Consider the following 72,089-nt stretch of genomic DNA (forward strand, 5'->3'; position numbering starts at 1 on the left):
CAATATGTGGAGGAAGAGAAACAAATCCCTCAGCTTGGAGCAAACCTAACTCTGAATCAGATAAGGATTCATGAAGAAGAGGTAGCAAAGGCTCCAAAAGCACTCTCCTACATCCATTATGCAGTAACAGACCAGGTCTTTTCTAGGATAATGGCATGTGATACTCCTAAAGAATCTTAGGATAAGCTCAAGGAGGAGTTTGGGGGAAGTAGCCAAACCTGAAACATGCAGGTCTTGAACTTGAGAAGAGAGTTTGAAATGCTCAAAATGCAAGAAACTGAAAATGTCAAGGAGTATGTGGATAAATAAATGAATGTAGTGAATAAGATTAAACTACTTGGTGAGGAGTTGACTAATCATAGGATTGTGGAGAAGGTTTTGGTCAGTCTACCCGAAAGATTTGAAGCAAAAATCTCCTCACTTGAAGACTCCAAAGACCTGTCCCATATCAGTCTAGCTAAACTTATGCATTCCCTTCAAGCACAAGAGCAGAGGAGGCTGCTAAGGCAGGAAGATTTGAGTGAGGGAGTTATGTTTGCAAGCCAAAAAAACAAGGGATTTCAAGGTGAAAACAGGAGGTATGCTGGAGAGAAGAAGGGAAAAGAAAATGTGAACAATTAAGGAGGAAAGAATGTAGGTGCAAGAACTTTTGGTCCTTGTCCTCACTATAAGAAAAAAAAAACCACTTTGAAAACAGATGCTGGTTTAGGCATGACATACAATGCAGGTCTTGTAAATAATTCAGATACATTGAAAGAGTGTGTAAGAACAAGGGGAATCAGTAGGACCAACAAGCTCAAGTAGTGGAAAGTTCCCAGTAGACACAAGAAAGTACAAAGCAGTTGTTTGTGGTCTCAGAATGCATGGTTACAAGTAGTCCTGATGTGTGGCTGATTGACAGTGGTTGCACAAACCACATGACACCAAATGCCAGCAATTTCATGAACCTTGATTAGGGCTATCAATCTAGAGTAAAGGTGGGAAATGGTGAGCTGCTGGAGGTGAAAGGAAAATGTGATATAGTTGTCCAAACCAAGACAGGTATTAAACATATAACAAATGTTTTGTTTATGCCTAAGATTAGTTTGAGCCTACTTAGTGTAGGACAAATGCTAGAGAAAAATTATTCCCTGTATTTCAAGGACTTTGCTTGTGTTATTTTAGAAAGTGATGGGACTGAATTGATGAAGGTTAGGATGCAGGGAAAAAGCTTCCCTGTAGAATGGGGAAAACTTATCTTTTAAAATCATTTAGCTAGGATAGATGATTCAGAGTTGTGGCATAGGAGATTTGGGCATTTCCATTATCATGCCCTCAAGGAACTTAAACACAAAAACCTTGTCCATAAACTACCCGAAATTGACCAAGGTGAACGATTGTGCAAAACCTGTCAAATTCGTAAGCTCAACAGGCCCCTATTTTCTGTCAATAAAGAATGGAGAGCAAGTGAGAGACTCCAACTTCTACACACTGATGTGTGTGGTCCAATGTAGCAAACTTCTCTAAGTGGAAGTAGATACTTCATCCTTTTCATAGATGATTTGTTTAGGATGACATGGGTGCATTTCTTGAACTAAAAATGTGAGGTAGCTGTGGTGTTTAAAAGGTTCAAATTGCTGGTAGAAAACTAAATAGGTTTGACACTCAAATCATTGAGAAGTGACAATGGTAGTAAGTACACTTCTAATGAGTTTGAAGAAGCATGCAAAGGGGCTAGAATATGGCATCAGTTTAGCAGTCCATACACTCCACAACAAAATGGAGTGAGTGAGAGGAAGAATAGAATAGTGATGGAGATGGCAAGGTGCATGATGATTGAGAAAAATCTGCCAAAAATTTTCTAGGCAGAAGCTGTTAACACTGGGATCTATTTCCTTAATCGGCTACTAACCAAAGCTCTAGACAACAAGACTCCTTTTGAAGCCTGGTATGGTGTTAAGCCAAATGTGGATCACCTAAAGGTATTTGGAAGTGCGTGCTACATCCTTGTTCCAGCAAACAAAAGGAGGAAATTGGATGAAAAAGTTGAAGTAGGCATTATGGTTGGGTATAGTAGCCAATCTAAGGCTTATAGAATTTACAATCCAAGCACCAAAAGGATTGTGATTAGTAGGGATGTCAAGGTAGATGAAGGAGCTAAATGGAATTGGGAAAAAAAAGCAAGTTGAGAGAAGGTCCAGCATTTAGCATGACAAGGATCCAGAGAACCAAAATCCAGAACTGAGTCTAGAAGAAGTGGATGAAATGCCAATCTGGGGTACCAAGTCTCTGCATGATATATATGAAAGGTGCAATATGGTTGAATTAGAGCCTACAAGTTATGCTGAAGCTGCAAAATTTGAGGCCTGGAAGGCTGCAATGTAGGAGGAGATGAATGTGATTGAGAAAAATCGCACTTCGGAGCTGGTTGATCGGCGATTGGACAGGAAAGTAATACAAGTCAAATGGATATTTAAAAGGAAACTGAATTCTGATGGTTCAGTGAACAAACTCAAAGCTAGGCTTGTTGTTAAAGGCTTTACACAGCAATTTAGGGTTGATTTTTCAGAAACCTTTGCACCTGTGGCAAGACATGACACCATTTGGCTTCTTCTAGCAGTGGCAGCTCAATTCAGTTGGAAAATCTTCCAACTTGATGTGAAGTCTGCATTCTTAAATGGATGGCTTGATGAGGAAATCTACATTGAGCAACCAGAGGGGTGTGAAGTTAAGGGAAAGGAGGAGAAAGTTTATCTGCTCAAGAAGGCCTTATATGGCCTCAAACAGGCCCCTAGAGCCTGGTACAGCAAAATCAATGACCATTTGTTTAAGCTAGGATATGTGAGAAGTCCAAATGAGCATACCCTTTATGTAAGGGAACAAAATGGTGAAGTGATAATAGTCTTCCTTTATGTTGATGACCTCCTGGTTACTGGAAGCAATCTTAATCAGTTGGGAGAATTTAAAAGGGCAATGGAGATGGAATTTGATAGACTAATTTGGGTTAAATGAGCTACTTTCTTGTGATGGAAATATACCAAGGCTTAAATGGTTTATTTGTGTGTTAAAAGAAGTATGCTAATGAAGTTCAATATGAACAATTGTAAATCAGTTGATAGTCCTCTTATTCCTAGCCAGAGGCTGAGCAAGGAAGATGATGCCAAGAAGGTGGATGAAGGTGTCTATAAAAGCTTAATAGGCTGCTTGCTGTACTTGACAGCAACCATGCCTGATTTAATGTTCACCACCAGCCTCCTATCTAGATTTATGAGCAAGCCAAGTGAGATACATTACAAGTCTGCAAAAAGGGTGCTACGGTACATCAAGGGCACTACTGAGTTAGGAATCTGGTTTAGAAGAGCTAAAAAATTTAGCTTAATTGGCTATTCAGACAGTGATTGGGCAAGCTCAGTTGATGACATGAGAAGCACTTCTAGATATGTTTTCTTTGTCAATCATGGTGTCTTCAGTTGGCTTTCCTAAAAACAAGACACAGTAGCTCAATCTACTGCTGAGGCATAATACATTTATGTCGTAGCTGCTACAAACCAGGTAGTCTGGTTGAGAAAGATTCTAGGAGACTTGAGGCTGAACCAAGGTGAGTCTACTACCATTTATTGTGATAACATGTCAGTTGTTGCAATAGCTAAGAATCCTATTCTCCATGGTCGAACTAAACACATTAAGATTAAATACCATGTTGTGAGTGAGGCTGAGCAAAACAGAGAAATCAGTTTGGTTCATTACTTGGGAGAGAGCCAAGTTGCTAATATTATGACCAAGGGATTGAATAAGTCCAAGTTTGAAGAATTCATACTCAAACTTGGAGTTTCTAGCATAAATATCAAGGAGGAGTGTTGATCAAGCTGATATTATGCTAGAAATTGCATGTAGGATGTCAACTTTTGGAATATGATGCTGCAAGGTTGGTGGCAAAGTTTAAATTTCTGCTGTAGTTTTTTTGGTTCTGTTGTAACTCTTTGGAGCTGAATTTTTTAATCAATGTAATGTTAGTTTAGGTGAATTCAGTTGTAAATCAGCTGGTTAGGTGTTTTTTAATGTAATGTGTTTGTAGTAGTTAGCAAAGTATGGCTGATTTATTTTGATTGTAAACCTACTGCAGAGTAGGTGTAACAGTAGTGCAAACCATGTATATTATTTGCATATTAGACAATTCCCGTATTCAGTTTTTTCATTGTGTGCCAACTTCTCTACAGTGCTTTTCCTTAGGATTGTCTAGCCTCAAAACCATCAATTTTCTAGTTTAACTTGATATCCATAAGATCAGCAACTAGCCCTGGTCGTGAAATCTGAACATCCTGAATGTCCATTTCATTGCACAACATCTTGAGAGCTTCTGACATTGTTGGCCGTGGCCTTACATTTTCCTTCACGCAAAGCAGTCCCACCTTGAAGAATCGAATGGCTTCTTCTTCAGGATAGTTCATCTGAAGTGTAGGATCCACTAATTTCACCAAATTGCCAGCATTGTAAACTTCCCACGCCTGCAACAAATAAATAATTCTTATTTCCACATTATCAATACAAATCAAACTAACAGAATAAGATGATTATGTAACCCATTTAACCTTCTGGACCAGGTCGAATGTTCCTTTTAGCTCTAAATCAAAACCATAACTTGCCAACCGCTGATAATTTCCAAAGTAGCATTCCAAAACTGTAACATCCGATTTTCTTTCAATGTCCACTAATGGTCATATTCTGGAGCAAGATAGCCTCTTTTGACATTGTGAGTAATTGCAAGAAACCTCATTAGCAATAATGTCTTTTTGTTCCATAAGATTTGTGTCTAAAAGGCAACAAATTAGAGAGTTGTAAGAAAGATTAGAAAACTAATTCACTTACATGTACGTACGCACCAGTACTAATGTAAGAGTTGTTATCCTTAATAACCTTGATAGGCCAAAATCATAAACTTTTGGTTTAAAATTCTGATCAATTAGTATGTTGCTGGCCTTATATACGATGCACAATGTGAGGTTCAATCCCCTCATGATATAGCGAGTCTCGAGCAACTCCTAACAGATATCCCGCCTGATATCCTAACTAAATTTCATCCTGTTTTGCTCCCCGCTTATCAATCAAAAACCAAAACTATTAATTGATTCTCATATAAACAGAGAATTAAACTAATTATTTTGTAAAATAGAATGAAATTACCATTAAGAAATGGGTGAGACTTATTCTCCATGTAATCATAGACAAGATATCTACTGGTTCCATCAATGCAACATCCCGATAAGTTTAACGAGGTTTTCATGCTTGATATCTGATAGAGCAAAGTTCAGATATAAATTCCCTCCACCTCTCATGTTGAGTCTCACATTGACTAAGCACGCTTAAGCCTATTGGGTTATAAGAGGGGTAATCCTCCCATTCAATAAGGCCTTATTGGGTGAGAGGTCAGGCCCATCTCAAATTCTATCATGGTATCAGAGCGCAGGTTCAGTTGAGCTGAGCGCTTGACCAGTGGGTAAGGAGTTAGAGCCAGCACTACCTTTATCAACAGACATGACCCAACATATGGGCTTGACCGTGACGGGGAGTGTTGAGTCCCACATCGACTAGGCACGCTCAAGCCTATTGGGTTATAAGAGGGGTAATCCTCCCATTCAACAAGGTTATTGGGGAGGAGTCAGGCCTACCTCAAATTCTATCATCCATCAATTTAAGTTCAATTGAAGAACTTTCACAAGCCCCAAAGTGCCATCTTGAAGCCGGCCCTTCATTGTCAATCAAACAATTATTCACAATCTTGCATTCACATTAGAAAGAAATTGAAATGAAAATGACACAGATGAGTTCAATTAATGTTCTATTCACATCACATATGCAAGTTAAAATACAAGAAAGTTCTGTTCACACTTGATATTCAGGCAAAGAGAGAAAAGTCAACCTTGTAGACAGAACCAAACCCGCCCACTCCGATCTTGTTCGAACTAGAGAAGCCATGAGTAGCAGTTTTAAGCTCATTAGAAGAGAATACATGAAAGTTTTAATGATTTTGTCCACCTGGTTTTGTGGGCAAATACAGAAAGCAATCAAGAGCGAAACTGAATCAAGAACTACACATCTAACCAGTAACAATATCTACATAAACTGTGCGAACATGATTGAATAAGAAGAGGTAAAGTCTAAATATTACCATCGATGGCAGTTTCAATTTGTGATACAGAGCTGATTGAGCAACAGAACAAGAATTTCATAATGCAACCCTACCTACTTTGTTTAGAAATATTGAATTATAGTTTAAAGGGAAAACATATATTTTATCGAGATTATCTAATTACAGGAGAGGAATAAGGAAAAGAAATATGAAGGTAAAACTGCATGCCATTTATTTTATCGAGATTATCTAATTACAGGAAAGGAATAAAGAAAAGAAATATGAAGGTAAAACTGCAGGTAATTTGTTTTATCTAGATTATCTAATTACAGGAGAGGAATAAAGAAAAGAAATATGAAGGAATAAAGAAAAGAAATATGAAGGTAAAACTGGAGGCCATTTGTTTTATCGAGATTATCTAATTACATGAGAGGAATAAAGAAAAGAAATATGAAAGTAAAACTACAGGCCAAATGTAGTTAGATTTTGACTTCTTAAAGGCGTTCATGCATTTGAATCGTTCTTCTTCTTAAACACAGCTTCTAATTATTCGTATTTCTTAATCACAAATTGTAGCGCTTTCCGCCTTTTCCCAATCACCTTGGGTTTCTTTGGCCACAAACTGTGCATATCCTGGAGGCAATCCAGGATATTTTGCCTGCAAACTAGCTGCAAACTGATCCAAGACATCCTGACCACCCATGGTCAATCTGAATCAGGTCTCAACTCAGTTGCAAAGTCTGAATCTTTATATGGTGTAGGATTTGGATCCGACTGGGATTCGCCGTACCAGTAAGGAATTACCGCCTTAGCTTTTTCCAACCACTTATTCCGAAGCTCTAGCTCAGAGACTTCAATGGTGGAAATCCGGCAAATAAAACACAAAATCTTTGTGCACCCTTGACTAAAAGCCTTTTGAATAACATCCAAAAGTCGCTTTACACCTAGCCAAGTCAAATATTCTTCTCGAATATCTGGGTTGCCGTTACAGAGGTCCAACACCCGTTTAACCCCTTGTTCAGTATATCCTTCAATAGGCCACACTTGTTCTGAGCCTTTGAAACTTCTTCTTCACGCATCCGGACTTGGTTGAGAGTGGGGTTTAGTCCCAACTGAGGGGGTTGTTTCTCTCCTTCTACATACTGCCAGAGTCCTTAGCCCTTCAGGTATGCTTTCATTTTGACAGACCATATAGGTAGTGTTCACCATTAAACACAGGAGGTAGAAAAGAAGCTGTCAGAGTGGCCATTTGTTCAAGAAAAACAGGTCTGATACAGGGTTGTTTTCGGAGAGACAGATGAGTTGATAAGGAGAAGAAAAAAAGGTTCAGTGTTTTTTAGCTAAAGTAACTCAACTCTGATACCATGTTGTTACTCCATCGGAGAATTCAAAGAAAAGAAAGAGAGCAACTTTTTGAGAATAAAGAGAGTTGTATTTTATGCATATTCAACTAAGATTACAGCACAAATAATAAAGCAAATATCTTACTGTTTACACCGACTTTGCAAACATATTATATCCTAAATTAATCTAAAGTCATACATTAATACCAACTTACAACAACCATTACAAACACATCCCTTATAATCTGGCAGTACATATCTAAACATTACAAAATGAATTAGACTTTGCTGCTTCACAAAGTGGACAAACGGCAGGTTGCATTTCCGTTTTGGCACCAAAACATGTTCAAAAACAAACTAGTAAGCTGCTACATTTCCAACCAATTATTCAAGATGAAAAAAACTATTTAATTTCTTTCTTTCCTTTTCTTATCTTCTTGTCTCAGTCCATAAATTCATGCAGGGCTTTTCTATGGAGAGCACTTGCTGATGGCAAGTCAATCACCTGGAACCAGTGCTAAAACCTGCGCAAATCGTAGTATGCATTGTGTTATTGAGGCATGAGCAATGAATTAGTAATTCAACTAGTAACATATGTATATACGAATCTGACATTTTAAATGCAATTTCCCAAATATAATTTTTGTATTTTGGTCTTCTCATTCATGGAGTGTTACACTTTAGCCATTATATATGTAATTTCCTGGTTTCGGCATTGTACATGTATATATAAAAAATGACTCTCTTTAAATTCATTTTAACTTATTTATTGAAGTTCGGGGATGAGGTGAATCATAAAATTTGAGGCAGAGCAAGGCAACCTTTGCCATATATTGAATCATCTTGTTATCACCATTAGCACCCATCAATCTGGGATCCTTCACTTGCTCTAGATTTCCATCTTTTGTAAGTGGTATTGCCTGTGTTTCAAAGGAAGGAGATATCGTCAATCAACTTCACTATATCTATTTAAGAGAAATAATATCTCTACACAATTAATTTATTCTCCTTTTTTCCAAGATCATTAATTTAATCAACATGATAAACTTATATAAGCCCCATGACGATGCCAATTAATAAAATCTAGTGTATTTTTGTAACGTCGAATGATTTCTGATTTCATATATAAACTAGGTTATCTATATATAAATATACAAACTATGAATATATACAAAGTTAGTTATTTAGCATCGGTTTTTATTACTACATCATTTACTCTTACCCGTACTTGTTCTTTGTGTGATAGCTATAAATATACTAAAAACAATTCTATGCGGAATCACATAGGATATACTTGTAAATTATTGAGTTAATTTTTGTCACATCAATTTGTATCAAAGTTTGTATTATCATTTATACTATTACGTTAACTAGTAAAAAAGAATACTGAGAAGAAATTGGATTATACTTCTATAAAAAAACATATATAGAAAATATAAGAAAATTTTATAAATCTCTATAGGAAATGAGAAAGTAATTTTGGTTGTTTTCATTATCTTAAGTTATTTCTTTAAAAAAAAAAAACAAGGAGTTATTTTTTATTTTATTTATTATTATTATTTTTTTTTTTTGGTTCATTTTTTTCCAATTATTTTAATTTGATCTTATAATATAAACAGAATGTACAAAAGTACTTTCATTTTTCTAATATCTGAATTCTTTTTCTAAAAACATTTGAAAAACAATACCAATTACCCCTTTATAATTCAATTATAGTTAAATAAACTTGTTTAAATCTCTACCTAATTATTTTTCCAATTTTGAACATTCCTCACCATCAATTTACTTGGTAATTCACTTAATTAATCTGAATATACCTAACTGATTTTTCTAAATTGCGTAAACATGTATCATCTTACCCAATCAACCAAAGATTGCCCCTCGTTCTCTTGAGCAAACCACTTAGCATTCTGTCCGGTGATGAGCTCAACCAGGAACATCCATAGTCTCGTACATCTATATAAAGCTTCTCATCTTTCTCCGATTTTTTCGTTTCTTCAACAATCTATTTCATCAAATTAACAACTATATAAGCCATAAGTCATGTATATCTATATTTTCTGATGTAAATACCTTGATTCTTGTAAAAATTTAGACGTTCCTTTTTACAACATGAATATATTAAAAAGACAAATTTTGTATGTTCTTGATGTGATACCCAACTGAATTTTTTGTATTCGGTGTTCTCACCATCAGAAATGGAATCTGAATTTTAAGAAAAATTAGAATGTCTACATTTGAGAATTTTTCACATACACGCACACACTAGAAGATTGAAATCCTTCTAGTTAACAAAAAAATGCTTTTTATAACATTGAACATCACACTTGTAATTCATAAGTCGAACATTAATTATAACAAAATATCATTATAAGTTAAATAAGATACATTTGAGATGTCACATGTGTTTTGTTGTCAAATTTCTCTAACTAATGTTCAATTAGCTTTTGTTAGTGTTTAAGCTTATGCCGGATGTGCAAAGAAAAGAGAACTAATCCCTTTCATTGACACACAAGAACTGAATATAACATGCTTTTGCTTACTATTCAACCACTGTCAGTAAGACTTTTACACAATCTAGCTAATCCACACAAATCCAACACTCACATTACATATTAGAGACACAAAGCCTCAAAATAAGCTAGTTTACCTAGTCAAATTTACACACCAAGTTGACAAATTTATCCTAAACTATTGCACTTAAAACAGCACCATGCACGTCACATTATTTGCATCAAAAAAGCTTCAAGCTTTTGGTTCAGCACAGCATCAACCTTCAACACTCCTCCTTGATGCTTTTGTGAAACACCAAGTTTTAGTTTAAGGCTTCAAACTTGGATTTGGACAAAGCCTTTGTCATAATGTCAGCAACTTTGTTCTTCTCCTTTACATGCATTAAGCACTTCACCACATTGTTCACTTCCCTTACTGCATGATACTTGATCTTGATATGCTTAGTTCTACCATGAGTACAGGGTTCTTTGCCATGGCCACAGTCGAGTTGGTATCACACAAGATTAATGTAGACCACCCTGCACTTGTTGCAAATCATCCAGCATCTTTCTAAGCCATAACCTATTTTCACTGCTGCTAAAAAGACATATTCAGCTTCAGCAGTAGACTATGCCACAGTCTCCTCTTCCTTGACAACCAGCAAATTGCACCCTGATTCAAGTAAAATACATAACCAATGTGCTTTTTGCATCATTCAGGGATCCACCCCAGTCACTGTCAATATACCCTAATAATTTCAGACTTTCGAATTCCCTAAAACAGATGCCTAACATGATGGCTCCTTTCATACCTCAGCACACGTTTAGCAGCCTAAAGTGCAGTTCACTTGGGTTGCTTATAAACCTGAAAAGTAACTTGAGTAACATAGTCAGGTCTGGTGGCTGGTGTAATACGTAGACATCCCACCAAACTCCTTATTTACCTTCATCCACCCTCTCACACCATCAGTTTGCTCATTCAGGTTGGAACCAATGGGGTATCCAGGTTTACAATTCTCCATTCCAAACTTCATGAGAATCTCGTTGCATACCTCTTTGGCACACAAAAATCTCACTGAGTCTGACTTATCTCCATGCTAGGAAGTATTCATCAATCCTAAATCTGTCATTTCAAACTCATTTGCATGGCTACTTAAACTGGTCCAAGTCTTCAGGATTGCTCCCTATTACCAAATCATCAACATAGAGTGAGACCACAGCCAGACCTTTTTCAGTTTTTCGAAAGTAAAAAGTGTGTCATTTGGACTTCTAGTGTAACCAAGGCTACACAAATGGTCATTTATTCGGCTGTACCAGGCTCTAGGGCCTACTTTAGTCCATATAGAGCTTTCCTCAGAAGGTACACATTACCTCTTTGCCCTCAACCTTATAGCCTTCAGGTTGCTCAACATAAATCTCTTCTGAAATCACCCATTTAGGAATGCCAATTTGACATCTAGTTGGAAATTTTCCAATTAAATGGCTGCAAGTGCTAACAGCAACCTGATTGTGTCATGCCTGGCTACTAGGGCAAATGTGTCTAAAAAATCAATGCCTGGTTGCTGTGCAAAACCCTTGACCACCAGCCTTGCTTTGTGCTTGTAGATTAAGCCATCATGATTGATTTTCAGTTTGAGAATCCATTTCACCTAATTACTTTCCTTTTTTCAAGTCTTGGTACCAATTTCTAGGTTTGGTCTTTAACAATCATGTTGAGCTCCTACTGCATTGCAACCTTTCATAACTCAGACTTGGCAGCTTCAAGGTAACTTCTTGGTTCCACCACTGCTACATTGCACCTTTCATATACATCAGCCAGGGATCTAGTCCCTCTAACAACATGTTTTTCATCCTCAGACTTGGCAACTTCAAGGTAACTTCTTGGTTCCACCACTGCTACATTGCACCTTTCATATACATCAGCCAGGAATCTAGTCCCTCTAACAGCATGTTTTTCATCCTTATCAGAATCTGTCTCTCGGATCAGCCCTTCATTCATCTCTTCTTAATTCAGCCTGCACATCAATTCTCTTCTCTTCCCAGCTCCAGACTACACTTTTATCAACCTTTATATCCCTTGTGATTACAATCTTCCTTGACTCAGGGATATAAACTCTATAGCCTTTAGAGTTGTCGATGTAGCCTATAAGTATCCCAACTTTAGCCTTATCATCCAGTTTGGATTTCTTGCTTGTTGGGATCATTACATAGGCTATACTACCAAATACCTTCAAACTCTCTACAGCTGGTTTAACTCCACTCCATGCCTCAATTGGTTTTGATGTTTGACTGCCTTGGTAGGCAGCCTATTCAGGAGGAAAACTACTGTATTTATAGCCTCAGCTTAGAACACTTTAGGAAGATTCTTCTCAGTCATCATACACCTGGCCATTTCAATAGTGGTTCAGTTTCTTCTCTCACAAACACCATTCTACTGAGGGGTGTATGGGGCTGTAAACTGATGCTGAATTCCAGCTTCATTGTAGATTATGCTGAATTCATTTGAGGTGTATTATGTCTCGTTGTCACTCCTTATGATTTTGATCAGTGTTCCAGCTTCATTCTCCACCAACAACTTGAATTTTTTAAACACAGTAGCCACCTCATTTTTTTGCTTCAGAAAATACACCCAGGCCATCCTTGAATAATCATCAATGAAGAGTACAAAGTACCTACTACCATTTAAGGATTCAGTCTTCATAGGACCACACACATCAGTGTGAATCAATTGCAGCTTGTGACTTGCTCTCCAAGCTTGATCAGAAGGGAATGATGGCCTACTAAGTTTGCCAATTTGGCAGGTTGTATATAAAGTCTTTTTCTCCTCTATTTCAGGCAGATCCAGCACCATGTCTCTTGTCGTGAGTTCTTTAATTCCCAAGTAATGAAAGTGGCCAAACCTTTTATGCCACAAATATAACTCTTCAACCCTACTGGTTAGTGCTAAACTCACTGTTTTTTTCCACTCTACCGGGAAGCTTTTTCCTAACATCCTAACACTCATTGAATTATTTCCCTCAAAGTCTTTTATAATGCAAGCATGGTTTTGAAAATGTAAAGTGTAATTCTTCTGTAACATTTGACCTACACTTAACATATTTTGTGCAATTTCAGGTACAAATAGGACACTTGAAATAATCTTAGTACCTGCCTAAATTTGGACTGCAACATCTCCAATCCCTTTTGCTTCCACATAGTCACCATTTCCAACCTTGACTTTGGAGTTATAGGTTCTGTCTAGCCTGACAAAATTCTCCAAATTTGCTACCATGTGGTTAGCACAACCACTGTCTATTAGCCAAACATCACCGCTGGTCTGCATTAAGTAGCATGAAGCTACAAACAACTGCTCAGGTTCACGGCCCTGCTATTGATCTTCTTCACTTTGTGCTTGCTGTGATGGTTGTGCACTTTTGTTCTTGCACACTTTTTCAATGTGCCCGAACTACTTGCATCCTCTACACTGGATCCCAAGTCTAAACTAGCACCTATTTTCTAGATGTTCCTTCTTTTTATAGTGGAAACATGGTGGATAATTCCTCCCTCCACTCGGTTTTCCCCACTGTCCACTAGTTCTCTCTTTTCCTCTCTTGTCTCCAGTATACTTCCTATTGCTTCCCTGCATATTTATTCCCTTTGGAGCAGTCATCATTGCACCTTCATTAGAGTCATCTTGTCTCATTAACCTTCTCTGTTCTTGAGCCTGCAATGCATGGACCAATTTGGTGAGGCTGATTTGGGAAAGGTCCTTTGAATCTTCTAGGGAAGATATCTTGGACTCAAACCTTTCGGGTAGGCTGACTAACACTTTCTCAACTATCATCTTGTCACTCATCTTAACTCCTAACAATATAATCTTATTCACCACACTCATAAGCCTGTCTACATACTCTTTTACTTTCTCCATCTCCTGCATTCTTAACATTTCAAACTCTTTCTGCAGGTTCATAACTTGCATATTTCTGGTTGTGTCACTTCCCATGAACTCCTCCCTCAATCTATCCCAAGCTTCCTTTGCAGTTTCACATGCCATTATCCTTGTAAATACAAGGTCTGTTACTACAGAGTGTATATGGGAAAGTGCTCTTAGAGCTTTTGACATCTCTTCCTCATACATCCTCATCTGATTTAGAGTGGGGTTTGGACCAAGCTGCAGTGACTATTTTTCCTCTTCCACACTGGAGGTGAGAGAGAAGTCTACTGAGTTGCCATGGAAACCAGGTTGCTGTTTTAGGAGAGAGTTGTTCTTCAGAGGGTTGAACTTTGATGGTGATTCAAGAATGATTTTTGAGTTTGCTAGATGATGGTTTGTTAAACTAGCTCTGATACCATGTTAGTGTTTAAGCTTATGTCGGATGTGCAAAGAAAAGGGGAACTAATCCCTTTCATTGAACAACAAGAACTGAATATAACATGCTTTTGCTTACTATTACAACCACTGTCAGTAAGACTTTTACACAATCTCAGCTAATCCACACAAATCCAACAACTACATTACATATTAGAGACACAAAGCCTCAAAATAAGCTAAGTTTACCTAAGTCAAATTTAACACACAAGTTGACAAATTTATCCTAAACTATTGCACTTAAAACAGCACCATGCACGTCACATTAGTTGCATCAAAAACAGCTTCAAGCTTTTGGTTCCAGCACAGCATCAACCTTCAACACTCCTCCTTGATGCTTTGGTTGGAAACACCAAGTTTTAGTCTTAAGGCTTCAAACTTGGATTTGGACAAAGCCTTTGTCATAATGTCAGCAACTTGTTCTTCTCCTTTACAATGCATTAAGCTCACTTCACCACATTGTTCAGCTTCCCTTACTGCATGATACTTGATCTTGATATGCTTAGTTCTACCATGAAGTACAGGGTTCTTTGCCATGGCCACAGTCGACTGGTTATCACACAAGATTAATGTAGGACCACCCTGCACTTGTTGCAAATCATCCAGCATCTTTCTAAGCCATACAGCCTAGTTCATTGCTGCTACAATAGAGACATATTCAGCTTCAGCAGTAGACTATGCCACAGTCTCCTGCTTCCTTGACAACCAGCAAATTGCACCCTGATTCAAGTAAAATACATAACCAGATGTGCTTTTTGCATCATTCAGGGATCCACCCCAGTCACTGTCAATATACCCTAATAATTTCAGACTTTCGAATTTCCTAAAACAGATGCCTAACATGATGGCTCCTTTCATATACCTCAGCACACGTTTAGCAGCCTTAAAGTGCAGTTCACTTGGGTTGCTTATAAACCTAGAAAAGTAACTTGCAGTGAACATAAGGTCAGGTCTGGTGGCTGTGTAATACAGTAGACATCCCACCAAACTCCTGTATTTACCTTCATCCACCCTCTCTACACCATCAGTTTTGCTCAGTTGCAGGTTGGGAACCAATGGGGTATCCACTGGTTTACAATTCTCCATTCCAAACTTCATGAGAATCTCAGTTGCATACCTCTATTGGCACACAAAAATCTCAACTGTAGTCTGACTTATCTCCATGCCTAGGAAGTATTTCATCAATCCTAAATCTGTCATTTCAAACTCAGTTTGCATGGCTAACTTAAACTGGTCCAAGTCTTCAGGATTGCTCCCTATTACCAATAAATCATCAACATAGAGTGAGACCACAGCCAGACCTTTTTCAGTTTTTCGAAAGTAAAAAGTGTGTTCATTTGGACTTCTAGTGTAACCAAGGCTACACAAATGGTCATTTATTCGGCTGTACCAGGCTCTAGGGGCCTACTTTAGTCCATATAGAGCTTTCCTCAGAAGGTACACATGATCCTCTTTGCCCTCAACCTTATAGCCTTCAGGTTGCTCAACATAAATCTCTTCTGAAATCAACCCATTTAGGAATGCCAATTTGACATCTAGTTGGAAAATTTTCCAATTAAATTGGGCTGCAAGTGCTAACAGCAACCTGATTGTGTCATGCTTGGCTACTAGGGCAAATGTGTCTAAAAAATCAATGCTTGGTTGCTGTGCAAAACCCTTGATCACCAGCCTTGCTTTGTGCTTGTAGATTAAGCCATCATGATTGATTTTCAGTTTGAGAATCCATTTCACCTAATTACTTTCCTTTTTTCAAGTCTTGGTACCAATTTCTAGGTTTGGTCTTTAACAATCATGTTGAGCTCCTACTGCATTGCAACCTTTCATAACTCAGACTTGGCAGCTTCAAGGTAACTTCTTGGTTCCACCACTGCTACATTGCACCTTTCATATACATCAACCAGGGATCTAGTCCCTCTAACAACATGTTTTTCATCCTCAGACTTGGCAACTTCAAGGTAACTTCTTGGTTCCACCACTGCTACATTGCACCTTTCATATACATCAGCCAGGAATCTAGTCCCTCTAACAGCAAGTTTTTCATCCTTATCAGAATCTGTCTCTCGGATCAGCCCTTCATTCATCTCTTCTTAATTCAGCCTGCACATCAATTCTCTTCTCTTCCCAGCTCTAGACTACACTTTCATCAACCTTTATATCCCTTGTGATTACAATCTTCCTTGACTCAGGGATATAAACTCTATAGCCTTTAGAGTTGTCGTTGTAGCCTATAAGTATCCCAACTTTAGCCTTATCATCCAGTTTGGATCGCTTGCTTGTTGGGATCATTACATAGGCTATACTACCAAATACCTTCAAACTTTCTACAGTTGGTTTAACTCCACTCCATGCCTCAATTGGTTTTGATGTTTGACTGCCTTGGTAGGTAGCCTATTCAGGAGGAAAACTACTATATTTATAGCCTCAGCTTAGAACACTTTAGGAAGATTCTTCTCAGTCATCATACACCTGGCCATTTCAATAGTGGTTCAGTTTCTTCTCTCACAAACACCATTCTACTGAGGGGTGTATGGGGCTGTAAACTGATGCTAAATTCCAGCTTCATTGTAGATTATGCTGAATTCATTTGAGGTGTATTATGTCTCGTTGTCACTCCTTATGATTTTGATCAGTGTTCCAGCTTCATTCTCCACCAACAACTTGAATTTTTTAAACACAGTAGCCACCTCATTTTTTTGCTTCAGAAAATACACCCAGGCCATCCTTGAATAATCATCAATGAAGAGTACAAAGTACCTACTACCATTTAAGGATTCAGTCTTCATAGGACCACACACATCAGTGTGAATCAATTGCAGCTTGTGACTTGCTCTCCAAGCTTGATCAGAAGGGAATGATGGCCTACTAAGTTTGCCAATTTGGCAGGTTGTATATAAAGTCTTTTTCTCCTCTATTTCAGGCAGATCCAGCACCATGTCTCTTGTCGTGAGTTCTTTAATTCCCAAGTAATGAAAGTGGCCAAACCTTTTATGCCACAAATATAACTCTTCAACCCTACTGGTTAGTGCTAAACTCACTGTTTTTTTCCACTCTACCGAGAAGCTTTTTCCTAACATCCTAACACTCATTAAATTATTTCCCTCAAAGTCTTTTATAATGCAAGCATGGTTTTGAAAATGTAAAGTGTAATTCTTCTCTAACATTTGACCTACACTTAACATATTTTGTGCAATTTCAGGTACAAATAGGACACTTGAAATAATCTTAGTACCTGCCTGAGTTTGGACTGCAACATCTCCAATCCCTTTTGCTTCCACATAGTCACCATTTCCAATCTTGACTTTGGAGTTGTAGGTTCTGTCCAGCCTGACAAAATTCTCCAAATTTGCTGCCATGTGGTTAGTAAAACCACTGTCTATTAGCCAAACATCACTGCTGGTCTGCATTAAGTAGCATGAAGCTACAAACAACTGCTCAGGTTCACGGCCCTGCTATTGATCTTCTTCACTTTGTGCTTGCTGTGATGGTTGTGCACTTTTGTTCTTGCACACTTTTTCAATGTGCCCGAACTACTTGCATCCTCTACACTGGATCCCAAGTCTAAACTAGCACCTATTTTCTAGATGTTCCTTCTTTTTATAGTGGAAACATGGTGGATAATTCCTCCCTCCACTCGGTTTTCCCCACTGTCCACTAGTTCTCTCTTTTCCTCTCTTGTCTCCAGTATACTTCCTATTGCTTCCCTGCATATTTATTCCCTTTGGAGCAGTCATCATTGCACCTTCATTAGAGTCATCTTGTCTCATTAACCTTCTCTGTTCTTGAGCCTGCAATGCATGGACCAATTTGGTGAGGCTGATTTGGGAAAGGTCCTTTGAATCTTCTAGGGAAGATATCTTGGACTCAAACCTTTCGGGTAGGCTGACTAACACTTTCTCAACTATCATCTTGTCACTCATCTTAACTCCTAACAATATAATCTTATTCACCACACTCATAAGCCTGTCTACATACTCTTTTACTTTCTCCATCTCCTGCATTCTTAACATTTCAAACTCTTTCTGCAGGTTCATAACTTGCATATTTCTGGTTGTGTCACTTCCCATGAACTCCTCCCTCAATCTATCCCAAGCTTCCTTTGCAGTTTCACATGCCATTATCCTTGTAAATACAAGGTCTGTTACTACAGAGTGTATATGGGAAAGTGCTCTTAGAGCTTTTGACATCTCTTCCTCATACATCCTCATCTGATTTAGAGTGGGGTTTGGACCAAGCTGCAGTGACTATTTTTCCTCTTCCACACTGGAGGTGAGAGAGAAGTCTACTGAGTTGCCATGGAAACCAGGTTGCTGTTTTAGGAGAGAGTTGTTCTTCAGAGGGTTGAACTTTGATGGTGATTCAAGAATGATTTTTGAGTTTGCTAGATGATGGTTTGTTAAACTAGCTCTGATACCATGTTAGTGTTTAAGCTTATGTCGGATGTGCAAAGAAAAGGGGAACTAATCCCTTTCATTGAACAACAAGAACTGAATATAACATGCTTTTGCTTATTGTTACAACCACTGTCAGTAAGACTTTTACACAATCTCAGCTAATCCACACAAATCCAACAACTACATTACATATTAGAGACACAAAGCCTCAAAATAAGCTAAGTTTACCTAAGTCAAATTTAACACACAAGTTGACAAATTTATCCTAAACTACTGCATTTAAAACATCACCATGCACGTCACATTTGTTGCATCAAAAACAACTTCCAACTTTTGGTTCCAACAAAATGTACTTCCAACACAGCATCAACCTTTAATAGCTTTGCCAAGATATATATGCAAGTATGATCTGTTCATATTTTTACTCAAATACATCTTTGACCAATTACTAAAATTTTGAAATTATATTTTTAATGAATAAAACCTTATAATTTTAAAATTATTTACAAGTATCATATTATATATTTCGGGAATGATGTATGTTTAATATTAATGTTGAGATCAGTCTATAGATTTTTGACATTTCTGTAGCTTTACCAAGATGCAAGTGTGTGACTCATTCATATCCTTTCATTGGAAATGCTACATCAAAGGGACTATGAGAGAGACCCACCATAAGTTTTTAAATTCTTTTTCATCTTCAATAATGTTATTAGTGCCTTTTATTTTATTTATTTTAATTAATTTATTTATTTTTTTAACGTCTACCTTGTTAAAATGTGAAGCTAAAAACACAACCGTATAAGTGTAAGTCAAATGCTACAGTTTTGATCGAATCATTTGCAATCTTTACTGCTGATTAAAGGCACATCTAAGGGCTGATATTTCACTAAAAAGTTAAGGTATAAAAAAGGGCAGCTCTTCAATTAAAGCTACAGTGAACAAAACAATAGAAATCTCTCTTCTTCTTCGACTCTGTAACTTTTTGCTTTGGTAGGTTTTTCTTCAGTTTACTCCAATTCCTGTGATCTTTGTGCAATCAATTAGATTGATTAGTGAAAGCGGCGTTTCCTTCATGGGTAAAGAAGAATGGGCATATCGGACATGAGAAAAATAATATTTCATTATGGAGGATATTTTGTCTTTTCACCTACACGAACGTATATCAATGGTAGAGTGAGTGAGAAGTACTATGATTTTGATTTAGAGTTCGAGTTTCTCACATACTTTGCTTTGTTGGATTACATAAAGAAGAATTGTGACTTTGATATACTCCGTGGAGACAAATTGTCTTACCTAAAGCCAAGGAGTATCCTCAATGATCTTGATGGGCTAGTCCAAATTCTTGATGATGATGACATGAGAAACATGCTTGCAAGTTACAGAAATACTAAGGGAATGCATGTTAACATGTTTACTCTCTAAGAAAATGATGATATAGTGCCTTGCTATCCCGAAGAACATAATCTTGGAAATTTTTCGAGAGAAGTCAACCAGACATTTTCGAAGGAACACACATCAGATGTTGGAATTGAGGCATGGACATCAGGTTTTAATTTTAATTTTTTCCATTTTACTTTCACGCATTTTCATTTTCTAAATGTTGTGCAGTTCTTAATTTGCTAATTAATAATTATTCATGTGGTTTTTAGGTCTAAACACCAAAAAAAGGAAAACAAGAGGTCCTACGCACTACATAAAAATCATTACATTAGAAAAAGGAGAAAAATTGCCTATATAATTTGATGAGGATCATCAGGCTGTTGGCGAAAACTCAACAGATTTTGTTTGGTTTTTAGGACAAACAGTTCGGAGTAAGTCATGTTGTCCTTTACAAATAAAGGAGTGGAAAGAACTTAAAGAACATGAAATTGATCATAAGTGGACCATTATCAAGGTAAGACAGATAAGAAATAAATATTTATAATATTTTGTATTTTGTTTAATATATTAAATTGTAGAATTTGAAACTTATTTATCTTATATGCTTTTCAGGAGAAGTTTGTATTTGAAGAAGTAGAAGGAAGGAAAGAAGCCATTTTTGGTCACATGAATTCCTTTTATATGGTTTACAGATGCAAAATGAAAAAAAGATATTTTGATTCGAAACCAACTTACCAAAGTCGTCTGAAAAACAAGCCTAAACTTGTTCATATGGACGATTGGAAGTATTTGGTTAATTATTGGAGTGAGGCAACCTTTCAAGTAAGCATAGCTATTTAAGTTACATTTTAGCATAATTACTATGTAATTATAAGATATAAATATTATTGCTTATTTTATCATTACACAGGAAAGGAGTAGAACCAAGAATAAGACAAATGATCAAAGCGGTCTATGCCTCCTTACACAGGAAATGAAAAGTTTGCTCGACTCAAACATCATGGTATGAATTTGCTTTCAATATGAGATTAAGTTTAATAATTCACATTTATTGTTTTTTAATCAAATATTCATAGCTTTTATTATGACAGCAAAAGAAAAATGGATATACTCCTTTGTGTTGAAGTTGGATAGAATCTCGCAAAAGAAAGAAAGATAAGCAAGTTGAATCCATATAGAAGACATATTGTAATAGCTTTGTATTCTCTTTACATTTCTTGATTTTATTATGCACAACATCCCAAGATATACCATAAATTTTTTTTGCAGTCACAGTTTGATCGATTAAAAAAAAACAAGTAGAAAGACAAATCTTATTGAATGATGAGAAATATTTGAAGAGGTCCTTAGTCCAGAGAAGAATGACTATTTGTGTGCTTATGGTCCAGGAAAAAGTTACCAAATATTTTGGAAGTAGACCAACTAAAGCACAACTTATGAAACAAGTGGAAACAACTAGGAAGGAAGCAAATGAAAGGGTGGAGGAGGCAAAGAGGGAAGCAAATGAGAAATTAGAGAAGTGAAAAAGCAAATGGAGGAGTGAATAGACGATGGAAGAGAAGTTCATGATGATGCTTACAACTCAGGGTCAACAATCTTCAATAAATAACAAATCCTTTTGGATGAAATTGTAAGTTATTTTGAAAATTGCATATATACTATGAAAACCATTTTTCTTTTACATTAATCATAAAGCGTATGCAATGATTACATTAGTCTATTGATTAATCTAATTTTTTTTTTTCAAATTGATATTGCAAGTTGGTGGAAATTCTTAAATGGTCAGGAAAGATTGCTATGACATTGAAGATTCATATTTTGTAAAAAAAAAAAAAAAAAAAAAAAAAATTAGTTGATAACATTTTAAATTACTAGGATGAAGGATTTTATGAGTAGACAATATTTGGTTGGAAATGACTTTGTAATGTATAACTTTTATGTTAGAAATTTTCATATGACGTCATTATCTATTTAATAAAAAAATTGCTATAAATTTATAATTATTATTAAATTTGTTAATTATAGCAATATTTGTACAATAATTTTAATTAAAGCAATAAATATAAATTTTTTATATAAATTATTTGTTCCATAGCAATAATAATATTTAGCTACAAATTAAAAGATTTATAGCAAGTTATTTCAATATTAGCTATTAACAAACTATGTCCATAGCAACTAATTTCACATATAGTATGACTCAAATGTCCATAGCAAATAATTATAATATTTAGCACAAAAAAAAGTATTCATAGCAAGTAATTTCAATATTTTGCTATTAACACACTGTCCATGCAATATCTTTTCATATAGATAGAACTTTCATATGTCTGTAGCAAAAAATTAATATTTAGCTATGATTCACTTATGTGGCAAATGATATTTTTATTTAGTTACAATTTTAGTTGTCACATAGCCAAAAGGGAATATATTGCTATGGATATATTTTGTAGCAGAAATTTTCAAGATTTAGTTTAAATTTATTTTTGTAGCTAAAATACAAACATAGCTATACAGACTATTCTCCGTGGCTATAAAGGTAAAGTTTTTGCTACAAGCTTATTATTGTTACGGCAAAAACATTTAAGTTTTTAGTTACATAGTAATCTCATCTATAGCAAAAAAATATAAAATGTTAGCTACGTAAACAAAAAGTTACATGGCTAAATTTTAGCTACACCACTTCTAGCTACGTTAAGCTACAAAACATTGCGTTTGTAGCTAAATCATTTAGCTACGTAAATTCATACTTTTAGCTACAATGAACGCCATGGCTAGAAATGCATAATGTTGTAGTGTAAGAACTTGCCCAAGCATGTGTGTTCATTGCATAAATTGCTTTATGGACTTAAACAGTCCCCTAGGCAATGGTATAAAAGATTTGACTCTTTTATTGTTGGCATTGGCTTTAATAGGAGCAAATATGACAATTGCTTTTACTTTGCACTTACAAATGACATGCCTATATATTTGCTTTTGTATGTGGATGACATGTTGTTGATTAGTGAATCTAAGTCCAAAATAAATGACTTAAATGACACAATTGAATGATGAATTTGATATAAAGGATTTAAGGTGTGTAAAAAGAATCTGAGGAATGGTGATAGAGACAAATAGGAAGTCTAATAAAGTAAAACTTCACCAAATGTCATATTTACAGAAACTCACATCCAAGTTTGGAATGTCTAAGTCTAAGGTAGTCTCTATACCATTAGCTAGTCATTTCGTACTTAGCAAACTGTAGTGCCCTAAAACAGAGAGTGAACTAATCAAAATGGAAAACATACTTACTCTAGTGCTATAGGCTTCAAATCCTGGTATGGAACACTGGGTTGCATTAAAATGGTTGCTAAGGTACATAAATAGCACTGTGCATGTTGGTTTAGATTATTGTAAAAGATATGATATACTTGATCTTGTGGGGTATGTCGATTCTAATTTTGCAGTGATAAGGACAATAGAAAGTCCACTACTGCCTATTGTTTCACGCTTGGCCAAAATTGTGTGAGTTGGAACTCCCATTTGCAACCTTTGGTTGCACTGTCCACAATTGAATCTGGATATGTGGCAGTCACGGATGCTTTCAAGGAGATCATATGGTTGCAAGGAATCCTACAAAAAGCCAACCTGCTGGATGGACTTGTGACTATCTATTTAGACAATCAAAGTGCCATCCACTTAAGCAAAACCTTGTGTATCATGAGAGAACCAAGCACGTAGATGTGAGTTTCCTTTTGTGAGGGATCTCATTTCAAGAGGATAACTACGCCTGGAGAAGATACAAATTGAGGAAAATCCAGCAGACATGGGGACCAAGGTTGTGACTGCATCAAAGTTCAAGCATTGCTTGACTTATTGCATATAAGGTAACACATTAGAGTTGAGAAGGAACATTGAGATGCTTGCTAGACTAATTGAGGGACAACCTGGAGGAGTTTGTCAGCTTCAAGGTGGAGAATGTTAAAATGAGAAGCTAAAAACACAGATGTATCAGTGTAAGTCAAATGCTTTAGTTTTGATCAAATCATCTTGCAATCTTGAACGCTGATTAGAGGGACATCTAAGGGCTATTATTTCATTGAAAAGTAAAGGTATAAAAGAGGGCAGCTCTTCAATGAAAGCTACAGTGAATAAAACAATAGAAATCTCTTTTCTTCTTCGATTTTGTAACTTTTTGGTTTGCTAGGTTTTATTTCAGTTTACTCCAATTCTTATAATCTTTGTGCAATCAATTAGATTGATCAATGAAGATGGTGTTTCCTTCACGGGTAAAGTAGCTTAGGGAGTCTTTCTCTTGGGTTTAAAGATTACAGTAAAATAGTTGAGTGATAGATTACCAAAGTGAGTTGGGTAGTGTTTGAGAATATGAAATTGTACTTTGTAAACAATATTGATCTTCTTAGTACAGCGAGCCTTAGTGTTCCGAAGCTCAACGTGGATGTAGCTTGGTCAAATCTTGAGCAAGTGAACCACGGTAAACTCTTGTGCGTGTTTACTTGTTCTTGATTTCTTTTGTGATTAATTGGTTGATTAGTTTTTAGATTAGTCCCAAATCGCAACATACCTCTATATTGTTTTATTTTTTGCTAGACCTATAAAAATGCTACATATAAATAGACAACTAAGTAAATATAAGGGAGAATAGAGAGAGATTTCTTACTGAGTTGGTGATTCTTCGAGATTAAGCCACTTTGCCGCTAAGAAATTGCGAAGCTTGAATGAGAATCGAAGAATAAAGTCAGTGTTGGAGCAAATTTTGTGACAAATATAATGTAATTTCAATTTATAAAGATTTAAAGTGATAAAATCCTTCATATACATATGAACCTGAATGAAAAGGTGGCTTAAGCTTAATGGTGAAGAATGAACTATATGAGTTGAGTTGTAAATTTAAACATTCTAAGAAAATCATTTTTCCAATTAAGTTAATATACTAAAAACCCTTTCCGTCTACTTAGGAGTTTCATTGTAGCGGTTATAAGGGTAAATCACCGTAGGAGGGTAAACTATCGTACCATTTTTTAGAGGTTTTCAGTAGCGGATTTTAAAACACCCAACCTGCACATGGGAGTTTATTTTCTAGTGGTTCTGACAATTTTTTAAAATGATAAATTTACATATATGCCTATAAAAATACCTAAACTTCAACCAGTACTTGGGATTTTTGTTTATTCAATTACAAGGTGTGGTCTCTTTATTTGTTTTCTACTTATTACAGCAAATCCAATGGTGCTCTTTATTTTAAAGAACATCTTTCATATAAATAAAGAGCATCTTTATTAATTTTTAACTATAGAGAACAAATTTTTTATTCAAATCCAATGGACTCTTTAAATTTGATGAAGATGCTCTTTATTTTCAAGAAAAAGACTCAATAGAAGAGAGAATTAATAAATAAAATGCATAGAAACTTATAGTTTTTTACTTAAAATTAGGATAGAGAGTGAAATTTGACTCTCTAGATGTGGAGAGCCAAACTCACTCTTTAATTTATATTTAAAGGATAAGGAGTCTGTTGGACTCTTGTTTTTATGGATAGGCTCTTTATAATAAAGAGTTTGGGTCATATAAAGAGTCATTTGGAGATGCTCTTAGACGAGGGAAGCTGTGTTACTTGGGTTTAGAGTAAAAAATTATGTCATAGTACAACAAGCATTTCCAATCAGTGGCTCGGGAGAAGAAAAGTAGAAATCCTCCATCTGGTTATGGCATCAATCTTGGATATGGTTCATTTGGTTACTTGAAGAAATTGTTTCCAAGTTTGTTTAAGCAAAGTGGTGTTAATTGTTTCCGCTGTGATGTTTGTGAACTCTCAAAGAGTCATCGAGTTTCTTATCCAATAAAAATGAATAAAAGTCCAATTCCCTTTATGCTTATTCACTCTAATGTCTGGGGGCCCTCCGAAGATAATACTTTAAGTGGATCATGGTGGTTTGTTACTTTCATTGATGACTGTACAAGGATGACTTGGGTTTTCTTTAATGAAATCTAAAGGGGAGGTCAATGTGGTATTTCAAAGATTTCACCAAATGGTTCGTACGCAGTATAATGCTCAAGTTCAGGTTCTACAAAATGACAAAGGATGAGAATATCAAAGTACGAACCTTCAACAGTACTTGACAGCACATGGTATTATTCATCAAACTACTTGCCCAACACACCCCAACAAAATGGTGTTGATGAGTGCAAAAATCTGTACTTATTGGAGGTTATTCATGCTTCCCTAATAAAAGCTACATGCCATTGTCTTTTTGGGGAGAAGCACTCACTTCTGCAGCCTACCTAATCAATTGAATACGCTCTAGCTCAATTGAGTTCCAAACCCAATTTTAGGCTTTTGGTAAAACAGTGAATGCTCCAACTGTCACAAACTTACCACCTCATGTTTTTGGTTGTATTACTTTTGTACACCTCCATAAACATCAACGCAACAAGTTGTCTCCTTGAGCATTGAAATGTGTTTTTGTTAGGTATGGTGTTCATTAAAAGGGATATCGCTATTACCATCCTCCAACTCAATAGTTGTTTGTTACCCTGGATGCTATATTCCATGAAGAGTTGATGTATTTTTCTTCTAAGTCTGAACTTTAGGGGGAGTATTGTCCAAAAGAAATTCAGACTCTTGACTATGTTGTTCAAGATGTGGAAGACTATGAGTCAAAAGCTAGACCTGTTGATCAACAAGAAGATGAAGTGGATGATGAAAATGTCAAGGTGGTATCTTCGTCTGAAGAAACTTCATCTCAGTCTGAATCTCACATTCTTGGTATACCACAACTGCCATTCACTACAAATGTTCCTGATTTAGAGTCTGAATCAATAAAGTTTGAACTAATTAGGAAACAATTACCACCACGGAGTACTAGAGGGATTCCTAAACCAACATACGACCCTAAGCCATCTAGTAAGGTCAAATATCCCATGAGTCATTATGTGTCTAACCATCATCTATCAAAATCAAATTTGTCATTTATGAATCAATTATCTACTGTATCTATTCCTAATAATGTACAGGAAACCTTATCTGATCCAAAATGGAAAGCAGCTATGAATGAAGAGACGAAATCATTATAGAAGAATAACAATTGGAAACTTGTTGATCATCCATCAGGAAAGAAGACTGTTGGATGTCGATGGGTTTACATTGTGAAGTATAAAGCTGATGGTATGATTGACTGATTTAAAGCAAGACTAGTAGCAAATGGGTACACCCAAACTCATGGGATAGACTATACAGAGACATTTGCACCCGTAGCCAAAATCAACATAGTACGTGTCTTGCTATCTTTAGCTGCAAACCTGGATTGGCCATTACAGCAAATCAATTTGAAGAATGCTTTCCTACATGGAGAATTGTCTGAAGAGATCTATATAGATCCTCCACCAAGGTGTATTTTACCAGGGGAGCATAGCCAAAATGTATGTAAGTTAAAGAAGTCACTGTATGGGTTAAAAAAATCTTCAAAGGCATGGTTTGTGAGGTTCACCAAAGCTATGAAGCTTTTTGGCTATGATCAGAGCAATTCAAATCACACACTATTCCTTAAAAAATAGCAAGGAAAGATTAATGCACTTATTGTATATATGGATGATATGGTGGTTACAAGACATGATCCAGAAGAAAGGAATGCTCTGCAAAAGTACTTATTAGAAGAATTCAAGATGAAGGACTTAGGTTCTTTGAAATATTTTCTCGGAATCGAAATGTCTTGATCTAACAGAGGTATCTTTCTATCACAAAGAAAGTATGCCTTGGATGTGCTACAGGAAACTGGTATGTCAGCATGTCAATTAGTTGATACACCAAAAGAAGAAGACTTGAAATTAGGAGTCAACAGTGATCAAGTACTAGTTGATAAAGGGAGATACCAGAGACTTGTAGGAAGATTGATGTACTTGTCTCACACTCGGCCAGATCTTGCTTATGCATTAAGGATAGTCAGTCAGTTCATGCATAATCCTGGAAAGCAGCATATGAATGTAGTTATGCATATCCTAAGATACTTATAACATGCTCCTAGAAAGGGAATCTTATTTTCTAAAAATAATGACTACCAAAATGTGCATGCATATACTGATCTTGATTGGGTTGGAGGAGTGGATAACAAATGATCTACTTCTAGTTATTTCACTTTTGTAGGAGGTAATCTAGTTACATGGAGAAGCAAGAAACAGAAAGTTGTGGCATGCTTAAGCGTTGAAGCAGAATTTAGGGGAATGACACTTGGGATTTGTGAAGCTTTGTAGCTAAGATTTCTACTACAATATTTGGCCTATCAACCTAATCAACCAATCTAGTTATATTTTGACAATAAAGTAACATGTGACATTGCTTACAATCCAATTCAACATGATCATACGAAACATGTTGAATTAGATAGATTTTTCATCAAAGAAAAACTGAATGAACAGATTATTGAATTGCCCAAGATTTTATCAGAGGATCAATTGGCCAATATTCTTACCAAGGCTGTCTCTAAACATATTTTCTCACAAGTGTTAGACAAGTTGGGCATGTGTAACATCTACGCACCAACTTGAGGGGGAATATTGAGATTTCCATAATATTGTGTAAATCTTTTGTAATCTTATAAATATTATGTAATCTTTTAGTTATGTCAAGTGTACGATCTCAAAATATTCGAGAGATTGTATAATCTCCTAATTATGTCAAACAGAATATTATGTAAGTTGTAACTGACATAATTAGAGGATTTAGAAGATCATATACTGCCTATATAAAGGATGTAACTCTTTAGTGATGAATCAATGAATTGAAANTATAATTAGGAGGGACAAGTTCAAAATGTCTCGAGTTAAGTTAAATAATTTATCAAAAACTAAGTGAATAGTATTGTAATTAGTTGAATATACACACAGACACAGGAAAAGTAAACAAGTGAGATCAACTCTACAAAGTATAACCGAGTAAAAACAAAAAATCAATTTAAAATTTTTTTTTTTTTTAAATTGAGTGGGGTCACCAGCCCCCGCTAACCATTATGTAGGTCTGTACTTTATTACATTAAGCTTAAATCAAGCATTTGAGTAGATCTATATATGTTTTAAGGAATGATTTTGAAAATTTCATAAAAAATTTAAGCACACAACTGAAAATAGACACGTGGTATGAGATTCTTGAAAGGGAGAACGACATTTTTCCACCCATTAAGTTTCAAAATGACACTTTTTCACCCTTCGTTAGGTTCTATTATTTTTTCCGTTAATATTTTACAGAAAATATAAAAATACCCTTAAATATTTTACTTTATAAATTTTTTATTATTTTTTAATTAACCAAAAAGTTAAATATTAAAAATTCAAAAAAGAAAAAATAGTTAACCCCACCTAAAAAGTTAGGAATAATGCTATAAAATTGTTTAAAGTTAAATAATTTTAATATTTATTTATAATGTCATCAATATCACATCACTATTATTTATAATTTTTTTCATTTTTACTAATTAACATAAAAAAATCAATAATCCTAATTAATTAAATAAACAAAGAAAAAAATGTATTTTTATATTTAGACTAATAAATAATCGAATAAAGACTTTGAATTAACTAAATTTTAATTTATAATAAACTAACTAAGAAATAAACTATTTATTGGTATTTTCGTCTTTTTAGTCAAATATTAACAGAAAACATTAACAGAAAGTCGGAACTTAACGAATAGTGGGAAAGTGTCATTTTGAAACTTGACGGATGGGAAAGTGTCGTTTCATCAAACCTTGGGCGGGAAAATGTCGCTCTCCCTTCTTAAAAATTTAAGGAGCGTGGGTTATTTTGGATCTTTGGTTTTGACAATGTCTTGTGTGTAATTAATTTTGTATTATTAGTGAATGAGAAAAACCTGTCTAAAACGATCCAGCGAGTATTTGAGTTTTGTGCTTCATCGACTGTTATTTTCCCAGGACAATAACCAGCTGCAAGCTTAACCTCCAATTTCACCTATAAATTACATAAGACTTATTAAGTTTTTTAGATACATCCTCAATTTCTTCAGGTTCAGAGATTCACAGCAAAAAATAATTTTACAAATGTATATTTATAATAATCACTAACCTCTTTTCTCCTGCATTGTCGATGGAATTTTTCAAGGTTATTCTGGTATTGTACTCGTTTCCTTTCTAATTTTGCTCCAAGCTCTCTGGGATTTACTTCACCATGTCCTGATGAGAACTCCAATTTTTCCCCTAAAAAATTGACCCTCGTTGAAATAAGAAACTCCAAGTTTATTCTGGTATTCCTAACATTTGTTACACACACACACACATATGTATATATCTATATACATACAATTTTAATGTTCATAATAACACAATGAATTCAAATAAGATTGTAACTCAAATAATCAACACACGCATGAATGACAAAATAAATGATTATTGTTTTGATATATTTTCAAGATTTGGAGCTTAAAATATAGATTTAAGAAAAAAAGAGANTTCTCAAATTAATATATGATTTGTGTTAGTCTTTTATCTTTCATACTGATTTTTCAAGCCCTTGTGTCCTGGTAATTTAGCGATTCCCTTGTTACAAATAACTTCTTTTGTCATTTAAAAATGATTTTGTGTTGTCTATTTGATTTGAGTTGTAGATACTTGAATCCTGCCTGGAATTGCTACCTGGTTTGTTTACTCAAAATATACATGCTGAGCCTACTGTAAACTTAGAACTCTGAATGAAAAATGGCAATTGTTTGATAGTCTTGGGAGATACTTTGAATAAATAAAGTAGGAAATTAACAATATCCCACTTATAAAGAGCAATTGTTTTCCATATAACAAGACAGTGAAGGGAGCTCATTTGATTCTGTGTTACTGATTTTTCATGGTGAAAAAAACTATTTAATTTCTTTCTTTCCTTTTCTTATCTTCTAGTCTCAGTCCATGAATTCAAGCAGGGCTTTTCTATGGAGAGCACTTGCTGATGGCAAGTCGATCACCTCGAACCACTGCTAAAACCTGCTCAAATCATAGTAAGCATTGTGTTATTGAGGCAAGAGCAATGAATTAGAAATTCAACTAGTAACATTTTTGATATACAGATCAAAATTGAGTGATTAATCACTAATTTTGATTTCATATTTTTGAAGCTAGCAACCGGTTTTTTATGTTTTGGTCTTCTCATTCATTGAGCGTTACACTTTAGCCATTATGTGTAATTTCTTGGTTCCACCATTGTACGTGTATATATAAAAAATTACTCTCTTTAAATTCATCATACCTTACTTATTGAAGGTTGGGGATGAGGTGAATCATAAAATTTGAGGCAAAGCAAGGCAGCCTTTGCCATATATTGAATCATCTTGCTATCACTATTAGCATCCATCAATCTGGGATCCTTCACCTGCTCTAGATTTCCATCTTTTATAAGTGGTACTGCCTGAGTTTCAAAGGAAAGAGAGATCATCAATCAACTTCAATATATAATTAAGAGAAATAATATCTCTAATTGCATACATAATCGGTACAATAAGGTTATATAGACAAATTATGAATACAAACTGGTTTATTTAACATCGGTTTTTACTATTACCCATACTTGTTCTTTGTGCAATAACTATAACTATAACTATAACTATACTAAAAAAAGATTCTATTACCAGAATCACATATGATATACTTGTAAATTATTTAGTTTTGACTTTTTTATATTCTGTCATCTTCCACTCAATACTCATTTTGTATTGTCACGCCAATTTGCATCAAAGTTTGTATTATACTATTACGTAATTAGTAGAAAACAAAAACATTTATTGAAAATACATTGGATTATAACCTTTATCAGAAAAGATATATGCATAAATTATAAGAAAATTTAATAAATTCTGTAAAGGAAATGAGAAAGAAATTTTGAATTGTTTTCATTATTTTTAGTTATTTCTTTAAAAATTATNTTTGTGTTTTGAGTTTGGAGAGATACTCGCTGCATCAAGGTTGTAATCGGGCTTGAAGTTGACGCACCTACACTGTCGACATTCTGGAATATTCTGCCCTATCATGCAAGTTAATTACGCAAGTTACAGCTGGACACACCACTTTCCTATTTTATTTTAGGACTTTATTTTATTTTCAATTAATTAGAATCAGATTAGGATAAAGGTTATTTTGGGATTTTAGAATATTTTTAGGAGATTTAGATTTAGTAGAATTAAAATTCGAATTGGATATTGAGAGAGGGAGATCAGATTAGGGATAACACATATCACACACGCCTCTCTCTTCTCTCTCTGGTGGATTTTTGTTTTTCCTTGGAATTTTCATGATGGCCATGAGTGGCTAATTTTTATAACTTGGTCGAAGGAAACAAGACCTCGGAATCAATAAACTGTGGGATCAATCTGGTTTTTTTTCTTTAAGTGTTCAATTTATGTTTGAGTATTGAATGTTCTTCCATGCATATTTTCATGATTGTTGCGTTTAATTACTAGGAGGCCTACTAGTTTATTAATTGTTGCAATCTACTGCTAAGTTAGATATCAAATCCGTAATTGTTTGATTCCTCTAACTTGTGAAGCAATTAGGGTTAATAATTTGCTGCGTCAGGAATTAGTAATTCTTAAGAAGAACACTCGACTAAATTAAATGCAACCGCTTGAGTTTGTGTTTTTTAGCTTCATTGATCTCTCTAGGTCTTAAGGCTGCCACTAGATTAAATCTTTAGCGCTTGTCTAGGGTTGTTTAGTAGTAAGGTTAATTAGATCGCTTCTTTCTTAATTAATTACAACTAAGGAGAGATAGGAAAATAGTTCCAACGGTGAATATTCAAAGTATGAATTGATTTATTTTTGCATCGATGATCAGTTGTAAGATTCCGATGGTGGATGTTGACTTAGACCAAGGTTTGTTATTTTGATTGATTGATTAATTTGAATTGTTGTTTTCCTGAAATTGTTTTTGTTTAACTCAAAACCCCCCCAGCCTTGTTCACGTGACATTAAATTCAGCTAGACACTCTCCGTGGGAATGATCCTGACTCACGCTACTACATGTGTTTTTAGGTTTTAATTCTGGGTGCCTACAACAACACACCAAGCGGATTTTAAAACACCCAACCTGTGCTTAGGAGTTTATTTTCTAGCGGTTCTGACAGTTTTTTAAAATGATAAATTTACTTATATACCTATAAAAATACCCAAACTTCAACTAGTACTTGGGAGTTTTGTTTTTTCAATTACAAGGTAAGAGTTCTTTGTTTGTTTTCTACTTATTAATATTTTATAACTTCAAATGTGATAAAGTCTCCTTATCCTTCTTCACCATTCTTTGTATCATCTAGAATGATTGAAAAATTTTAGCTCTACTTCTCCAAGAAAGCATGACAGATATGCCATTAAACCCAAACAAAAAACGAGGGAGAAAAAGAGAAATGAACCCTGTTGAGAGAATTGAAGAAGCTGAAGAACAAACAATCGAATGAAAAGAAGTCAAGTCTTTCTCTCTTTCCTTCAGTTTTGTGCGTTTTTTATCAGCAACAGTGATTTTTGGATATAATTGGGATAGTTTTGTAGTGGATAATGTATTTGTGGAATAAAATTTTAAAACCAACCAAAACACCCTGATTTAGAGAGTTTTATAAACCCTTCAAAAATACACTATACTAGTTTTGGGGGGTTTTTGAGCTAGTCAAAACCAGCGCATAAAAAATCTGGCAAATTATGGTTTTAGAATACCTTAAAACCAGTCTAATTAAAAACCCCTCAAAACCACTGGAAACAAAAATTCCCAAGCAAATCCTAAAGAAATTAAGCTATTTTGGTAATTCTAAAAGCCATAGAAAATGGAAAGTAATTTAATGGTTGAATCTTACCATAGCAAAGCAACCGTGAGAAAAAACAACATGACCAGAACAAATAGATTGGTGAACAATAGGTCCATCTCCACACTCCTCATGAAGATACCGCAAGCTTCCTCCAATTTCTATAGCTACATACCACCTTGCTTTCCATGTCAATTTTCTCGCCAAGTCATCATCTACAATTAATACACGATGACATTTAAAATCATAGGAGATAATTAATCCTACGAATTGGATTATTTTTTATAATTAAATACTATATATAGTTTGAGGATCCACAATCTTAAATTAATTATATAATTATATAAGGTTTATATATATATATATATTTTTGAATATCATGTAGGAAAGCGATAATAAATATCAAGACCGATAACATGTAAAATATAAATCGTACACACCAAACAAAGAGATTGCTCCGTTAAGAATTAGTTAACGATTTTGTCTACAATATAACATAATAATAAATCTTGATTACTAAAATAACCTATTTTAATTTAAAGTCCTATGTTTTATATTGAATGGTCTTGACTTTTTTTGTAATATGGAAGGTCACATTAATTTGTTCTTATTAGAAATTATATTTTATATATTTGTTGTGTGTGATTTTTCCATCAAGCTTGGAGCATCGCGAGGTTATAGCCCGATCCAAACTAGCTCGACTCCACCAATTGTCCAACCCAGCAAAAGCTCATCGAGCTATAGCTGGACCTAACACAAGCTAGTCACGACCAATCCTTGTGGTCGTGCAACCAATTCCCAGATAACTTCAGATCCCAGATATCTCGGGAAGGATTAGATCGACATTAATCTTTGCACAATCACAGTGCCCAATCGCGAGAATATCGAAGTTGCATTTCAATTTAACTGTAATCCTTTTATTTTCGCTTTTTCCTTGTACAAACTCTGTATATAAACCCCCTTAAACAATGAGGAAGTGGTTGAAAAATATTTCTAGAGTTATTATTGTAAGCTCTCACAGTAAATACAAAAAAAAACAGTGGACGTAGGCTCAAGAGTTCATCTCGCCAAACCACTTTAAAAATCTCTTTGCCATTTACTTTATTTACTACATTCATCATTCATTCACTGCTGGTTATCCGAGTTCCGATCCTGCCAAGGTCAATCGATTCACTCTAGTTAGTGCGGATTTATGTATCCACATTTTGGCGCTAAAAGGAGGGCCTCCTTCAACATCTCAGAAATTCTGGCAAACAGCCACAATGAATTAATCAATCTGGGCCCATGATGGTGCGTACAAGATCGAAAACCACCATCGAAAACCATGACAATGTGGAGACCACCCATCAAGAGGTGTAACAGGATGCCGTTGGGTGTTGACCATCAGTGCTGCCAACTCAGCAGGTAGCGAATAACTAGGGGGCAGGGATGTCAAACCCTGAACTGGTGGAGATGATCAGAACAATGGTTGCACAGGCGGTGTAACAGAATGTGGCTGAGCTAAGAAATCAACAACCAACCGCATAAAATCTTGATCGGCCACACTTCACCGATATCACCCCGATAGGTCAGAATTTAGCTGGTGACCAGTTAGGCTCATCGACGGCAAGGGACGACCACACCCCTAATGTCATAGAGTACACTCCATTCATGAGCGTGAATCTCGCAGGCAAACTAACCTCGGAAGGTGACCAGGGAAACAACCAATGGGTGAAAGCGAAGGAAATGGTCGCCTATGAAACACTCAACCTACTCGACGATATCCCCAGTGTTAGCGTGCCGGTCTTAACCCACGCCCAAACAAGAACGATCCTTGCAAGCTCGCGAGACGAGTTATGTGTGCCAATCTAACAATGATTGACATTCCAGTTATAATCGATGTCGTGAGCAACGTACTGATGAGCATGATAGCACCTATCAACCAAGCCATCATGACTCAACCTTGTGCATCAATGCGCATAATGGAGGGGGTTCACAAGCGATATATTTATGAACTCACTTTCTCGAGGTAAGGTTGAATAAAGCCAACCAGGGCAATCACAACGAAAACTTAGATTGTGTACAGAAAATGCTCAACGATCAAAGAACCCACCAGAACGACGTGATGGAAGAAATAGTGAGCTCCCCCTTCACAGATGAGGTTTGCCAGGCCCTACTTCCACAAGGATTCAGGGCACCAGAAAGCAAGTTCAACGGGAGAGGAGGCCCCATAGACCTCCTCAACACTTTCAATGACCTGATGGAGCTGCATTAGGTCTGTGACTTGGCGAAGTGTCGCTGCTTCGTAGTCACATTGGTAAGGGATGCCAAGAAATGGTACACAAGACTCAAGGCGAACTCCATTAGTTCTTGACAGCAATTCTCCTTGCTGTGCTTGCAGCAATTTCAAGCGAGGAGACAGTTCGTAATGCCGCTCAGTTACTTGAGCAACATTCAATAGGAGAGAGACAAAACATTGAACTCGTATTTAACAGGGTTCCAGAACGAGCAGGCAAAGGTCGCGAATGCGCCCGAAGAGTCAATCTAGACTTTACAAATTGTAGGCATCAGGCTGAGCACGGAGTTATGGAAAGAGCTCCAAAGTGAAGATCACGTGAGCCTGTCAAAGTTTTATCAGATGGTTGCAAAGCACCAGTGAGTAGAAAGCACGCTAGTAGCCCTAGCCAGAAGCTCGCCATGAAGAGCCCCAGATAGGCGACAAGATTGCCCATTAGATAAGTAGAGGGGCCAAGACCGCAATGATAGGGATCAAAATAGGTCCAAAAAAAAAATAAAAAATAATAGAAAATAGATAACCACCAGGACAGGCAGCTCTTCCCATAGTACGTAAAATATACCCCCATCACGCAACACATAGCCCATATCTACGAAGTCTCTCGTGAGGCGAAGAGACTGCCTGCTCCATAAAGAATGAGGGGGCTCTAGGCAGAAGAGATCGACAAAAATATTGCTGATACCACCAGGACATCGGACATACCAACGAGTGTCGGGCTTTGAAGGATACCATTGAAGACTTGATACGAAAGGGTCACCTAAAGGAATTTGTTAAGGAGGCACCAGCTCGCGAAAATGCTGGTGAGCAAAATAACCACGTCGAGCAAGCCCCGACCAATGCCAACAATGATGTCTTGGTGGGCATGATCTACAAGGGGCCCGACATAGCAGGGAGCTCAAGGCGTGCCCACGAGTAATATGTCAAGAGGCTAGAATAGATTCGGTCCCTCGAGTAATGAGTTATGAACAAAAGCCGCCAAAGCTGCCCAGATAGGAGATCGAAGTGGTATGATTCACTGACGAAGAATGCAAAGAATCCCCTCACCATAATCATGATGCGATCATAATCACAGCCAGGATCAGTAATGCCACAGTGCTGAGGGTGATGGTTGATAATGGAAGTACAGCGAACATCATTTTCTTGGGAGCTTTCTAAGAAATGAGGTTCACAAAGAGGTACTTGAGGGCTTGTCCTTCGCCACTCTATGGATTCATCGGGGACAACTTGGTCCCCATAGGAACGATTGACCTTCCCGTGACTTTGAGGGCAGAACCCAAAATCAGGATGATAATGGCTGAATTCTTAGTGGTAGATTGCCTGACCACATACAATGTCATCCTCGGGAGACCGATCTTAGATGATTTGAGCATAGTCACATTAGTGTGCTACCAAGCAATGAGGTTCCCAACTCCCGAGGAAGTCACAATGATTAGGAGCTACAGAAAAGAATCTTGAGAATGTTACAACCGAACCATAAATGTTGCACTAAAATGGCTGCTCCCAAGGACAATGGTCATTACATAATCTGAGTTGCACCTCGGACCTCTCAAGGATACCATAGATCATTGCATCCATAGAACAGAGCACGTAGCAGGGCCGACAGAAGAGTTGCAAGAAATATGTGTTAGTGAGGAAGATCCAACTCGTATACTAAAGGTGCTGAGCAGTCTGAGCAAAGAAATGGCTGATATCTAGTGGGGTTTCTTAAGAAAAACCACGATGTGTTCACATGGGTGCATGCGGATATGGTGGGGATCAGCCTCGAGGTAATGTGCCACAGGTTGAACATTGACCCAAAAGCTCGACCAATAAGATAGAAAAGAAGGCCTATGGGTGCAAAGCGCTCAAAGACGAAGTTGACAAACTCTTGAACATTAACTTTATCGGAGAAGTGAAGTACCCGGATTGGCTCGCCAACCTAGTCTTGGTTAAGAAGTCAAATGGCAAGTGGCAAACTTGTGTTGACTTCACAGATTTAAATAAAGCCTGTCCCAAAGACAACTTTTTGCTGCCACAGATCGACCAGTTAGTAGATGCAACAGCTGAAAACACACTACTTAGCTTCATGGATGCATACTCGGGATATAACCAAATCCTGATGTATCAACCCGATGAAGAGCATACCTCATTTATTACTGACCACAAGATTTATTGTTATACAGTTACATCATTTGGCCTGAAGAATGCTGGGGCAACCTACTAGCGCTTGGTGAACAAGATGTTCACTTATCAAATTGGCAAAACTATGGAGGTGTACATCGATGAGATGCTCGTCAAATAAAAGGTCGCTAAAAGCCACATTGAACATCTGGGCAAAATTTTTGACATCCTCAGAAAAAACAAAATGAAGCTCAATCCTCTAAAATGTGCTCTTGGAGTAAGCTTAGGAAAGTTCTTGGGGTTCCTTGTAAATCAGTGAGGTGTTGAAGCCAACCCAGAGAAGATTCAAGCTCTTCTAGACATCAAAAGCCCGACTAGCATAAGGCAAGTACAGAGCTTGACAGGGCGTGTGGCCACACTTAGCAGGTTTGTTTCCTAAGCCATAGATAGATACATACCATTCTTTGAGACCTTGATGGGGAATAAGGGTTTCAAATAGATAGAGGAGTGCGAGAGAGCCTTCTAGGAGCTGAAGAAACATCTAGCACTGTCTCCTTTGTTACAAAGCCCGTCCAAGGGGAGCCACTGCTGTTATATTTGTTGGTATCAAAGTCTGCTATCAGTGTGGCTTTGGTACGCAAAGAAAGGGGAGTGCAGTGGCAGGTATACTATGTGAGCAAAAGGCTACTTGACGTGAAGACAAGATACCCCAAAATGGAGAAGCTCGCCTATGCCCTTTTCATTGCCACCAAGAAGTTGTGGCCTTATTTTTAGGTGCACTCCATTCATGTGTTGACAAACTTTTTGTTGAGGAAGATAATGCAAAAGCCTAAGGCATTGGGCAGATTCATCTAGTAGATGATGGAAATGAGTCAGCATGATATTAAGTACATCTTGAGAATGACAATCAAAGGTCATACATTGGTAGACTTCATATTAGAATTTACCTTAGGAGAAAACGAACAATAGAAGCCAAAGCTCGATGACCTATGGCAGTGGACTTTGTATGTAGATGGCTCCTTAAACGAGAAGGGGCAAGAGCGAGGCTCTTGCTCGAAAGTCCTGAAGGAAACCCAAACAGAGCCGTAGTAAGATTCGGGTTTGCCACCTCTAAAAACGAGGTTGAGTATGAGGCGTTGCTTGCAGGGATCCACCCTGCCAAGGAAATAGGAGTAGAGTCCATCCAAATTTATAGTGGTTCCCAACTTGTAGTCCACCAGATTACTGGGAAGTATCAAGCGAATGAGGACAGAATGGCATCCTACCTCCAGCTGGTGAAATTCGAGCTTGAGCAATTTAGATCCTTCACAGTTCTTTGATCCCAAGGGAGAGGAATTTGGTAGCTGATTGATAATCCGTGGATTATATTGTTTTGATTAGACTTTTTAGTCGGATTTCAGATACGTTTTAGTTCATTTTGACCTGAATTGCTACTTAATTCTTTATATTTTGTGTTTTAGGCTAAAATGGACATTTAATGCAATTAAGGAGCGGATTGGAGTTTTTAGACTTAGAAGTGAGCAGATCTTAAAATTTGGGAAAGTTCTGAAGTAGAATGGATGCACAATGAAGTTTGTTCCCTGAGAAAAGTGTCAAAGATCGAAGATTCAAGCAAAGGAGCAAGTGGAGGGCAATTCTGTAATTTTAGAATTCCACATGAAGGTTTGCCGCAGCGAAGCTTGTTCTTCGCCGCGACGAAGAGAGTTGCGCATGTGGGTTTATTTCACTTCATTGCCACGGCGAAGATCCTTCTTCGCCGTGGTGAAGTCTGGGAATTTCAAAAACGTATAGTTTCATTTAGGCATTTGTTTTTAGGTTTTTGGTTGAGTATAAAAGAGGAACTTAGTCAATGTACCAAAGGGTTCGTTTTTTCTGAGAGAGAGCAGCTTTTTACATTGTCTTAGATTAGTTTTGGGCAAACTTTGATTGGAAAAGGGTGAAGATTCGAGATTAAACCAGTGGATTCTTCATTTGGGGAGATTTTCTTGTCTTTTCTCTTGTTTTCATTATGTTGAACTTCGAATTTTTCATTTATTTTATTGGTATTGTTGATTTAGCCATGAACTAACCTATTTTGGGTTAGGGTTTTGATGTAGTTTGGATTCTAATGGGTTAAGTAATTGATGATTATTATTTTCATATGATTTTGCTTTGATTGTTTGATTATTTTGAAATTATTGTTTTTATGTGATGAACATGATGAGATTGAGAAATAATTCATGTTAAGCTTCTTGGGTAATCACCATTGTAGTATTAAATGCTAGAGATAGATTTAAGAATCAATGAAATCAATCTACGATTCTTATGCTTAATGAACTTTGAACTACTAATCTTCATTTTGTTGGGTGCGGAAGTTTAATAGGAAGGAGTAAGGAAATATAGCCCGAGAAGGTATATTTCATACTTTAGAGAGTTCGATTTACAATCACTGCATGTGACTTTGAAATTTGTATAATCCTTGAGTTTAACCTAGAGAGTTTGAATGAAGTCAAAACCCTATCCGTTTGTTTGAATTGATTTTATCCGTGTTTTAAATCTTGTTTCATCATTTAGTTTTGAACATTTAGAAATTCTATTTTAGTTTTTAAGTTTAATTTGTCTCCCTTCAATCCAAACAACTCGATTACTCCAACTTGAAAACAGTAGAAAAACTTAGTGCTTAGCCACCAATCCTCGTGGGAACGATACTCACTCATCACTCTATTACTTGTGTGATTAGTATACTTGCTACATATTGCATGTTGTAGTAAACATGCATCAAGTTTTTGGCGATGTTGTTGGGGATTGAGTTTTGTGTTAACATTAAAATTTTCTTGTGTTAGCTAGATTGGAGTGTTATTTTTGCTTAATTGTTATTTGTTTTATTTTTGTTAATTTTCTTTGTTTGGTGTGATCGTACTCTTGCTATTGTTCTGTGTAGTTTATACGAAGAGCAAGACGTCAGCCAGTGGTTCCTGCTGATCTTGAGATTGAAAGAACCACTCAAAGACTGAACAGAGAAAGAAGAGAAAGAGAAGCTCCAGTTGAACCACAAGTAATAGTTGTATAGATGGTAGAGAATAGAACACTGAGGGAATTCTCTGTTCCCTCAGTTAAAGGCAGTAGGTTGAGCATTACAAGACCAGCTGTCCAAGCCAACACGTTTGAGATAAAGCCGGCAATCATCCAGATGTTCTAACAGTCGGTTTAGTTTAGGGGGGATTTGAAGAAAGATCCAAATCTACACATTGCCAATTTCTTGGAGATTTGTGATACTTTCAAGTCTAACAGAGTGTTAGATGATGCAATCAGATTGAGACTATTCCCATTTTCATTGAAGGATAAAGCTAAGGGATGGCTACTAGCACTACCAACAGGAACAATCACCACATGGAATGATTTAGCACAGAAGTTCCTGACCAAATTCTTTCCTCCAGCAAAGTCGGCAAAGTTAAGAAATGACATCACGTCATTCATTCAAGAAGAGTTAGAATCTTTGTATGAGGCTTGGGAGAGATACAAAGAATTACTGAGAATGTGTCCACATCATGGGTTGCCAGTTTGGATGCAAGTCCAAACATTTTATAATGGATTAACAGTAAATGTGCAAACTATGGTGGATGCAGCCTCGGGAGGAGCATTATAGAATAAGACTCCGAAAGAAACTCACGAGTTGCTTGAGGTTCTAGCAAGCAACAACTACCAAAGACCTAATAAGAGGGTGCTACCGAAGAAATCTATGGGTCTTCATGAAGTTGATGCCTATACAGCCATTTCAGCCCAACTGACAGCACTTCAGAAACAGTTGGGAAGTATGAAGGTAAATTCCATTCAAGCTCCTCAACTAACTTGTGATTTTTGTGCAAGTAATCATGTGAGTAGTGAATGTCAAGTAGGGAACAGTTTACCTCAGCATCGTCAACATCAGAGCAGGTTAACTACTTGGCTAGAAATCAAAGGCAACCGAACAATCCGTACTCCAACACATTTAATCCTGGTTGGAGGAATCACCCGAACCTGTCTTAGGGCAATCAAAACCAACAGAATCAGCAAAACAGTCAATGGAATCAAAGGTCATTGCTAAATAACCAAACAGGGGTGAACAATCAACAAGGGGACCCAAGAGTGACAAAATTGGAGGACATGTTTGGGAAGTTCATGCAAGAAACTACAGGTTTTATGAATGAGACGAGAACAAATTTCAGAAATCAAGGGACGTCTATTCGAAATCTTGAGGTATAGATGGGGCAATTGGCTGAAAAGCTAAATGAGAGACCACAGGGTGCTCTACCAAGTAACATGGTGACTAACCCACATGAGCAAGTGAATGCAATAATTTTGAGAAGTGGGACAATTTTGGAAGAGGTGGAAAAATCAAGAGAAGAAGAAAACCCACCAAAGGAAAAGGAAGAATCTAATGAGGAAGTAGATGAAGAAATAGTTGCAGAAGAGAAACCATATATTTCTAGGGAAGAAGAACAGAAACGGGAAGAGGGGAAAAAGAAAAGGAAAGAGAAATTGACATTTCCCGAGATACCACCAGAGTTAGCACATCACACTCTACCCGTGCCTTTTCCTCAGAGACTGAAGAAATATTTAAAAAATTGCATATTAACATTCCTTTTGCAAATGCATTACAACAGATGCCAAGCTACGCGAAATTTCTTAAGGAAATTTTATCGAACAAAAGGAAGTTAGAAGATGAGGAAACGGTGATGCTCACAAAGGAGTGCAGCACCATTCTCCAAAAGAAGCTACCTCCGAAACTCAAAGATCCAGGGAGTTTCACTATTCCCTGCATTATAGGAGATATTACTTTTGATCGTGTTCTATGTGACTTAGGTGCTAGTATTAATCTAATGCCCATTTCTGTTTTCAGGAGATTGGGAATTGGTGAAGTGAAGCCAACGACCATGTCGTTGCAACTTGCAGATAGGTCTATAAAACATCCAAGGGGGATAGTGGAAGATGTGTTGGTGAAAGTGGATAAAATAATCTTCTCGGCAGATTTTGTTGTTTTGGACATGGAAGAGGATAAGGAAATTCCTCTTATTTTGGGTCAACCATTTTTGGCCACAGGAAGAGCGCTGATAGATGTGCAGGAAGGGAAGTTACCATTGAGAGTGCAAGATGAAATAGTAACTTTCAATGTCTTTGAGGCTATGAAGTTTCCATCCAAATCAGATTCATGTTTTAGTGTTGATGTGGTGGATAAACTAGTAGCAGAATCTATTGAAGAGAACACCCCACAATTACCTCTAGATGCTTGTATTGCCAAATCAAAAACAGTAGAGGTAGATGAGTCGGCGAGTAATGAATGTGCTAGATTGTTGGAAGCACTTCAACCGATTGATGAGAGCCAAGATCGAGAATTTGAGGAATTTGATTTTGAAAAAGAAAGGGAAAAGGAAAAAAATGAAGAACCTCCACAACTTGAGTTGAAACCTTTACCTTCCCACGTCAAATATGTGTATCTTGGGGAATCAGAGACCTTCCCAGTAATTATTAGTTCAAGTTTGAGCAGATTGGAAGAAGAACGGTTGATAAGGGTGTTGAGGGAACACAGATTAGCAATTGGATGTACTATTTCAGACATTAGAGGCATTTCACCATCATTCTGCATGCATAAAATACTCATGGAGGATGATATTAAGCCTAGGGTGCAACCACAACGAAGATTGAATCCTTCGATGAAGGAAGTGGTGAGAAAGGAGGTGGTGTAACTCTTATATTCGGGTATAATTTATCTTATTTTCGATAGTCCATGGGTTAGCCCGGTACAAGTGGTTCCGAAGAAGGGAGGTATCACGGTGATAAAAAATGAAAGTAATGAATTGATACCAACTAGGACGGTCACGGGTTGGAGAATATGCATTGATTACCGGAAATTGAATGAGGCGACAAGGAAAGATCATTTTCCACTTCTTTTCATTGATCAGATGTTGGAGAGGTTGGCAGGGCATGCCTATTACTGTTTCCTGGATGGATATTCAGGATATAATCAGATTGCCATCGCTCCTGAGTATCAAGAGAAGACAACCTTCACTTGTCCATATGGCACCTTTGCTTATCGAAGGATGCCCTTTGGATTATGCAATGCACCAGCCACATTCCAGAGATGCATGATGTCGATCTTTGGAGATATGGTGGAACGGTTTATAGAAATCTTCATGGATGACTTCTCAGTTTTTGGTTCATCTTTTGACAACTGCTTATCAAATCTTTCTCTTGTTTTGCAGCGATGTAAGGAGATGAACTTAGTGCTAAATTGGGAGAAATGTCACTTCATGGTCCAGGAGGGAATAGTGTTTGGTCACAGAATTTCAAAAGACGGAATAGAAGTTGACCGAGCAGAGACAAAAGTGATTGAGAAGTTGTCACCACCATCAAATGTTAAAGCAGTTCGAAGTTTCTTGGAGCATGCGGGGTTTTACAGACAATTCAACAAGGACTTTTCTAAGATTTCTAAACCCCTTTGCAATTTGTTAATTAAAGATGTTGCTTTTGATTTTAATGATGAATGCATGCATGCCTTTCGAACTTTTAAAAAATTGTTAGTATCTGCACCTATTATTGCAGTTCCCGATTGAGGACTACCATTTGAATTGATGTGCGATGCTAGTGATTTTGCTCTAGGAGTAGTGTTAGGACAGAGGAAAAACAAAGTGTTGCATGTAATTCAGTATGCTAGCAAAACACTCACTGATGCACAATTGAATTACACCACCACTGAAAAAGAATTGTTGGCTGTGGTTTTTGCTTTTGACAAATTTTGTTCATACTTGTTAGGTGCAAAGGTGATCGTCTGTACAGACCATTCAGCACTCAAGCACTTATTGGCAAAGCAAGAAGCGAAACCTCGGTTGATAAGATGGATCCTATTGCTTCAGGAGTTTGAGTTAGAAATTAGAGATAAGAAGGGGTCGGAAAATGTGGTGGCAGATCACTTGTCAAGAATTGAGAGACCAATCTAGGGAAATGAAGAGGAAATTCCAATCAGAGAAACATTTTCGGACGAGAAATTGGTGAGAGTGGATAAAGCACCATGGTATGCAGATTTTGCGAATTATTTATCATCAAGGGTGCTTCCAATTGGAATGACTTTCCAACAAAAGAGGAAATTCTTCTTAGATTTAAAGTATTACTTTTGGGAAGAGCCATTTTTGTACAGACACTGTACTGATCAAATGATATGTAGATGTGTCCCAGAGGAGGAAATGGAAAGCATTCTATGACATTGTCACGAGAAGGAAGTAGGTGGCCATTTTGGAGGAGCTAGGACAACAGCCAAGGTTCTTCAATCTGGGTTTTATTGGCCAATCCTTTTTAAGGATTCCTTCTGGATGGTTCATGAGTGCGACCAATGCCAACGGAGTGGTAATATTTCAAAAAGGGATGAGATGCCGTTGAACAACATCCTTGTGGTTGAGCTGTTTGATGTGTGGGGGATTGACTTCATGGGTCCCTTCCCAAATTCTTTTGGGAACACATATATCTTGGTGGCGGTGGACTACGTATCGAAGTGGGTGGAAGCAGTTGCATAGTCGTCTAATGATGCCAGGGTAGTGATTAATTTTGTGAGACGAAGAATGAGCACCTGAGCACCTGTTTTAGTTTCGTTATTTTTATTTTTGTTTAGTTGTTTTTGTTTTTCTTTTATTTTGAACATTGAACTTCGTTGATATTTTTGTTTGGGATTGTGTGAGTTGTTTTAGTTGTTTCATTTTTGTTTTAAATTCTAGTTGATGTAAAGACGAGATTAGGGTTGTAATACTTTCATATTAGTTAGTGGATTTTTCTAACATAGTGGACACCATAGTTTTCAATTGTTTTACAAAATGTGGGTGATGAAAAAGCTGCTGACCGGGTGTGCACAATGTTGAGAGGAATTTCAACTTCACGGATTAATCAGGGAACTATCTCACGCCTTTTTCTATTTTGTTTTCCATTCCTAATTTATGCATAATGTGGCATTGGGGACAATGTCATGTTTAGTTTGGGGGTAGGAAAATTTGAAAAATTTTGATTTTGTTTCAGTTAAGCTTGTGTTTTTATTGTGATTGCCAACGATGAATTACATAAGTCCATGATGAGACTAGGATTGTTGAGATGTTATTGTTGAAAAATGTTAAGCATTACTTCAAGTTTTTGTTTATTGACTGTATTTTAATTGAGGTTGTTGAGTGGTTCAACCCACCATTTTCATTTATTTCAGCATGCTAGATTCATTTTAGTTGGTTAGGTAAAGTTTGATAATGTTTGGTGGACTCTAGAACCTAGTAGAGAAGTGCTTGAGGTGAATTCTAGGATTAGACATTGTTGAGGAAATGATTTAAGCATTTTTCGGAATGTTTGAGCCTTTCCAGCCAACCCATGAATGAATCTTTCCGTAGTCACCCTTGAGCCTTATGAGATTATCATTGCCTTATTTTCCTTGCAAACTAAAAAAAAAAAAAAAAAAAAAAAAAAAAATTTCCCAATCCACTACCCAAAACACATAATCGTACCCTTAGGAGAATCTTAGGCCTAATGCAAACACAAAGAAAGTGAAGATTGGTGCGAATCATTAAAAGAACAGTTTGGGGGTTGTGAGAAGGGCGATAAGAATAAGAGAGTTAATTAACCTTATTCGATTGAAAAAAAAAAAAAATTTGTTCTTTAGTTCAATTCAAAATCAAAATAAGGAATGCATAGTTTGAGGGTAAATGGTTGATACTTGATTGTGGTTCAGAAGAAGTAGATTTTTGATGTGACTTGTAGTGTTTGCATGAGGAAAACCGAGTTCTCTTACTTTTATTCCTATCCCTTTTCTTGAAACCCACTACTCGAGCCTAGTACAAGCTTTCAAAGCCCTTTTGATCTTTAGCAATGTCTAGTCCACATTAGTGGAGTAGTTTTATATTTAGGCTTATGGAGTCTGCCACCATTTGAATAACTTTTCATTTCTGCATAAAATAATCCGGGAAGTTGGAATGTGGATTGAAGTGGGTATCACCTACTCGGTAGACTGATTGAGAAAGACTGTCGATGTAGCTTATAACTTCTTGGAGTGTTGACCATTTTCTGATAAAAATTTTCAAAACCTTTGAGACTTGTGAAATTTCGAGGCATTCGTATGTTGAGTTGAGTCTATTGTGTTTGTTCATTTTTCAGTTTTGTTGTGTTGTGTTTTATGTGTTTAGTTTTCATGTTTTTTCTTCATTGAGTCCTTATGCTCGGACGAGCATGTCTTTAGTTTGGGGGTATTTGATAATCCGTGGATTATACTGTTTTGATTAGACTTTTTAGTCGGATTTCGGATACTTTTTAGTTCATTTTGACCTGATTTGCTACTTAATTCTTTATATTTTGTGTTTAAGGCTAAAATGACATTTAATGCAATTAAGGAGCGGATTGGAGTTTTGGATTCAAAGTGAGCGGATCTCAGAAGTTGGGAAAGTTCTGAACAGAATGGATGCATGATGAAGCTTGTTCCATGAGAAAAGTTGTCAAAGATCGAAGATTCCAGCAAGGAGTAAGTGGAGGGCAATTTTGTAATTTCATAATTCCACATGAAGGTTCGCCGTGGCGAAGCTTGTTCTTCGCCGCGGCGAAGAGAGTTGCGCACGTGGGTTTATTTCACTTCATCGCCGCGGCGAAGTCTGGGAATTTCAAAAACGCACAGTTTCATTTAGGCATTTGTTTTTAGGTTTTTGGCTGAGTATAAAAGAGGAACTTAGTCAATGTACCAAAGGGTTCGTTTTTTCTGAGAGAGAGCAGCTTTTTACATTGTCTTAGATTAGTTTTGGGCAAACTTTGATTGGAAAAGGGTGAAGATTCGAGATTAAACCAGTGGATTCTTCATTTGGGGAGATTTTCTTGTCTTTTCTCTTGTTTTCATTATGTTGAACTTCGAATTTTTCATTTATTTTATTGGTATTGTTGATTTAGCCATGAACTAACCTATTTTGGGTTAGGGTTTTGATGTAGTTTGGATTCTAATGGGTTAAGTAATTGATGATTATTATTTTCATATGATTTTGCTTAGATTGTGTGATTATTCTGAAATTATTGTTTTTATGTGATGAACATGATGAGATTGAGAAATAATTCATGTTAAGCTTCTTGGGTAATCACCATTGTAGTATTAAATGCTAGAGATAGATTTAAGAATCAATGAAATCAATCTACGATTCTTATGCTTAATGAACTTTGAACTACTAATCTTCATTTTGTTGGGTGCGGAAGTTTAATAGGAAGGAGTAAGGAAATATAGCCCGAGAAGGTATATTTCATACTTTAGAGAGTTCGATTTACAATCACTGCATGTGACTTTGAAATTTGTATAATCCTTGAGTTTAACCTAGAGAGTCTGAATGAAGTCAAAACCCTACCCGTTTGTTTGAATTGATTTTATCCGTGTTTTAAATCTTGTTTCATCATTTAGTTTTGAACATTTAGAAATTCTATTTTAGTTTTTAAGTTTAATTTGTCTCCCTTCAATCCAAACAACTCGATTACTCCAACTTGAAAACAGTAGAAAAACTTAGTGCTTAGCCACCAATCCTCGTGGGAACGATACTCACTCATCACTCTATTACTTGTACGATTAGTATACTTGCTACATATTGCATGTTGTAGTAAACACGTATCACTGATGCTCTAGCCCGCCTAGCCTCTGCAATGAGCCAAAAAAAAGTTGATTAGATACCATTTAAGTTCCTCTCAAGTCCAAGCATCTCCGTTCCACAAGAACCAGTCTTAGCGACGAGTGGAGATGCAGTTGGATGGATGCAATCATTGCCTACCTAAGGGATGGAACATTGCTAGAAGGAAGAAATGAAGCTAGAACACTCCATGCAAAGTCAGCTTGATACACGCTCATCAATGATAAGTTGTACAAGCGTGGGTTCAATGCACCGCTATTGCGATGTGTCGACCATGAGGATACAGACTATGTTCTGAGAAAGATCCATGAGGAGATCTGCAGGAACCATTTAGGAGGTAGATCTCTAGCTTACAAAGTGCTTCATCAAGGTTATTACTGGCCAATAGTTTTTGACGATGTAATAGAATATATGCGCAGATGCGACAGATGCCAGAGGTTCGCAGATGCTCCACGAGCTCCACCTCAAGAGTTAACTATGCTGACAAGCCCCTGGCAATTCGCAATCTGGGGCATTGACCTGATCAACCCTTTGCCTCAAGGAAAATGAGGTGTTAAGTTCATAGTGGTTACTGTGGACTACTTCACCAAGTGGGCAAAGTGGAGCCTTTAGCCACCATCACATCGAACAAGCTAAAGGATTTCGTCTACAAAAACATCATTTGTAGGTTTAGAATCCAACACACTATAATAACCAACAACGGAAAATAGTTCGATAGTGAGGACTTCAGATCTTTGCCTACCTAAGGGATGAAACATTGCTAGAAGGAAGAAATGAAGCTAGAACACTCCATGCAAAGTCAACTTGATACACGTCATCAATGATAAGTTGTACAAGCGTGGGTTCAATGCACCGCTATTGCGATGTGTCGACCATGAGGATACGGACTATGTTTTGAGAGAGATCTATGAAGACATCTGCGGGAACCATGTAGGAGGTAGATCTCTAGCATACAAAGTGCTTCATCAAGGTTATTACTGGCTAACAGTTTTTGACGATGTAATAGACTATATGCGCAGATGCGACAGATGCCAGAGGTTCGTAGATGTTCCACGAGCTCCACCTCAAGAGTTAACTATACTGACAAGCCCCTAGCAATTCACAATTTGGGGCATCGACTTGATCAACCCTTTGCCTTAAGGAAAAGGAGGTGCTAAGTTCACAGTGGTTACCATGGACTACTTCACCAAGTGGGCAAAGTGGAGCCTTTAGCCACCATCACATCGAACAAGCTAAAGGATTTCGTCTACAAAAACATCATTTGTAGGTTTGGAATCCAACACACTATAATAACCGACAACGGAAAATAGTTCGATAGTGAGGACTTCAGATCTTTGCCTACCTAAGGGATGAAACATTGCGAGAAGGAAGAAATGAAGCTAGAACACTCTATGCAAAGTCAGCTTGATACACGTTCATCAATGATAAGTTGTACAAGCGTGGGTTCAATGCACTGCTATTGCGATGTGTCGACCATGAGGATACGGACTATGTTTTGAGAGAGATCCATAAGGACATCTGCAGGAACCATGCAAGAGGCAGATCTCTAGTATACAAAGTGCTTCATCGAGGTTATTACTAGTCAACAGTTTTTGACGATGTAATAGACTATATGCGTAGATGCGACAGATGCCAGAGGTTCGTAGATGCTCCACGAGCTCCACCTTAAGAGTTAACTACGCTAACAAGCCCTTGGTAATTCGCAATCTGAGGCATCGACCTAATCAGCCCTTTGCCTCAAGGAAAAGGAGGTGCTAAGTTCACAGTGGTTACCGTGGACTACTTCACCAAGTGGGCAAAGTGGAGCCTTTAGCCACCATCACATCGAACAAGCTAAAGGATTTTGTCTACAAAAACATCATTTGTAGGTTTGGTATCCAACACACTATAATAATCGACAATGGAAAATTGTTCGATAGTGAGGACTTCAGATCTTTTTGCGAACGGTTTAGTATTAAGAAGAGTTTCACTGCTGTTTATCGGCCTAGGGCCAACAGTCAAGTAGAGGCTGTAGACAAAGTTATCAAGCACACCATTAAGAAGAAGCTTAATGCCCTAAAGGGAAGATGGGCCGAAGAATTGTCAGAAGCCTTATGGTCTTATAGAACGATAGCTAGAAGCTTGACAAGAGAAACCCCGTTCTTTCAATCATACAAGTGTGAAGCAATGACTCCAGTTGAAGTAGGGATCAGTTTGTTCTAAAGGGAAGTTTACAACAAAAAAATAAATGAAGACCTTCTCCGCCTGAGGCTAGACCTAATCGAATAGCATCGGGCCAAGTCTCAGTTAAGGCTCACCTCGTATCAGTAGCAAGCCAGGCGATACTTTAACACCAAAGTTAAAAACAAAGACTTTGAAGTGGGCAATCTAGTTCTTAGAAAGATCATCTAAGGTACTCAAAACCCAAACTTGGGGACACTTAGGTGCAAATGGGAAGTTCCCTTCAAGATCTCCAAAAAGCTTGTGCCAGGAACCTTTCACCTGGAGTGCCTCAATGGCGAAGTAATACTGTGAGCCTGGAATGCCAAGCATCTATGAAGGTATTACCAATGAGCAACTCGGGTTACACTCATGTTTTAATTTCCTTCAATCATTCATTGTAAGGCCGTTTACAGCCAAAATGTTCCATCAATAAAAGAGTATTATTCATAATTTCCTTTGTTTATCATTTTTATTTACTTGTTTAGCATTTATCATTCAGTGCTTCAAAAATTATGACCTAGCGATAGCATCTAAAAAAAAAAAAAAAAAACTCAGTGTCAAGAGTCTAGAAAAAGGTAGCGTATATCAATAAGCCATGCCAAAATCCAACTCTATAAAGGTGAAATACCCCAAATCGATGAAGTTATACTTGGAAAAATTCAAGTAAAACACGTCAAGGGAAATCAGCTATAAGCCGGTGACCAAAACTTGAGACGGACAACGGATTTGAAGTCAAAGTTGTCGCATACGATTTCCTTGCATATATTCAAAAAGCTCCTCAAGAAGCAAGCTATGCATAACTTGGAGCAAATTCAGATTTTTTATGACAAGTCTAATTAGGATGATTGAAATGACTCGGCAAGAATAAAAAAAATTGGTCGACGAGGATATACCAAAGTATTTTATATTCATTGTAAAGTTTGGTTACAAACTTAACAAGAGGAAAAAAAAGATACAATGATTTTTTCATGCAAGTGGAGAAGTAGAGGCATCATCATCGTCGGTCGGACCATGGAGCTCGTTGCTGACTAGGAGAGATGGTTCCTCAATGGCAGGAATGACAATGACCTTTTCAAGGTTGGAGCCTCACCTAGAGGAAGATTGGCAACACTGGGGGGAATTGTAGCCAGGGGAGCCGAATCCTTAACTTCTTACTTGAGGCCAGTCTCCTCCTTGCCTTCCTTAACTTCCTCCTGGCCTTCACCATTAGGCATGGAATCATCCGAGTATACGTAGGCCATTCCCTAAGCTTTGGTCTTCATCATGTCGACCTCTCTCTGATAAGCTCGCGGAAGGAAGAAGAAGTTGATCAAGGGGTGAGCTTCCTACAATTTCTGCACCAGGAAGATTGACGTCTCCCAAGCTTAATTGGTGATGGCTTCATTCAGTTCCCCGATCTGAAGCCTGAGTTTCTCAGCCTTAGCTTCGACTTTTCGTTAACCTTCCACTTCTTAGGCAAGTGATCCATTTCCAACCAATTTCAATAACACAACATACTCCAAAATCAAGTAAAAATTTGGCCAAACTAAAAACATTAACTAAATCACACTTACTTGTAAATCCGAACCAAGACAATTAGAAACACTTTAAGCCTAAAGGATTACTCCACCAACTTGAATTGATTCACCACCAAATCTCCTTGCCAGACTTGGATAAAGAATGCACACTCAAGAACACAAAAGTTCTCTCAAATGGATAAAACCAATTTCATATATTTCAAAAGCTAATTGTTACAATGAAAAAGTTGCCCTTATATAGGCAAATACAAGGATAAACAAGTAATTGACAAATACAATAAAATGAAAATAAACTTAACTAATATTACAAGCCATTCATTCAAAAGCAAGGCCATGCTTATTTAATACAAAGAGACATAATTCCTTAATTCTAGGATCTATGTCTTTAACTACCCTATTAGTTGAAATAAGCTTACTTCATTAGATCAAACCTTGATCAATGATCCTAATTAAGACTACTAATAAGGGTGTAAGAGTTTGGGTCTTGAGAATCGTGTAAATAGATCCAATGAGGGTTCATGTGGATCTTCCCCTTTGGAATGAGACTTGTGCCGGATTTGACCACTTCAACACTTGGGCTTCATTCTTCGTGGGATTGAGCTTCCCTTGTTGAGCTTGGGCTTGAAATGGATTAGGCCAAAATGTTTGGACTCTCTCTCTCCTTGGAACTTGCTTGGGCCGAATTTCCTCTATTGCTTTCCACATTCCACAATCCAAGTGTTTTAGGAATTGGAGTGAAATTCTTTAATTCAACCAAATTAGCAAGTGTTTTAGGAATTTTAATTCTTTGTCCACTCATGTTTACAACTGTTTTAGGACTTGTAAACATATTAGCAAGCTTAAACGAGGCCTGCTTGAACTTTGCCTCCCAATTCGAAGCAGTTTTTTAAATCAAGGAGAGCTCGAAATTTAGATTATTATTGGAACCCCACTATTGTGCCAAACTCTTCTCGGCCTCATTCTTGCGCAGCCTTATCTTGTGCAACCTCACTCACCTTGATCTTATCAAGGAACTCCCTTTCCTTGACCTCGAAGGTTGCCATCTCTTCCTTGAGCCGCTCAAGCTCGGCCTGTTTCACTTCCTTCTCCTTCTCCACAACATGGGCAATGGCCAGGGCGTCCTCTTTCACTGTCTCCACCAACTGCCATCCCCGATAAGTGCCCTCCAACATGGGATAACACTTATTGTAGAGAAGCTTGCTTGCCACGGCAGCCTAAAGAAAGAAAGGATGGAAAGTCAACAAGAAATAATGACAGCATGCATAAAAGAGTAAACAGGGCAAACTACTCGTACATTTGCCGTATAACTGCACACCTAGGCCAACATCTGGGTAAGAGATTAATCTCTAACACCCACGAAAGTTCAAAAGGTGACAGCATCCCTACTGTTGTAGCTCTTATGTTGATATGGTCGGGGAGTTGGTCGACTAAAGCATCGACTGCAACTCGAGCCGCTTCATCCATCTTCTTGCTTCCTTGCCAAGATGAGCTAGACTTACTTCCCTTGGCAGTGACAGTTTCACCCGCGGGAGCGATCTTCTTCTTGGCTAAGTCATTGGCCATAAACTTTTTTGGGCCGCCAGCCTGCACAACGACCTCCTAGCCTAAGCCAACCTGCTGCTTGACCATCTTCTGCTTTCCAGAGCCCCCTTGGGGCTCGATCGACTTCTTCTTGCCTAAGCCATCATACTGCTCATGTGCCTTCTATTTACCCGAGCCTCTAGTTAGCTTGAGTGTTTTCTTTGCTGACCCCTTTTTGGGCTCAGGGATGAGCCCTTTACTCTTATTAGTATCGATCGTGGATAGCCTGAGTACATCATAGATGTTCTTTGCTCACGAGAAATCTTGAATATGGATTTGAAACATATAAAGGTGCCTCTCCTTTCAGTCGAGTGATTTTCAATTCCTCTCCAATTTGATGGGAAAAGGCACTGAGTATTGCATACTACCTGCTGGACAGAGACAGGACAGAGTCGAGCCTCTTTCAGACTCTTGCCCGTGGTATGGTATTTTCATTGAAGTCCAGGGGAAAGCTTATGAGATTCCCTTCTGAAATCCATGATCAAATCAAAGAAAAGGATGACCATTACATCAATTGCGAGAAGAGGTCTTGCTGCGCGCCGAACCACATGAGAGATTTTGCTTTCTGAGCTATACGAAATTCATTATCTCGCAGGATTGAGATTTCACTTTTGATTCTGTGCCATCCCTTTCTTCGCATTTGCGCCTTCCCTAAGTTCAGCCCCGCTACGCTTTGCGCCAACGACATCAGTAAGCTACTTCGTCACCAAAGTAGCCGACGTTTTCTTGACAACCACAAAAGCTACCGCCTTTTTCTTGAGGCCTTTTGGTTTCTCGACGCACATTTCTGCAAAAAAAAGAAGCAAGCAATAAACGACCTGCCTACACAGAAGGAAGAAGCGCAAGCAAGCAATAACTTACCTTTCTCAAGAATGGTAAAGAACTTGGTATTATCCTCACAGAAACTGTATGCCCTCAAGTGAGGAAGCGAGATGATCTTGTTAATGTTGTGTTGTCTGTCAAAAAGGTCGCTGAAGCCTCTGTAAGCTTGTAGCGGGGAGATAATTCTGCTCGATGTTAACTGCAAAGCAAATAAGCTTAGTTAGCTTAAACATCGAGTTTGAAAGCGATCTTCCTACACACTAGGGGTCAAAGTCTTACTAGCTTCTAAAGCAAAAACGCTGGGGTCTCGAGCCTCATAAAATAAAAGTTGAGAGTCCCAATGTGGGGCCTTCTTTGGCACATTGACCAGCCCGTTAAAACATACCTTCCTTGCCTTGGAGAGGTAATATGTTTGGTCTTGACCCTTCTTTAATCTATACAAATGGACGAGCTCCTCAACGGATGGCTCACTCAACTCGGCGATCATGTATGCTATATATAAACCTATGATTGTAACGTAAGAGTTCACAGAAAACTAGAGAGGGACGATGTCGAAACGTCTCAAAACGATGTCAATGAAATGATAAGGGGGAATGGATACTCCGCATCTTAGGAGGGTCTTAGAGGTCACCACCCATCTGGTTGGGGGATTCTTCCGGGAAAAGTTCTTCGGAACCCTCAAATTAAGTTGCAGCGCTTAAGTCTCTCTTATGCACCTTAGATCCTCGATGTCAATCGAGGATTGTGATTCCTTTCGCAGTCTGTGAGCTAGAGACCACTTGGACTGAGCCAACTCCATATGAGCTCATCGCATCGGGATCCGAGCTCCACGTAACAACCTCCTCGAAAACCTCAGGGATTATACCCCCAAGGACTATCAAGCCTGCGAGTGAGTCAAACATGTGATTAATCGTGTGGCTGCTAGACTAAGACATAACTATAGCTCACTTCTGGGTACCTGAAATAGAAGAGAACATGTGTTAGAGCTCAAAAAAATCAGCGACCTATCCACACTTTGCTTTCAGTTCAAGCACTCGAGATAGCTCGCGCCAGACAACGAATGCATGTGACCTACCTAGGATTTCACGATAAACCCTCTTTAAACCCAGGGCTGTCGGAGACACACTTAAAAACCCTAGTAAAGCCCTAAAAGACTCAATGTGGCCACGACAATGGCCACCCTTAGTCGTGAAAATCAAGAAAACAATTAAAGAGAGGGAAAAGAAACTTTACCGAAACAAGAGAATGGGAAGAACTCGCCGGAAAGAGCACCGTAACGATGATGAATCAGTGACAGAATAAGCAAAGATGTCTAAGAATTTTCGTAAGATGAGAAAGTTTTTGATGAGTTCGCTCGCTTTTATAGTGGTTTGCATGGGAGACAAAAAGGCGGGGTTTGATCATAGCCGTTGATCTATAGTGAATCTAGACCCTTCATTCGTCAAGAAATTTGACCCTTGGATATGGCCACATGTCAGTCATCCGCGAGGGGTGATGAACTGTTAGACTATTGTGATCATAACTATCACCGCACGTCGCCTCAACTCTACACGTAGACAATTGTAGTTGCCTACGCGCAACGAAAAGTAACTGCCAAAGGCTGTCGCATTTAATGCGACATCACTATGTGGAATTTACATAATTGTCCTTACTATTCATATTCTGAGTTTGTCAAGAGTGTTGCAGAAGAGAGAAGATCCAAGTGTGGAGTACATCGACCGGGCATGAGTCTGACCCTTAAAGCTCGACCGACTCTACATCCGATGCCCTACTGATGATGCCAAGCTTTATACCAAATCGAGCAATAGTCTTCGAAGCTTGGAACGAGCATCGAACGCTAGGGGTAGATCTTGTGTGTGATTTTTCCATCAAGCTCAGAGCATTGCAAGGTTATAGCCCGATCCAGAACTACCTTGACTCCACCGATTGTCCGACCTAGCAAAAGCTTGTCAAGATATAGCTCGATCTAACACAAGCTAGTCACGACCAATCCTTGCGGTCGTTCAACTAATTCCCAGATAACTTCAGATCCTGGATATCTCGGGAAGGATCAAATCGATAGCAATCTTTGCGTAATCACAACGCCCAATCGTGAGAATATCGGAGTTGCATTTCAGTTTAATTGTAATTCCTTTATTTTCACTTTTTCCTTTGTACAAACTCTGTATGTAAATCCCCTTAAACGATGAGGAAGGTGTTGGAAAATATTTCTAGAATTATTATTGTAAGCTCTCACAACAAATACATAAAAATAGTGGACGCAGGCTCAAGAGTTCATCTCGCCGAACCACTTTAAAAACCTCTTTGCCCTTTACTTTATTGCATTCATTATTCATTCACTACTGGTTATCTGTAATCACGCACACACCAATTCCAATCCTGCTAAGGTCTATCGGATCACTCTAGTTGGTGCAGATTTCTGTATCAACAATATTTTAAGTGAAAATTTAATTTTAAATGAGACATTTATGTTAAGTGTTAACTTAACCTAAAACTTAATAGATTCGATAAGAATTCAATATTAATATTTAAGTCTAACAAACTCTCACATGTGAAACGTGAATTTATTTTTAATTCAAATTTAATATTTTTTTTACTTTAATATCATGTTAAATTATGCTTGACAGGCAAGAATTGGAAAAAAAAAATTAGATTCCAAGGCCAAAACAACATGTAGAATATTTGGGAATAACAAAGTAAAGACACAAAAATTACATATAATTTCAAGAATAGCAAAACAAGATACTTACCGTTCAAGTTACTGGCGAGAGTACCCAAGCATGGAAAATCACTGATTATGAACCGGCTACAGCCAGTGCAGCAATAGTCCACAAGGTTCATAATGTTGCGGTGGCGAACCCTGGAAAGGATCATCAACACTGTCCAGAATCAGTCGTCGTCTTCCTGGAAAGATTTGATCATCACAGGCATTTCCTGGAAATTTCCCTCATAATGTTCAGGTTTTCCGATTTCTGAAGCAAGTTTTCTTCCGCAAAACCATCAGTTATCTCTTCAACTTCCCTCAAAGAAAAAGCTCGGCAGAAACCACTTCTCCAAGATAGAGGATACCAATGAGAAGTTTGCAGCATTGCCGCTGGCTGTTTTGCTGATGAATTTGGTTCCTACTCAGGATTTTTGCCATGGCTTCCAGGCCGATCATTGGTGGCAACTCCTTTATTAATTCTTTCGTAATAATAAGGAGGGTAACTTAAAGTTGTTATTAGGGGAAATTTTGGTGGCATCAAGGTTGCAAAATCTTTTCCTTTCATAATAGCAATGTTGCATCCTGAAGATTCTAAGACGGACTTGAATGAAAAATATAAAACAGAAAAGTATTTAAGAGAAACGAAATACAGAGCTAAAGAATTAAGAAACCAGAAAACTATTTATTAATTGACTAACTGTTCAGATAAAAGAATGCTGCACTTATATAGNTACGCATATACGCATGCTAGGGATTTTCGAAGACAACACAAATAAAATCAACAAGGAAAGAGAGAAAGAAACTGGATTGAAATTTGTAAAACAAACCCACTTATTTCTCCAAGAAAACAAGAAAAACCAAACACAAAATCAAAACCAAAACACTTTCTCCTCTCTTCCATAAAACTCCCTTCTATCTCGTTTATTCATCTTCGTCTTATTGCCGCTATCTCAGTAATTTTGTCCTCAACACAGTTTATTTTTCTTCTTTTTAAATTCTATACACACACTGTTTTCTCTATTTTTCTATTCATTTTTAATTTTTGCTCATTTTTATTCGCTGAATTACAGTTCATAGTACTTGAAACACCCGGCGTTGACAGGCGTACGATTGCCTTTCATCTCTTTTATTGGGTTTGGGTTGGTTCTAATCCAAAAGTTGAGGGTTAGTTTCCGCAATTGCTTGAAATTATCATCCAAATATTCTCTGTGAAGAATTATATTTTTTGGGGAGTCTTGTTTCAGTGATATGGGTTAGAGTTGTTTGGTTGTTTAGCAGAATGGGTTTGTGTTGTTGTTGTAGCATTGCATTGTTTTGTTCTTCATTATTGAAAGGGTAAGGGTAAGAGTGTTCTGAGACTATATTAGTTTGGTTTAGCAGGGATGAGGGTCTTCATTGTTTGCTGAAGAACCCTAGAATTAGCATTTCTAACAGAATTCATTTGTTTTTTTTTTTAAACGAAATTGCTTTTCGGAGAAGCCCTTTTGAATTCAAGTTCTTTTTGTTGACATGACTCAGAGGAATTTTCTAGTTTTTGTGTATTGATTGGCTAAATGGCTGGTTGGTTGGTTGATTGATTGATTGAAGTTGTTGTTGGCTCAAGAATTTGTTGTGTTAAGAAGTGAAAGTTGTACGGAGAGAACATATAAAACCCTAATTTTTTTCAGTGTACATAACATTTTGGAAAATTTTTGGTTTGAAAATTTTTGATTGACCCAAATAGTTTTTGTATTTCGCGGGTGGATGTGAGTGGGATTTTAAGAAAGGGAGAGTGTGTTGAAGGTGAAATTTGGTGGGTTTTTGAAGAAACTGAAAGTCGCTGTTTAGTGATTGCTTTTTGAGGGAATATAGGAACTTACGTGGAAGAAGAATTTGTTTTTGTTTTCTTCTATGTGATCATGTTTAGTAATCGTGATGGAAAGAAGTGAGCCTGCGTTAGTGCCAGAATGGTTGAAAAACAGCGGAAGTGTCACTGGTGGTGGCAGTGCAAGCCACCATTTTGCGTCACAGAATTCGTATTCAGGTAAACTTGTTTACTTGACATATAGGCTATAGGATTGTTTACCTAATGTTTGGTTGCAGTTGAAGTTTGGGATGGAAATGATGGATGAAAATTCGAACCTCTATTTGATGTTTTATGGTTTACAGGTGTCTTGTTAAGGCTTTTGCCAGCCTTAAGGGTTTTATTGATGTTTATTAAACAAGTATCTCGAATTCTGCGAGTGTCATTATGTAGATGCTTAATTTACCACGTGCCACGTGAGAGGAATAAAATTCTCCTTTTATTGTTTTAATGTCCATATGTTACAATTGAAATTTCTCAAAATGTGCAGAGTATTGACTTTCTTGCAAAATTTCTACAAATAGAGTTAAGGACATTCAAAAACTTATCAGAAACTGTTAAAGCCAGTTTTTTTTCGTTTTTGTGGTAGATTTAGCTCTATTCTTGGAATTTTTTTTTTTTTTTTGGTTTTTAATCAATAACACGCTTTTAAATTTTATTCTTGTGGAGAAACTTCCTCTGAGATACAGTCTGGATTTCTCTGTTATGTTTCTGGTAGTGATGTTCTCGAAGTGAAAACAAAATTTAAATTTAATTTTTCCATTCCATTTCACATAAAATTTTAGCTATCAAATTGAATATATTTGAGCTTCTGATTGAACATTCAGATAAATATACTAACGATGTTTCTTTATTATAGATGATCATTTGTGGTCGAAACATGCAACGGAATAGCGTCATCTCTGAGCAGTGATTACAATAAGGCCCCACAGTGGTGTCTGATAGGTCTACTTCTATTTCGGGCTGGGAGTACTAGTAGTAACGGTTCTAGTCACCTGCGATCATATAGTAATTTTGGTAGAATTACACATGATAGGGATTGGGGAAAGGACATTACAATCTTGTGAGTACAGATTAATCAGGTTTGGGGAATCGACAGTGCTAGTGAACTTCCTGACGCATGGGTAGCATCTACCAGAGGTTGAGAAAGAAAATTACAACATTCGCAGTCTATGTTCCTGGAAAAACAGGTGATATGTGGCAAAGGAAGGTCGCAGGGACTTGAACATAAATAGGAGAGCAGTTCAACAATGCCAAAGGTTTTTAAACCGCAGTAGTGTTATCAGCAATGTAGACAAAACTGCATTTGAACGGGATTTCCCCCACTTGGAGTTGAAGAAAGAGGTGGACTCAGAAATGGAGAGTCTCATCTCTGGATTGAGTACTGCCATTCAGACAGCACAGAACTATTGGAGGGATGGTCGGACTTCTGCACTAGCAGAGGTACCAGTGATTATAGGAAGCAGGAGTACTAATCTATGCAGCAAAATGTTTTCTGGTAACCCTATGTTTCTGTGTCTCCAGCCCTTCAACGGGGCTCAATATGGCTGAAACATTGGTTCAGGTCCTCGAGCTCAAACGCTTCCCCAGTACTTTAATATCTTTCGCATGTTTAGGCATTTTGTAGAATATATATTCATGCTAACTGTTGTCATGCTGTTTCTTAGTTTGTCTGTGGAACTCAGAGGCTTGAGAGTTGGTTTAAGCAATCAAGGCAACATTCCCAGACTCCATCACAGCCTAAAACTTGGAAGAGTGAGTGTCTTTTATATTATAAATGCACGGTTTAGGTAATATATGTAGTCCCACTGTGCTTGTAAATTGTTGAAGATTTCCATTGCACTTTTGGTGGTCTTCTTGGTGGATTTTAGTGGAATACTTTAATCATATTCGAATCGTGGAAATTTATTCTAGGAAATATTGCTGACAGTTGCCTTACCTCTTATTTCCTATTGTAGCCTTAAATAGATGAGTTAGGGCGTAGACGAATCTTGATCCTGAATTTGTTAATGCTCTTTTTCCGATAGTGTGAATGCACAATGGTGATTTACTGACCATTTCAGTCTGTATGGTTCTCATTATTTTTTTACTCTCATTGTCTCATCATCATTTTATAGTGCATTAAACATGACAGTTGTGGATATTAAATAGGGATGTGGGATCACTCATGTGCTCTAAATTCCGTGGCAGTAAATGTTATATCTTGCTTGGAAACCCCTGCCTATTGTTCAGCAATATAGTGTCCTTCACCCGTGATCCTTTTGGATAACAAAGTTGTGCGCACCAAGTTTATCAAGGAAAGCACTAATATGAATAGCTTGTGGTATTCCACTTGTATATGTTGTTAGTCTATAGGTTTAAATAATAAAACACCTATTGCCATTACTTCGCTCTATATTTGTATGATTCAGTGCAAGTTACATTGTGTCTCGATCTAAAGATTATGGTTTAATCAGTCAATAGCAATTGGGAATTCTTATTATAAGTTGTTTCAATATCAAAACAATTTCATATCATGTAGAAGAAGTGCATGATTTATTTTAAATAACGTTTCATTAAACTCCAGTTTCCATTAGCTATTTTGGAACACTAAGTTGTTGTCCAATTGCTGGTCTTGGAATAAGACAATTAGCTTCTTGCTAATTGTAGCTTCATCTTTCCTGGTAACTGATGGTTTATCCTGGTGTTAAGAGTACATTTTGAAGTGTCTTATAAACATTTTGATTCCTAAATATAAAAGTAAACTTCAAACTGGCTAGGCATGGTGCGGCTGCCACCCATTGCTCAAGCATGTATGTGGTTGACAACCTGTGAGAGTTGATTAAGCGGGTGGTCCCTTCCCCCCCCCTCACTCTCACATCATGGTGGGTGCGTCTCTTCTTGGCATAGCACAGTAGCCGCTTCTTACCCTGTGGATCCAGTTGCTACAAGAATTTGTAAACCTGTGAAGAGATTGATGAGAAAAGTGTTTTAAATCTCTTCACAACTTTACAACTTGATACCGGCAGCTGGATCACAGCACATATTTGTGGGTGTTTATTTTTTGTTTCATCATGGAAGAATCTCTTCTCATTTTTATGATGGATATGTCTGTTAGTTGGCTTTCATGTGTTTTAGGTTTTACTTAGAAATTTCCATTGGGAAATAGTTTGCTTTGACAACATTTCGTAGTGTTTTTCCTGATTTTGAAAATATATATCACTTCTTTTTTTTATTCGATAAGTTTATTATTGCTTGTTTTTATTGGAAACGGTAGCTATGAATTTGGTTTAATAAGAAACTATTATTTTTTATGGTTTAAGTGCCGGTGCTACATAAATTATTGTGTATTTTATTGCCTCTTTTCTGTGTAAGATGGGAGAAAATATTATGCTCCATGTGTTTATTTTCTATCTTGTGCCTCATGCCTATATACGAACCCTTGACTTGTTAAATTAAATATTTAGATCTTAAACAATTTTGAAATCATTCTTGGTCATAGAGTCGGAGGAGATGGTGCTATCTGAAATAAGGCCTGTGATAAAAAAGGTAGTAGTGAAGGTAATTATCTATCTTTAAATGCATGATTTGTTGATCAGTGTTGGGGAGGCAGTGGTTTGTCTATTTTTACTACAGAAACTTTAGTAATGAATGACTCCTATATTTATTAAATATACAAATATTTCATGTGTATCCATAGGGCAGTGTTATACTGTGGTGTGTCCTTGAATTAATTTGCAAAACCATTTATCCTTGTTAACTGATGAAGTAGGATAGTACTTTTCATGAACTTGAAGTTGTATGATATTACAAATTTTTGTTTAGACTATGATGTAGTAAAAGTATATGCTGTTTGTCAATTTCTTGACAATGTACTTGTTCATAGATGAACTACATTAGCTAATACAGGTGGAAAATCAAAGGTTATAATGAGAATCTAGTAAAACTTGAGTGTTAGAACATTACTTATTTCTTTTTAATTTATGGAATCAGAGTTTGAAGACTCTTCCTTGGAGAGAGATAGGTCAGGATTTTGGTTCTGCCAAGAATGTTACTCAGAGTTGCAGACTCGTGGATAATCTAGACAGCTAGCCTGTAAAAGTGCTCCTTTTTATGCCATTTTTGTTAAGTGGACTAGGCAGTTTTTTGAAGGGAAAATATAAGATGGGTGATCTTAAGGTTGTGATTTCTTAGATTCTCTACATTTGTTTAATTTTAGTCTTGTAGAATCTCTCTTAAATATTGCTGGTGTTGAATTGCATCCTCTACTGCCCTTTTAATTTAATAAAAAAGTGAAGAAGAAGAAGAAGAAGAAGAAGAAGAAGAAGAAAGGTCACATGGAAGTTTATGATTGGCTTCTATTTGTCCTTATCAGATAGAAGATCTTCTTCCATGTTAGATGATGAAGAAACGTCTATTCACCTATTTCTTCATTGTGAGGTAGCTAAATCTATAACATAATGGGTTCGGAGCTCTATGAGTAAGGTTGAAGGTGCTCTGAAGAAGACTGAGAGTAGCTTTCCATATCAAATTTTAAAATTATGTTCCCGGAAATTTTTCACCAGATAATAGTGATCACCATAAATTACGTTCTTCTATTAAATATTACCTGAATGTCTAATTTTGAAATAGTATAAGTGTTTAGTCATTTTCCCTTTTTTTAGTTGAAGCACTTGTTTTATGCAGTTTGATAGTATTAATTAGATTTGGCTACAGAGCAAAATAAATGATTGTAGATATGTATTCTTATTTAGTGAGTTTTATTAACTTTTAATTTTTGATCATTTGTGTGTATTAGACACTTCACTTGGCTAGTTGGCTTATTGTTTAATTTCTCCTTAGGTGGTCAGCCCTTCTGAGAAATCAAAAGCCAAGGTTGTGCCGCAGCAGCAGCATCCATTGCACACTGTCAATAACATTCGTGGGGGGCCTGTAAGATGTGATAGTCCTAAAACATTTAACGAGGCCAGGCTTTGTGTCCTGAAACCATCTCGTGAAGTGAACAGTGTCTCTTCAACCACAAAGGATAGTTTAAGTCCCACTAACATAAGCAAAGTAGTGATTAGTCCACATGGCACTTCATCGCCTTCTGGTTCTGTTCCCTTTAGGAGCTCAGGCAACAGCCCAAAAAAGGGTGCCGAACGCAGTTCTGGTCCTCTCCGTGCAACCATTGAGAAGAGACCAACATCTCAAGCTCAGAGCAGGAATGATTTTTTCAACCTCTTGAAGAAGAAATCTTCTACAAACTCAACTTCTACTGTCCCAGATTCTTCATCCGTGTCAGAAAAATCTGGTGAAATTGTTACAGAAGATGCTGGTGAATCTGTTCCTCTTCAGGTTTCGGCGGATTCTTCCCCATTGTCAACCAACAATAGTGGTGGAATAACCCAAAATGGTGATGCTTATGATGGATCTCAGGTACGTCTTGGCAATGGAGAGAAACATTTGAGCCCTGATATGGTCCTTGATCCTGATGAGGAAGAGGCTGCCTTTTTGCGATCACTTGGTTGGGAGGAAAATGCTGGTGAAGATGAAGGCCTCACCGAGGAGGAGATAAGCACTTTTGTTAAGGAGGTAATACCTCTTCTTCTTTTTATCAACTTGTGCTCCTTGGTGGGTGATTGTCTCTATTGTCTTGTACATCTTGTAAAAGCAAGCTGGTTGTGTAACTTTGAGTTCTTTTTGTTGTTTGGTTTCAGTACATGAAATTGAGACCGTCCTCGAAGCTTCTCCACGGAATATTGGCCAACCATGCCATTTAACCCGCAGGATAGATGCAGTGGCGGTGCTTTGACTCACTGAGAGGTTTTATGAATTGAAAGAAAGAAAATTGTGGTTTGTTTTCTTGGTTCTTCGATTTCTTTTAAAGAGGTACAAAGGTTTGCAGAAGAGGGGATAGGAATAGGTTTTGTTTTGGTGTTGAGGATAAATAGTAATAGAAGATGGGGTTTCTCTTCTGAGTTTTTTCTGTGAGGGGGCACAATTACTGAAAAAGAAAAGAAGGTAGGTTTAGTTTTGTTTTGATGTTTATATTTGGAAAAATAATGCCATTATTCTTTTATAGACAATTGATTCCATCACCCCATTTATGTTTATTTTGTTTAGTAAAGGTTTTAAGAATATGAACGGTATTCCTTTTCATTACGATATTCTTGATGGTTTTAAGAATCTTGTGAGATTGTTTAAATGAAATGTATTTGATGTTATAAAAATCCTCTTTAAAATCTCTTAGAAAATAGAAATATGAAAAACCTCTTTATAAAAGTGGGTACTTAATAGTTTTTAATAACAAAAGATTTTAAGAAATCTTGTTTACTAGATAAATTAAATGACGGAAGTAATTTTTAGTTATTTATAAAAAGTTTCTTTAAACCATATTTGATGTCGAAAATATTATATAAATAGATTCCATCAAATTAGTTAGGGTTTTTCTTTCCACTATTTTTTCTGAATTTCAAAACATAATTAGGGTTTACCCAATTTCTCCATTAGGTCTTTTGTTTATACCCAATTTTTTCAATTTTAAATTTGAAGCTTAATTTTTCTTCTTCAAATTCACATTCATATGAGACTATTTTTTCCATAACTTTAGTAATATATTTTTATCAAACAAAGAATTATTCGAAATAACCAAAAAAAAAAAAAAAAAAAATGTTTCAATGATTTAGATTAGACTTAGTTTTATGATTAAGAATTAAAGTAAAAAAAAAAAATAAAAGAATGATATAAAATAGAGTTTGAATATATTTAAAAATTATTATGTGATTTTTAATAATTTAAATTAAGGTTAAAATTGTTAAATAAAAAAATATTTATAAGTGAAGAATGTAGAAAGTTTGTGTGGGTTCAATCGTGTACGTTAAGGCCCATATAAAAGTATTTATTGAAACATATAAAATTTAAAAAAAAAAAAAATCTAATAAAATTAGCTTATTTTGACCATGAACCTAAGATTTTGTCAAAATGGATTATTTCATTTCACATGGAGATATCACTAAATTATAACTCTCCATCGGCTGCCAAATTTGCTTTTAAAAGAAAATATGCAAGAGAGAAGTGAGAGATTTTTTGATAAAAGAATAATGTAAGAGCAAGAGAAATATACAAGAGTTTTTTCACAATGCTCCTCCTCTAAGGAGAAGGAAAAGCCGTTATTTATAGAGAAGATTAATACATTGCATTCAAGACTCATTAGTGAGTCATTTAATACATGACTAGACTTTTGACTTTTTTTTTGTTTTTTGTTTTACATTTATTTGCCTATAATACTTGGCTTTTACGATTCATATGGAAGATATTACACTGAGTTTGCAAACTGTCATTTAGTCCACGACTATTTTATAGATAACATAAAAGACAACTTTTTTTTTTTTTTTTTTTTTTTAGACAGGCAGAGCTTTAATCATCTGACAGGTTTGTAACGTACCACGAGTCCTCATCTTGGAAATCAAGACAACCCATTGATTGAATCCAGTTAGCAGGGATTTGTCGAGAAGATGTATTTGGATGAGTATCTAGAGAAATGTCTGGAAACTAAGATGTTTGCTTTACAGAGGTACTTGGTGCATGCATGTACTATTGTCGCTTGGATTTATGAAGATAGTAATTACGAGATTTGAACCTCTTCTTCTTGTATAGTATCTGGTTGTGAGTCTGGATACCACCATTTTGGATAATCTGAAGTGGCATTGAATTGAGCAGTGATGGAATGTATGCATTTTTGTTTGGCTTGGAGTAATTTCTCAGTGTAGTATGGAGGAAAGAGTTCCCACGGAGCATCATCACGAAAGGATGGTCATATTTCATCTGGAATTATTTGATTTTTTTCAAATTTTTTTTTTTGAATTGATCTAGTCTCAACAGGATGGTCAAACATATTATGGACGAGATTATGATGAAATGTGACTTGATGCTGTGAAAAATATAGGCCATCGGATTTGATGAAGTGATGTTTGTGGAAAAAACATGATAGATCATGCCATTTTGGTAGACATAGGACCTTTGTACTGGGCAAGCTGATGAGCAAACACAAGCTTTTATTTTTCTAGGGTTTTGAACCATTTGAGAAAAGTTATCAAAGAGTGTAACTCAAAGGTTGAGGATGATTGGAATTGGGAAATTATTTTCAACATATGATGGACCGAGAATTGAATGGCAATGTGGTACTGGTGTAACATATACCAAAAGAATCATAATAATTCTTTCGGAAATATGATATCAAGATCTGAGGTTAAACAAAAGATTTTTGAAAAGGGGTAATTTGGATGGACACCTAACATATTGAAGATTCTAGAGCGGACTTGAACGAAAAAATGTAAAATAGAGAAATATTTGAGAGAGAAGAAATACAGAGCTAAAGAGTTCAAAGAGCAGAAAACTTTTTATTAACTGTCTAACTATACAGACAAAAGAACGTTGCACTTATATAGCAGGTACAAGAAGAACAAAATGTCACCGTATGACAGTCAAGTGTTAATATTTTACAAAACAGACCCCAAGCTTTGATCTTTTACATAAACACCCTTCTCACTCACTTTTATACTCAATATTCTCCCTTAAACCAAAATACTTGATATTGATACAGTACTTGGAAACACTGTCTTACACCATCATTCTGCCTTATACCAACATTCCCTCGTAACCTAGACACTTTTTAGCCTTATTCTACTTCCAAGTTCAGCCTTACTTTGCAGTAGCCTTTAATAGTCACCTATTCTTATTCTGCATTTTTTTCACCAATCTGAACATTTAACCATTCAATTACTTCTACTTTTACTCTACACATTTGCTCCTTGTTCTGCATATTTGCATGAATTTTCCAGCACAGTCAGGCCAACTACTCAGCACATTTCAGACCAACGCATCACAATTTCTTCTAATATGCATATTTGCTTCTTATTCTGCATATTTGCATGAATTTTCCAACATAGTCAGGCCAACTACTCAACACATTTTAGACCAACAACTCATCACATTTCAGACTACCAACATTTTAACTCATTTTTAGCAGAATCAAATCACCAACTCAATACATTTCAAACCAACAACTCATCACATTTCAACCTACCAACATTTCAACACATTTTCAGCAGAATCAAATCACCAACTCAACACATTGCAAACCAACAACTCATCACATTTCAGACTACGAACATTTCAACACATTTTCTAGCAGAATCAAATCAACAATTCAACACATTTTAGACCAACAACTCATCACATTTCAGTCAACCAACATTTCAACACAGGAAATGGCCACCAATCAGAACTAGAACACATTTATCCGTTACTCATGTTGATCATCACTAGCACACTTAACATTTTCATCAGTAGGGAGTTCAGATGTTACAGTAAGCTTGTCCCGCAGCATGATAAATCCAGAGTTGGGGAGAGCTTTTGTTAACAGATCTGCAATTTGATATTTAGAGGCAATGTACTGAACATTTAACAGCTTCCTAGTCACCAAATCTCTAACAAAATGCACATTTATTTCTATGTGCTTTGTGGGAGCGTGAAAAACAGGGTTGGAAGAGAGTGCTCCAACACTCATGTTGTCACACCAAATGATTGGAGTGTGACTAATATGAATTCCCAACTCTGAGAATAAATGTTGAATCCAGACCAGCTCCGTAGCAGCCTGACTAAGTGACCTATACTTAGCCTCTACGGATGACAATGCAACTACTTTTTGTTTCCGAGAGGACCACTAAACTAGATTACCACCTAAGAAAACACTGTAGCCATTGGTTGATCTCTTGTCAGTTTCATCCCCAGCCCAATCGGCATCAGCAAAAGCTTCTAATTTGAATGGCTGTGTTTTAGTAAAAAGAATGTCATGGTGTAGAGTGCCTTTAACATATCTTAGGATCCTTTTGCAAGATGTCCAATGAGCTTCAGTAGGCTGTTGTAGGAATTGGCTAAGCTTGTTTATCGTAAAAGCTAAATCTGGTCTGGAAAGGGTTAAGTATTGTAGGCCACCAATGATGCTTCTATATAGGGTAGGCTGATCAAACAGGTTACTGTCTTCTTTTCCAAGTCTAAGACCAGTAGCCATAGGGGTAGAGCAGGGTTTGGATTCTGCCATTCTAGATTTTGTGAGAAGGTCTTGTGCATATTTGGTCTGAGTTAGGAGCAAACCATCTGCATTCCTTTTAACTTCAAATCCCAGAAAATATTGCACTGCCCCTAGAGCCTTTAGAGCAAATTTTTTATCCAAGTCAGCAACTAGAGTTGAGATAAGCTGAGTATCATTTCCTGTCACAAGAATATCATCTACATATACTAGTAGGTACATGAGAATAGAATCCTTCTTATAGAAGAATAAACTAACATCTGAAACTGAATTTTCAAAACCCTAATCAACCAATGTAGATTTTAATTTATCAAACCAAGCTCTAGGAGCTTATCTAAGTCCATAAAAGGCTTTATTCAGCCTACAAACATGCGGTGGGTTGTGTTTACTCCCTACACCACTAGAGTATCCTTCAGGAGGTAGCATGAATACCTTCTCTGTCAGGTCTCCATTCAGAAAAGCATTGTTGACGTCCAACTGTTGAATGGGCCAATTATCACTGCCAATGATAGCATAACCCTGATTGTGGCTACCTTTACCACTGGTGAAAATATGTCAAAATAATCCACTCTTAGGGTCTGTTGGAAGCCCTTAGCAACTAACCTTGCTTTGTATTTTTGCAAGTTTCCATCTAAATGTAGTTTGGTTTTGAAAACCCACTTGCATCCTACCATATTCATGCCTTCTTCATAAGGAACAAACTCCCGAGTATTGTTCCTTAACAAAGCCTAATATTCAGTGTCCATAGCATGCTTCCATTCAGGACTTAGTAAAGCCTCTGTGACAGTCTTGGGTTCTGAAAGTATAATAGGACTTGTAACAACAGCTTGATAGGCAATGTACTCAGGATTTGGCTTAGAATGGCCAGTTTTGGATCGGGTTAGCATGGGATGAGTATTTTGTGCTACAGTAGAGATATTAGGTAGAACCACCTCCAATTCAGTACCAGGAATACTATTGTAAGACTAACATTGTGTATTGGATATAAGAGATAGGTTACCAAAAGATTGAAGTTGTCTGGTAGATTTAGAGGAGTTGAACTTAGCTATAAAGATAGTATTTGCAGGTGAATTATCACATAAGCCAACAGGTCTTGGAGAGTTCGGTTCAGTCATAAGAATAGTTGGTGAAGGCTTGGATATGTCAGGATGTAACAGCTAAGTTGGAGCATTAGATTGTGTTGGCTATGTTGAAGCAGACTTAACAGATTGAGTTGATAACTTATAGTCTAGTTCAGTCATAAGAATAGTTGTTGAAGGCTTGGATATGTCAAGATGTAACAGTTGAGTTAAAGCATCAGATTGTGTTGGCTATGTTGAAGTAGACTCAATAGATTTAGTATATAACTTTTCATCAGCAAATGTTGTTGGTATATACCAAGGCACAGTAGAACCACTAACGGCAGAAGTGGTTAGTGAACCAAGAGCAGGAGTTGTAGAGAAAGCAGAATCAGTTTTAAAAGGGAAATCCACCTCATTGAACTTGACTTGTTTCACAATATACACTCTCCCAGTAGATGCAAGGCAGAGATATCCCTTATTAGAAAGGCTGTAACCAAGAAAAGCACACTTTTCAGTGTGATAGGTGAGCTTATGTTTGTGATAAGGTCTTAGATAAGGATAGCAACTGCATCCGAAAACTCTCAACTCTGAGTAAATAGGTTCCTGGTGAAACAAGGTGAAGTATGGTGATGAGAAATTAAGGACTGAGGTAGGTAATCTGTTGAGAATGTAGGTTGCTGTGCTAAAAACTGCCCACCAATATTTTAAAGGCATTCCTGCATGTGCTAGAAGAGACAAACCAAACTTTGTAATGCACCTTTGCTTCCTCTCAACTCGCCCATTCTGTTGGTGTAAATAAGGACATGAATGCCTAAACATAATCCCATGCAGCTGTAGATAACTAATAAATGTCCTATACTCTCTTCCCCAATCAGTTTGCAAACACTTCAATTGATATCCTAGTTGTTTCTCTATAAAACAATGGAATTGTACAAATGTAGAATATGATTCAGATTTAAGTTTCAGTGGGTATATCCAAGTAAACCTACTAAAATCATCCACAAAAATGATGTAATATCTGAATCCCTCTTTAGAATTAACTGGAGCTGGTCCCTACAAATCTGAATACACTATCTCTAAAGGGACTTTGGCCTGAGAATCTGAAACAGGAAATGTACATTGCTGCAATTTACCATATTGACATGCCTCACAAAAAAATTCTTTATTTCCAGTCAAGGATTGTCTTACATTCATCTTATTCAAAACAATGTAAAGTGTCTTCACATTTGCATGACCTAGTCTTGCATGCCACAGCATGAACATATCTGCATTAGTAGTCTTATTTATATGTCTAGGAACATGATGAGCATTAGGAGAATCAGCGGTTGCAGCTTTATTGACTAGAGAAGTGGATGACGACAATGCAGTAGGTGAGCAAGAGGAAGAATCCAAGGGTGAACCACCAGCTTGCGTGAACACAAGTTGATACAGTCCATTCTTGATTCTGCCTTGAGTAGAACAACTTTATTGTG

The 72,089-nt window shown here is 37.0% G+C and overlaps 2 protein-coding genes, 1 non-coding gene and 1 pseudogene across 3 annotated transcripts; 2 read left to right on the forward strand and 2 right to left on the reverse strand.

The window, feature by feature from the left end:
* Nucleotides 1-3,027: 3,027 nt before the first annotated feature.
* LOC116137592 (secreted RxLR effector protein 161-like) lies at nt 3,028-3,462 on the forward strand. The gene has a single exon (XM_031423290.1). The coding sequence runs from the start codon at nt 3,028-3,030 to the stop codon at nt 3,460-3,462; it is 435 nt and encodes a 144-aa protein (XP_031279150.1).
* A 776-nt stretch (nt 3,463-4,238) lies between these two features.
* LOC116137605 lies at nt 4,239-4,666 on the reverse strand (annotated as a pseudogene).
* A 36,972-nt stretch (nt 4,667-41,638) lies between these two features.
* On the reverse strand, nt 41,639-41,745 carry LOC116137829. Its single transcript, XR_004129230.1, has one exon. It is a non-coding gene; the product is annotated as a small nucleolar RNA R71 (small nucleolar RNA).
* A 19,116-nt stretch (nt 41,746-60,861) lies between these two features.
* On the forward strand, nt 60,862-65,652 carry LOC116137616. The gene is made up of 5 exons (XM_031423309.1): nt 60,862-60,948; nt 61,173-61,260; nt 62,987-63,045; nt 64,327-65,058; nt 65,184-65,652. Exons 1-5 carry the CDS (start codon nt 60,862-60,864, stop codon nt 65,244-65,246), a joined length of 1,029 nt encoding a protein of 342 aa, XP_031279169.1. The 3' UTR covers nt 65,247-65,652.
* The last annotated feature ends 6,437 nt before the right edge of the window (nt 65,653-72,089 follow it).

This window comes from Pistacia vera, unplaced genomic scaffold (assembly GCF_008641045.1).
Source record: "Pistacia vera cultivar Batoury unplaced genomic scaffold, PisVer_v2 Contig1096, whole genome shotgun sequence".
Taxonomy (NCBI): Eukaryota; Viridiplantae; Streptophyta; class Magnoliopsida; order Sapindales; family Anacardiaceae; genus Pistacia; species Pistacia vera.

Coding starts and splice junctions, on each gene's coding strand:
- LOC116137592 (XM_031423290.1), top strand. CDS start 3,028: ATGGTTTATTTGTGTGTTAAAAGAAGTATGCTAATGAAGTTCAATATG.
- LOC116137616 (XM_031423309.1), top strand. CDS start 60,862: ATGGAGAGTCTCATCTCTGGATTGAGTACTGCCATTCAGACAGCACAG. Junction 60,949..61,172: donor GGACTTCTGCACTAGCAGAG/GTACCAGTGATT, acceptor GCTGTTTCTTAG/TTTGTCTGTGGAACTCAGAG. Junction 65,059..65,183: donor TAAGCACTTTTGTTAAGGAG/GTAATACCTCTT, acceptor GTTTGGTTTCAG/TACATGAAATTGAGACCGTC.